The sequence below is a fragment of the Nomascus leucogenys genome, chromosome X (genome assembly GCF_006542625.1).
Source record: "Nomascus leucogenys isolate Asia chromosome X, Asia_NLE_v1, whole genome shotgun sequence".
In the NCBI taxonomy this organism is placed as follows: Eukaryota; Metazoa; Chordata; class Mammalia; order Primates; family Hylobatidae; genus Nomascus; species Nomascus leucogenys.
Genome location: NC_044406.1, coordinates 102,718,773 through 102,790,861, shown reverse-complemented (window position 1 = coordinate 102,790,861; position 72,089 = coordinate 102,718,773). Strand labels below are relative to the sequence as shown.

At 35.6% G+C, this 72,089-nt stretch overlaps 2 protein-coding genes across 2 annotated transcripts; one reads left to right on the top strand and one right to left on the bottom strand.

Moving 5' to 3' along the window:
• The first annotated feature begins 23,350 nt into the window (after positions 1-23,350).
• On the top strand, positions 23,351-24,697 carry CT83 (cancer/testis antigen 83). The gene is made up of 2 exons (XM_003262235.3): positions 23,351-23,605; positions 24,377-24,697. The coding sequence occupies exons 1-2, from the start codon at positions 23,528-23,530 to the stop codon at positions 24,641-24,643; spliced, it is 345 nt and encodes a 114-aa protein (XP_003262283.1). The 5' UTR covers positions 23,351-23,527; the 3' UTR covers positions 24,644-24,697.
• A 227-nt stretch (positions 24,698-24,924) lies between these two features.
• SLC6A14 (solute carrier family 6 member 14) lies at positions 24,925-49,661 on the bottom strand. The gene is made up of 14 exons (XM_003262234.2): positions 49,483-49,661; positions 48,285-48,450; positions 45,178-45,309; positions 43,442-43,603; positions 42,490-42,637; positions 41,230-41,362; positions 39,422-39,562; positions 34,656-34,884; positions 33,201-33,326; positions 31,941-32,059; positions 31,306-31,405; positions 30,916-31,025; positions 28,604-28,771; positions 24,925-27,571 (listed from the first exon to the last, which is right to left on the bottom strand). The coding sequence occupies exons 1-14, from the start codon at positions 49,528-49,530 to the stop codon at positions 27,425-27,427; spliced, it is 1,929 nt and encodes a 642-aa protein (XP_003262282.2). The 5' UTR covers positions 49,531-49,661; the 3' UTR covers positions 24,925-27,424.
• Positions 49,662-72,089: the final 22,428 nt, after the last annotated feature.

Here is a 72,089-nt window from a genome sequence, read left to right as displayed (position 1 = left end):
TATTTTAAAATGTACAATTAAATTATTATTGACGATATCACGCTGCTGTGCTATGAAATCATGTCTTATTCATTCTTTCTATTTTTTGTGCCCATTAAGCATCCCCAACCCCTGCCCCCGATTCCTCTACTACCTTTTGCATCTTCTGGTAACAATTCATCTACTCACTATGTCAATGAGCTCAACTGCTTTTAATTTTAGATACTACAAATAAGTGAAAACATGCGATGTTTGTCTTTCTGTGCCTGGCTTATTTCACTTAAGATAATGATTACCATTTTGATCCATATTATTGCAAATAACAGAATCTCATTATTTTTACAAGAGTAATTCATTGTATGTATGTTTCAGATTTTCTTTATCCATTCATCTGTTGATAGATACATAGGTTCCTTCTAAATCATGACTACTAGGAATGGTGCTGGAACAAACATGTAAGTGCAGATATCTTTTCAATATACTCATTTACTTTATTTAGGTATATAATGAAAAGTAGAATTACTGGATTCTCCAAACTGTTCTCCATAGTGGTTGTAGTAATTTACATTCCCATCAACAGTGTACATGGCTTCCGTTTTCTCCACATCCTTACCAGCATTTGTTATTGCCTGTCTTTTGAATATAAGCCATTTTCACTGGGGTGAGATGATATTTCATTGTAGTTTTGATTTGCATTTATCTGATGATCAATGATGAGCACCTTTTCATAAGCCTGTTTGCCATTTGTATGTCTTCTTTTGAGAAATACTTATTCAAATATCGAGTTCATTTTCTTTTTGGATTATTAGATTTTTTCCTATAGAGTTGTTCGAGCGTTTTATATATTCTGGTCAGATGGGTAGTTTGCAAATATTTTCTCCCATTCTGTAGGTTGTCTCTTTACTTTGTTTCCTTTGCTGTCCAGGAGTTTTCTAAGTTGATTGGATCCCGTATGTTCCTTCTTGGTTTGGTTGCCCGTGATTGTGGGGCATTACTCAAGATATTTTTGCCCAGAACAATGTACTTGAGATTCTTCCCAAAGTTTTCTTGTAGTAGTTTTACAGTTTGAGGTCTTAGATTTAAGTCTTTAATTCATTTTCATTTGATTTTTGTACATGGCGAGAGATAGATAGTGCTCTAGTTTTACTCTTCTGTAAATGAATATCCAGTTTTCCTGGCACCATTTATTGAAGAGACTGTCTTTTCCTTAGTGTATGCTTTTAGCACCTTTGTCAAAAATGAGTTTACTGTAGGTGAATGGATATGTTTCTGGGTTTTCTAGTCTGTTTCCTTGATATATGATTCTGTTTTTTATTCCAGTACCATGCTGTTTTGGTTACTACAGCTTTGTAGAAAAATTTAAAGTCAGATAATGTGATTCCTCCAGTTTTGTTCTGTTTGCTTAGGATAGTTTTGACTGTTCTGGGTCTTTTTTGGTTCTATACAAATTTTAGGATTATTTATTGTATTTCTGTGAAGAGCATCAATGGTATTTTTATAGGGGTTGCATTAAATCTCTAGATTGCTTTGGGAAGCAAGGGCATTTTAACAATATTAGTTCTTCTTCCAATCCATGAACATGAAACATCTTTCAATTTTTTGGTGTCCTCTTCAATTTCTTTTATCAGTGTTTTATAATTTCATTATAATTTTTCACTTCTTTGGTTATTTCCTAGATATTTGATTTTATTTGTGGCTACTGTAAATAAGAGTTTTTTTATTTTTATTTTTTAGATTGCTCAATGTTGGCATATAGAAATGCTACTCAGTTTTGTATGTTGATTTTGCATTTTGCAACATTACTGAATTTTTTTATCAGTTATAATAGTTTTTTGGTGGAGTCTTTAGGTTTTTCCAAATATAAAATTATATTATCTGTAAACAAGCATGATTTGACTTATTCCATTCCAATTTGAATAATTTTTATCTCTTCCTCTTGTCCAATTTTTCTAGCTAGGACTTCCATTGCTATGTTAAATAACAGTGGTGATGGTTGGTATCCTTGTTGTGTTCCGGATCTTACAGGAAAGGCTTTAAGTTTTTCCCAATTCAGTATGATATTAGCTGTGGGTCTTTGATATATGGCTTTTATTACGAGGTATATTCCTTCTATCCCCTGTTTTTTGAGGGTTTTTATCATGAAGGGATGTTGAATTTTATAAAATGCTTTTCAGCATCAGTGGAAATGATCATAGGGTTTTGTCTTTCATTATGTTAATATAATGCATCACATTGATTGATTTGCATATGTGGAACAATCATGACAACCCTGGGATAAATCCCATTTGCTCATGATGAATGATCTTTTTTATATATTGTTGAATTTGGCTTGCTAGTATTGTGTTGAGAATTTTTGTATCAATATTCATCAGAGATATTGGCCTACAGACTTCTTTTTTATGTGTCTTTAGTTTTTGCATCAGGGTAATTCTGGCCTTGTAGAATGAGTTTGAAAATTGTCCTTTCTCCTCTATCTTTTGGAGTACTTTGAGTAGGACTACCATTAGTTTTTTAAATGTGTGGTAGAATTAAGCAGTAAAGCCATTGGGTCCTGGGCTTGTCTTTACTGGGACACCTTTATTAAAGCTTCAATCTCGTTACTTGTTATTGGTCTGTTGAGGTTTTGGATTTCTTCCTGGTTCAATGTGGGTAGGCTGTAAATGTCTAGGAATTTATCCATGTTCTCTAGATTTTCCAATTTACTGGCATATAGTAGCTCATAGTAGCTACTAATGTTTCTTTGAATTTTGGCAGTATCTATTGTAATATCTTTGATTTCATCTCTGATTTTATTTATTTAGGTCTTCTCTCTTTTTCGTAGTTAGTCTAACTAAATTTGTCCATTTTGTTTAACATTTTTGAAAACAACTTTTTGTTCTGTTGATCTTTTGTATTGTTTTCATTTCAATTTTATTTTTCTTTGAAATTTTTCGAAGTTCTAATCTTCATTATTTCTTTTAAAGTTAGTTTTTGGTTTGGTTTGCCCTTGCTTTTCTAGCTCTCCACGATGCAATATTAGGTTATTAATTTGACGTCTTTCTTCTTTTTTGATTTAAGCACATATAGCAATAAACTTCCCTCTTAGCACTGCTTTTACTCTATCTCATATATTTGGTATGTTGTGTTTCCATTATCATTTGTTTCAAGAAATTTTTCAATTTCTTTGTTGACCCACTTGTCATTCAGAAGTGTATTTTTAAAACTCCATGTATCTATATAGTTTCAAATATTCCTCCTGTTATTGATTTGTAGTTTTATTCCATTGTGATCAGAGAAGATGCTTGATATTATATAATTTTTGAACGATTTAAGACTTGTTTTATGACCTCACATATGCTCTATCCTTGGGAATGATCAATGTGCTGAGGAAAAAAATTTGTATCTTGCAACTGTTGGATGAAATATTTTGTAAATATCTATTAAATCCATTTGCCCTATAGTACAGATTGATTCTGATGTTTCTTTGTTGATTTTCTGACTGGGAAGATCTGTCCAACGTTAAATATGGGATGTTGAAATCTCAGCTATTGTTATATTGGGGCCTATCTCTCTCTTTAGCTCTAATAATAATTGTTTTATATATCTGGGTGTTCCAGTGTTGGGTGCATACATATTTAAACGTGATATATCCTCTTGATGAATTTACCCCTTTATCATTATAAAGTGACTTTATCTCTTCTTATACTTTTTGTTTTGATATCTATTTTGTCTAATAATAAATATAATACTCCTGCTTTTCTGAAGTTTCAGTGGCTGGAATATCTTTCCCCATCCCTTTATTTTAAGTGTATGTATGCCTTTATAGGTGAATTGTGTTTCTTGTAGGCAACAGTTTACTGGGTCTTGTTTTTTTTTTTCTTCCTTTTTTTGACTTTTTATTTTGTTTTATTTTTCTTTCAATAGTATTTGGTTACATGGGTAAGTTTTTTAGTGGTCATTTCTGAGATTTTGGTGCACCTGTCACCCAAGCCATGTACACTGTACCCGGTGTGTAGTCTTTAATCACTCACCTTTCTCCCACCCTTTCTTCCAAGTCCATTACATTATTCCAATCCCTTTACATCCTCCTAACTTAGTTCCCACTTATAATTGAGAACGTACGACATTTGATTTTCCATTCCTGAGTTTCTTTACTTAGAATAATGGCCTCCAGCTCCATACAAGTTGCTGCAGAAGACATTATTTCTTTCCTTTTTATGGCTGAGTTAGTAGTCCATGTTGTATATATACCACATTTTCTTTTTTTATTATTATTATACTTTAAGTTCTAGGGTACATGTGCAGAATGTGCAGTTTTGCTACATAGGTATACATGTGCCATGGTGGTTTGCTACACCCATCAACCTGTAACCTACATTAGGTATATCTCCTAATGCTATGCCTCCCCTAGCGCCCCCATTCCTGACAGGCCCCAGGGTGTAATGTTCCCCTCCCTGTTTCCATGTGTTCCCATTGTTCAACTCCCACATATAAGTGAGAACATGCAGTGTTTGGTTTTCTGTTCTTGTGTTAGTTTGCTGAGAATGATGGTTTCCAGCTCCATCCATGTCCGTGCAAAGGACATGAACTCATCCTTTTTTTGGCTGCATAGTATTCCATGGTGTAGATGTGCCACGTTTTCTTTATCCAGTCTATCATTGATTGACATTTGGGTTGGTTCCAAATCTTTGCTATTGTGAATAGTGCTGCAATAAACATACATGTTCATGTGTCTTTATAGTAGAATGATTTATAATCCTTTGAGTATACACCCACTAATGAGAATTCTGGGTCAAATGGTATTTCTGGTTCTAGATCCTTGAAGAATCGCCACACTGTCTTCCACAATGGTTGAACTAACTTACACTCCCACCAACAGTGTAAAAACGTTCCTATTTCTCTACATCCTCTCCAGCATCTGTTGTTTCCTGACTTTTTAATGATAGACGTTCTAACTGGTGTGAGATGGTATCTCATTGTGGTTTTGATTTGCATTTCTCTAATGACCAGTGATGATGAGCTCTTTTTCATTTGTTTGTTGGCTGCATAAATGTCTTCTTTTGAGAAGTGTCTGTTCATACCCTTGGCCCACTTTTTGATGGGGTTGTTTGTTTTTTTTTTTTTCTTGTAAATTGGTTTAAGTTCTTTGTAGATTCTGGATATTAGTCCTTTGTCAGATGGATAGATTGCAAAAATTTTCTCCCATTCTGTAGGTTGCCTGTTCACTCTGAGGATAGTTTCTTTTGCTGTACAGAAGCTCCCCAGTTTAATTAGATCCCATTTGTCAACTGTGGCTTTTGTTGCCATTGCTTCTGGTGTTTTAGTCATGAAGTATTTGCCCATGCCTATGTCCTGAATGGTATTGCCTGGGTTTTCTTCTAGGATTTTTTTATGATTTTAGGTCTTACATTTAACTCTTTAATCCATCTTGGGTTAATTTTTGTATAAGGTGTAAGGAAGGGGTCCAATTTCAGTTTTCTGCACATGGCTAGCCCAACACCATTTATTAAATAGGGAATTCTGCATATGGCTTTCCCAACACCATTTATTAAATAAGGAATCCTTTCCCCATTGCTTGTTTTTGTCAGGTTTGTCAAAAATCGGATGGTTGTAGATGTGTTGTGTTATTTCTGAGGCCTCTGTTCTGTTCCATTGGTCTATATATCTGTTTTGGTACCAGTACCATGCTGTTTTGGTTACTGTAGCCTTGTAGTTTTTCTTTTTTTATCCATTCAGCCACTCTGTCTTTTGTTTGGAAGGTTTAGTCCATTTACATTCAATGTTATTATTGGTAAGTAAAGACTTATTCCTACCATTTTGTTATTTGTTTTCTGGTTGTTTTGTGGTCTTTCATTCCTTCTTTCTTTCTTTCTTTCTTTCCTGTCTTTTACTGAAGGTGATTTTCTCTGGCGATATGAGTTACTGTCTCCCTTTTTATATTTTGTGCATTTACTCTATGCTTTTATTACAAGTTGCCATAAGGCTTCAAACATTAACTTATAACCCATCATTTTAAGCTGATGGCACCTTCATGCTCTTTGCATTAAAAAAATAAAGGAACAAAAATAAACTATTAAAAACTATAAGCCTTTACTTTGTCTCCCCACTTTTTAGCTTTTTGTTGTACCTACTTATTTCTCACTGTATTCTCTATGTCTCTAAAAGTTGTTCTAGTTATTATTTTGATGAGCTCATCATTTAGTCCCTCTACTTAGGATAAGACTAGCGTACACATCACAGTTACAGTGTTATAAAATTATCTGTTTCTCTGTGCAGCGATTTTTTTACCTTCAGATGACTATCTTTTGCTCTTTAATATTCTTTTCTTTTTGATTGAAGGGCCCCCTTTAGAATTTGCTATAGGACAGATCTGGTGTTAATAAAATCCGTCAGCTTTTGTTTGTCTGAGAAACTATTTCTCCTTCATGTTTGAAGAATATTTTCACTGGATATATTATTCTGGGGTAATTTTTTTTTCTTTCAGTGCTTTAAATATGTCGTACCACTCTCTTCTGGAATGTAAGATTTCCACTGAAATGTTTGCTGCCAGATGTATTGGAGCACTATTGTATGTTGCTTGTTTCTTTTCTTTTGCTGCTTTTAAGATCCTTTGACTTTTGGAAGTTTGATTACTAGATGCCTTGAGGTAGTCTTCTTTGAGTTAAATCTGCTTGGTGTTCAATAACCTTATTGTACTTGGATATTAATATCTTTCTCTAGGTATGGGACGTTTCCTGTTATAATCCCTTTGAACAACTGTCTGCCATTATCTCTTTCTCTATCTCCTCTTTAAGGCCAGGAACTTTTAGATTTTCCTTTTTGACGCTATCTTCTAGATCCTGTAGGTGTGCTTCATTGCTCTTTATTCTTTTTTCTTTTACTCCTGTCTCCTCCGTGTCTGTATTTTCAAATAAACTGTCTTTAAGCTCCCTAACTCTTTCTTCTGCTTGATCAATTCTGCCATTAAAGACTGATGCATTGTTCAGTAAGCAGATTGCAATTTTCAGCCCCAGAATTTCTGCTTGATTCTTTTTCATCACCATAGTAGCCACCATAGTGAGGAATTTGCTAAGTCTCACCTGAGTCCAGATAGTTTCAGAGTCTCACTCAAAGCCATCGAGGTAGTATCTCAATATTGTTGCTGGCTATACAGGGCCCAAGGGCTCCTCAGTTAGAAGGTGATGAATGCTGCCAGGACTAGGTCCTTCCCTTCAGGGAAGTGGGTTCCCTCATGTCTCAGAGTATGTCTAGAACTGTCTTCTAGGAGCTGGGGCCTGAAAAGGGACCTCACAGCTCTTACCAGTGCCCCATCCTGCTGCGGCTGAGCTGGTATCCAAGATGCAGGACAAAGTCTTCCCCACTCTTACTTCCCCTCTACTGAAGCAGAAGGAAGGAATCTCATTTGGAGCTATAAGCTGTGCAGCCTGGGTTAAAGGAGGGGTGATGTCAGTATTCCTTTTGCTGCCCCAGCTGATGTGTCAGTCGGTTGTGTGAGTCCCCAGTCTACTGGCTCTTGGCCCAGTTTAACACTGGGACATGCCTATGAGTTGCGGTTCTTGTGGCTTAGACTGCCTTTCCAAATTATTTACAGACCTAGAGCACTTTAGCCCACATTGGCCAGGCTTGCGAAAACTCAAGTTCTGACTGCTGGGATCAGTGATTCTCCTCTGGCTATGGCTGGTTTAAATTCTTACTGTGTGGGTGGGCATCAGCTGAGTGTGCTCTGGTTTTCCTTTCTCCTATAATAGACAGTACTGAGTTCAATGACACAATTGCTGGCTCACCCTCTCCCTAGGGCACAGAAACAATCTCTGCACTGCACTACCACTGCCAGGGGGATGGAGGATGAGTGGGGTCAGTGATTCAAGACCGTTTTTTCTACCTCTTCAGTGCTTCTTTCAGTGATATGAAGTTAAAACTAGGTACTGTGAATGCTTCCTTGAGTTTTGGTTCTTATAGAGGTTTTTTTTTCCTGTATGGATAGTTGTTAAATTGGTGTTTTTATGGGGCAACAATTGGTTGAGCCCTTATATTCTGCCATCTTGTCCCATCTTTTCAGTCCTAAATATGGTCTTCTTTTTGACATTACTGGAAGTGGGTTTGTTTTTTTTCAATTTCCTCTTCAGATTGTTCATGACCAGTGCATAAAAACACAACAAATTTTTGTATGTTGTATCCTGCAACTTTGTTGAATTTATTAGGTCTAACAATTTTTAATGAAATTTTTAATGTTTTCTATATATAAGATCCTGTCATGTGCAAAAAGAGACAATTTAACTTCTTATTAAGATGGCTTTTATACATTTTCTTGCCGAATTTGTTCTGGCTTGGACTTTTACTACTGTGGTGAATCCAAGTGGTGAGAGTGGGCATCTTTGTTTTACTCCTCACCTTAGAGTAAAAGCTTTCCATTTGTCACTGGTTGAGTATACTGCTAGCTGTAGGCTTGTCTTACATAGCTTTTATTATGTTGAAGTACTCTCCTTCTACATCTTCCTAGCCTTGTTCACTTGTAATATCCTTAATATTTTCTATTGTTGTAAGAGGCAGGTATCCCAATTTTAAAACTGTGTACGAACATTGAGTCTTTGTCAATGCCAATAACCCATCTGTGTCTAATGCCCAACATCATAATATCAGACACATTAGCTCTGAGGTATTAATAAAAATAATAATATTCTAAACTAAAATAATTTTACAGGAGACATATATGCTATCAAAAAAAAAAACAGAAAATAGAGGATGAGAGTAAGATAACAGAATAGAAGGCTCTATTGATCATTAAACCCCCACTAGGACACAAATTTAACAAATAATTACACAAAAAAGCACCATCGTTAAGAACTGAAAAATTAGGTAAGCACTCACAGTATGTGGTTTTAACTTCATATTACTGAAAGGAAGCACTGAAGAGGTAGAAAAAGACAGTCTTGAATTGTCCACGCCACCCCTTCCCAATCCCCAGCAGTGGATGTATGGTGCAAAGAGTGTTTCTGTGTGCTAGGGAAAGAGAAACTGCAGAAGTTGTGAGGAATTGAACTCAGTACTCCTGTTACAGCAGAAAATAAAGCCAGAACAAAGTCAGCTAATGCTCATCCATGGAGTGAACATTTAAAACAGCCATAGCCAGAGAGGAATAGCCCATCCCAGCAGCCTGAACTTCGGTTCCCACAAACCTCGCCAAAGCAGGCTAAAGCATTCTGGGACCCTAAATAAACTTGAAAGGCAATCTAGGCCACAAGGACTGAAAGGCCTAGGTGAATCCTAGTGCTGAACTGGGCCCACGGTTAGTGGAGTAGGAAGGCACATGACCTACCAAGATACCAGCTGAAGCAGATAAGGGAGTACTGGCATCATCCCTTCCCTAACTCCAGGCTGCACAGCTTGCAGCTCCAAAGGAAACACATTCCTTTTTTTTTTTTTAGGAGAGGAGAGAAAAGACTGGGGAAGACTTTCCTTGCATCTTGTATAAGAGCTGAGCCACAGCAAGATAGGGCACCTGTCAGCTTCATGAGGCCCCTTTTCCAGGCCCTAGCTCCTGAATGACATTTCTAAACACACCGTAGGCCAAAAGGGAACCTGCTGCCTTGAAGAGAAGAACGCTGTCCTGACAGCATTCATCACCTACAAACCATAGAGCCATTGCACCCTGAATAACCAGCAACTATCCCCAGGAAATATATCCAGAAATTTGGATGAGACTCAGACTTCCTGGCTTAATTTGAGACTCAGCACCTTCCCAGCTGTGTTGGCTATTGGATGAGAGTCCTTCTGGTTAAGAAAAGCAGATAGAAAAGTAAAGGGGACTTTGTCTTGCACCTTAGGTACCAGCTTGACCAAAGAGTGGTAAGCATCAAGCAGGCACTTTTGATCCCTGATTCCAGGACTTGAATCTTGGACATCATTTCTGGACCTGCCCTGGGCCAAAGGAGAGCCCAATGCCTTGAAGGGTGAGTTCCAGACCAGACAGCAATTACCACAGGCTGACTGAAGAGCTGTTGGACCTTACAGGAACATGGGCAATAGCCTGGTGATACTCCACATGGGCTTGTAGTCGTGGTGGACATGGGTAGAAGCACTTCTGTCTTTGGAGAGGGGAAGGAGGAGTGTGAAAGTCTGCATCTAGTGGTTTGAGAGCAGGCTCAGCCACAATACAATATAATAGATGGTAGACTTACAAGGTTCTTGATTCCAGTCCCTGGCTCCAACACAGCATCTCTTGATCAACCCAAGGCCGGGGGAACTCTCTACCCTGAAGGGAAGGATACAGGTCTGGCTGGCTTTGCCACATGCTGCTTGTAGAGCACCAGTGCATTGAGCAAACATAGGAGATGGTCAGGGAGTGGTTACATCAGGCCTTGGGTGAGAACCAGTGCTATGCTGGCTTTAGGTCTGACCAAGCACGGTCATAGTGGTGGTGGCCACAGGAGTCCTTGTGTTACTACACACCCAGGTTCAGGGGGCTCAGAACAGAGAGAAAGAGAGACTCTGTTTATTTGGTGGAAGGAAGAAAAATGATGAGTTTCTGCATGGTTGCCTAGAAAATTCCTCAGGATCTTGTCCAAGACCATAAACCCAGTACTTCTGTGAATCTACAAGAACCAGAGTATTACTGGGCTTGGGGTGCCCTCTGAAACAGATGAAGCTAAGATCACAATCCCTAAGTTCTTTAAAATATCTAGAAAGCCATACCAGAACGACAGGTACAAATAAGCACAGACTGAGAAGACTACAATAAATACGTAATTCTTCAATGCCCTGAAACTGACAAACATCTATAAGCATCAAGATAAACCAGGAAAATGTGACCTCAAAAAATGAACTATGTAAGTCACCAGGAACCAATCCTAGAGAAACAGAGAAATGTGGCTTTTCAGACAAAGAATTCAAAATAGCTCCTTTGAGGAAACTCAAAAAAATTCAAAATAACACAGAGAAGGAATTCAGAATCCTATGAGATAAAGTTAACAAAGAGATTGAAATGATGAAAAATAATCAGGCAGAAATTCTGGAGCTGTTAATTGCAATTGGCATACTGAAGAATGCCTCACAGTTTTTTCATAGCCAAATTTATAAAGTAGAAGAAAGAATCTGTGAGCCTGAAGACAGGCTATTTAAAAATGTATGGTCAGAGAAGACAAAATAAAAATGATTGAATAACAATGAACCACATCTACACCATGTAGAAAATAGCCTCAAAGGGGCAAATCTAACTGTTATTAGCCTTAAAGAGGAGGCAGAGTAAGAGATAAAGGTAGAAAGAGTATCAAAAGGATACTATCAAATAACTTTCCAGACCTAGAGAAAGATATCATGTGCAACTACAAGAAGTAAATAAAAGACCAAGCAGACTTAACCCAAAGACCACCACCTAATAATCAAACTCCCAAAGGTCAAGGATAAAGTCCCAAAGGTCAAGGATAAAGAAAGCATCCTAAAAGCAGCAAGAGAAAAGAAACAAATAATATACAATGGAACTCCAACACATCTGGTAGCAGACTTATCGGTGGAACTCTCACAGGCCAGGAGAGAGTGGCATAACCTATTGAAAGTGCTTAAAGCAAACCTTTTGCCCTAGAATGGCATATGCAGTAAAAATACCCTTCAGACGTGAAGGAGAAGTACTTTCCCAGACAAACAAAAGCTGGGGAATGTTATCAACTGTAAACCTGTCCTACAAGAAATGCTAAAGGGAGTACTTCAGAAAAAAAAAGAATAGTAATGAAAAATCACTAATCACCTGAAGGTAAAAAACTCCCTGTTAATATTAAGTACACAGAAAGACACGGAATATTATGCCATTGTTATTTTGGTGTGTAAACTGCTGTTATCCTAAGTAGAAAGACTAAATGATAAACTAATAAAAAATAATAGCTACAATGATGTTTGAAGACATAGAGTACAATAAGGTACACATAGAAACAACCAAAATTAAAAAGCGGGGTATGAAGTTATGGCATTGGGTTTTCACTAGGTTTTTGGATTGCATGTTTGTTTACGCAAAAAGTGTTGCTATCACCTTAAATTAATGTATTATAAGATATATATATTTTTTTAGACGCAGTCTCGCTCTGTCAAAAGGCTGAAATGCAGTGGTATGATCTCGACACACTGCAAACTCCGCCTCCCAAGTTCAAGCAATTCTGTCTCAGCTTTCTGAGTATCTGGGACTACAGGTAGGTGCCACCACACCCAGCTAATTTTTGTATTTTTAGTAGAGGCGAGTTTTCACCATGTTGGCCAGGATGGTCTCAATCACCTGACCTCATGATCCGCCCTTCTCGGCCTACCAAAGTGCTGGCACTTTTACACTGTTGATGGGAGTGTAAATTAGTTCAATCATTGTGGAAGACAGTGTGGCAACTCCTTAAGGATCTAGAACCAGAAATACCATTTGACCCAGAAATCCCATTACTGGGTATATACCCAAAGGATTATAAATCATTCTACTATAAAGACACACGCATACCTATGTTTATTGTGACACTATTCACAATAGCAAAGACTTGGAACCAACCCAAATGTCCATCAATGATAAACTGGATACAGAAAATGTGGCACACATATAACATGGAATACTATGCAGCCATTAAAAAGGATGAGTTCATGTCCTTTGCAGGGACATGGATGAAGCTGGAAACCGTCATTCTCAGCAAACTAACACAAGAACAGAAAACCAAACACTGCATGTTCTCACTCGTAAGTGGGAGGTCAACAATGAGAATACATGGACACAGGGAGGGGAACATCACATACATCACAGCCCGTCTGGGAGTGGGGGGCTAGGGGAGGGATAGCACTAGGGGAAATACCTAATGTAGATGACAGGTTGATGGGTGCAGTAAACCACCATGACATGTGCATACCTATGTAACACACCTGCCTGTTCTGCACATGTACCCCAGAACTTAAAGTATAATTTAAAAAAAGAATTTACAAGCCTTATGGTAACTTCAAACCAAACAAAATACAATGAATATTTTTTAAAAGCCAGAAACGAAATTGTATCACCAGAGCAAATCACCTTTGCTGAAGGATGACAGAAAGGAAATCAAGAACGAAGAGAAGACCAAAAAACAACCAGAAAACAAATAACAAAATGGAAGTCAGTCCTTACCTACCAATAATAACATTTAATGTAAATGGGCTAAGCTCTCTAATCAAAAGACACAGAGTAGCTGAATGGAAAAAAAAAAAAGACCCCCTTGATCTATTGCCTACAAGAAACACACATCACCTATAAACACAGATAAAGAATGAAAATCAAAAGATAGAAAAGTTATTCCAAGCAAATGGAAACAAAAAAGAGCAGAAGTAGCTGTACTTTTCTCACATAAAATAGATTTCAAGACAAAAATTGTAAGAAGACACAAAGAATGTCACTATATAATGATAAAGGGGTTAATGCAAGAGGATATGACAATTTCAAATATATATCCACCCAATACTGGAGGATCCAGTTATATAAAGCAAATATTATTAGAGCTAAAGAGAGAGATGGGCCCCTATACAATAATAGGTGGAGACTTCAATACCCTACTTTCAGCATTGGACAGATTTTCCAGAGAGAAAATCAACAAAGAAACATTGGACTTAATCTGCACTATAGAGCAAATAGATCTGCTAAATATTTGCAGAACATTTCTTCCAAGTGGTACAGAATACACACCCTTTTCCTCAGCACATGGATCACTCTCAAGGATATTTATGTTAGGTCACAAAACAAGTCTTAAAACATTCAAAACATTGATGTAGTATCAAGCATCTTCTCTGACCACAGTAGAATACAACTAGAAATCAGTAATAAGGAATTTTGGAAACTATACAAACACATAGAAATTAAACAATATACTCCCAAATTACCAGTGGAGCAATGAAAAAATTAAGAAAGAAATTGAAAACAATTCTTGTAACAAATGATAATGGAAACACAATATAGCAAAACCTATTAATACAGCAAAACCAATACTAGGAGAGAAGCTTATAGCTATAAGTAAGTGTGCCCATGAAAAAAGAGGAAAAACTTCAAATAAACATCTAATGATGCATCTTAAAGAACAGGAGACGTCAGAGCAAACAAAACTAAAAATTAATAGGAGAAAAGAAATAATAATAATCATAGCAGAAGTAAATGAAATTTTAAATGAAGAAAACAATACAAATGATCAGCGTAACAAAAAGTTTTTTTTGAAAAGTTAAATAAAATGGACAAACCTTTAGCCAGACTTTTGGACACAAGAAGGGGAACATCACACACTGGGGCCTGTTGTGGGGTGGGGGAGGGGGGAGGGATAGCATTAGGAGATACACCTAATGTTAAATAACGAGTTAATGGGTGCAGCACACCAACATGGCACATGTATACATATGTAACTAACCTGCACTTTGTGCACATGTACCCTAAAACTTAAAGTACAATAAAAAATAAAAATAAAAAAATAAGGACATGAGAAAAAGGAGAGTGAAAAGATCCAAATGAATAAAGTCAGACATCCAAAAGGAAACATTGCCACTGATACTGCAGGAATTCAAAAAATGTTTAGTGGCCACTATGAGCAACTATATGCCAATAAATTGGAATATTCAGGAAATGTACAAATTCCTAGGCACATACAACCTAGCATGATGGAACCAGGGAGAAATCCAAAACCTGAACAGACCAATAACAAGTAATGAGTTAAAAGCTGTTAAAAAAAAAATCTATCAGTAAAGAAAAGCCTGGAACTCAATGGCTTTACTGCTGAATTCCACAAAATATTTAAAGAACTAATACCAACCCTACTCAAACTATTCCGAAAAATAGAGGAGGAAAAACTTAAAATTCATTCTATGAGGCCGGTATTGCCCTGATACCAAAACCAGACAAAAACACATCAAAAAAAGAAAACCACTCTCCAAGATCTCTGATGAATATTGATGCAAACATCTTCAACAAAATACTAGCATGTCAAATTCAACCAGACATTTAGAAGATCATTCATCATGACCAAATAGGATTTATTCCTGAGACGTAGGGATGGTTTAACATATACAAATCAATCGATGTGATACATCAATAAAATGACAAATAAAAACCAAGTGAGCATTTCAATTGATGCTGGAAAAGCATTTAATAAAATTCAACATCCCTTTTTGATAAAAACCATCAAAAATCTAGGTATAGAAAGAACATACCTCAACGTAATAAAAGCCACATATGGCAGACCCACAGCCAATATCATACTGAATGGAGAAAAACTGAAATCCTTTTCTCTAAGATCTGGAACACAACAAGGGTTCTCACTTTTATTACTGCTATTCAACATAGTACTGGAAATCCTAGCTAGAGCAATCAAACAGGAGAAGGAAATAAATGACATACAAATTAGAAGGAAAGAAGTAAAAGTATTCTTGTTTGCCGGTGGTATAATTTTATATAGAAAAACCTAGAGACTACAAAAAACTATTAAAACTGATAAATTCACTCAAGTTTCAGAATACAGAATTCACATAAAAATCAGTAGCATTTCAACATGCCAGCAATGAACAATGTGAACAATAAATTTTAAAGAGTAATCTCATTTTCAATAGCCACAAATTAAAATAAAATACCTATGAATTAATTTAACCAAAGTAAGTAAAATATCCATATAATAGAAACTATAAAGCACTAATGAACGAAATTGAAGATGAAACCGTAAAATGGAAAGAAATTCCATGTTCATGAATTAGAAGAATCCATATTTTTAAAATGTTCATACTACCCAAAGCAATATACGGATTCAAAATACCAGTATCATTCTTCATGGAAATGGAAAAAAATCTGAAATTTATATGGAACCAGAAGAGACTCAGAATTGCCAAACTCTCCTAAAAAAGAACAAAATTGGAGGAATTACATTACCTCACTTCAAATTATACTACAGAGCTATAGTAACCAAAATGGCATGTTACGGGCATAAAAAGAGACACATAGACCAATGGAACAGATTGGAGAACCTGAAAAAATCCACACACCTACATTGAACCCATTTTTGTCAAAGGTGTCAAAAACATATACTGATGAAAAGAGAGTCTCTTCAATAAATTGGGCTGGGAAAAACTGTATATTCATATGCAGAGGAAGAAAATCACACCTTTTTCTCTCACCAGATACAAAAATCAAATCAAATGGACTAGAGATTTTAATCTAGAACCTCACATTATGAAGCTACTGCAAAAACTTGGAGAAAACCTCCAGGATATTCTTCTAGGCAAACGTTTATTGAGCACAGACAACCAAAGCAGACATGGACAAATGGGATCATATCAAGCTAAAAAGCTTGTGTACAGCAAAAGAAACAATCAACAAAGTGAAGAGTAAACTCAAAGAATGGGAGAAAATATTTGCAAACTATCCATCTGACAAGGGATTAACGGCTAGAGCATATAAGGAACTCAAACAACTCTATAGAAATAAATCCAATAATACCATAAAAAATGAGCACAAGATTTGAAGAGGCATTTCTCAGAAGAAGACATACAAAGGGGAATTAGGCATATGAAAAAGTGCTGAACATCATTGATCATCAGAGAAATGCAAATCAAAACTACAATAAGATACCATCTCACCCCAGTTAAAATGGCTTATATCCAAGACAGGCAATAACTAATGCTGGCAAGAATGTGGAGAAAAAGGGAACCATCATATGCTATTGGTTGGAATGGAAATTAGTATAGCCACTTTGAGTTTCCTCAAAAAAAAAAATAAAAGAGAGCTAGCGTATAATCCAGTAATCCCAGTGGTGGATATATACTCAAAAGAAGTCAGTATATAAAAGACATGTCTGCACTCCCGTGTTTGCTGCAAATAGTCAAGATTTGGAAGTGACCTAAGTGTTTTTCAACAGTTGAATAGATAAAGAAAATGTGGTGTATATACATGATAGATTACTATTTAGTCATTAAAAAAATTAAATCCTGTCATTTGTAACAACATGGATGGAACTGGAGATCATTAAGTTTAAGCAAAATAAGGCAGGCAGAGAAAGACTGACATGGCATGTTGTCATTTATTTGTGGGATCTAAAAGTCAAAACAATTGAACTTATGGACATAAAGTGTAGGAAGAAGGTTACCAGAAGCGGGGAAGGGAAGCGAGGAAGGTGGTGGTGGAGGCGGGGAATGAGGATGATTAATAGGTACAAAAAACGCAGAATGAATAGAAGTGGCCTAGTATTTGGTAGCACAGCAGGGTAGCTATAGTCAATAATAATTTAATTCTAAAATTGTTTAAAAATAATAAAAAATAGATGACTAAAAAAGTATAACTGGTTTGTTTGTAATATAAAACATAAATGTTTGAAGAGTTAGATACCCCATCTTCCATGAAGCAATTATTACACCTAGCATGCCTATATCAAAACATCTCACCTGCCCCATAAATATATATACCCGCCATGTACCTAGAGCCCAGGAGTTTGAGACAAGCCTGGGCAATATACCAAGATCTCATTTCAAAAAAAGGGGTAGACAGATGAATGAAACAGAATACAGAGACCAGAAACAGACCCACATAAATATAGTTGACTGATCTTTGACAATACAACGGAGCAAACATAATCTTTCAATTAATGGTGGCAGAATAACGGGACATCCACATGCATGCACAGAATAAATCCACAGACAGACCCTACAACCTTCATAAAAACGAGCTCAAGATGAATCACAGATCTAAATGTAAAGTGAGTTTGGTGATGACTTTTTAGATGCAACACCAAAGGCACAGTCCATGAAAAAATGATAAGCTGAGTTTTATTCAAATTAAAATTTCCTCCTCTGTGAAAGACACAGTCGAGGTAATAAAAAGGTAAGTCAAAGATTAGGAGAAAAGATTTTCAAACAATATCTCATAATGGACTGCTATCCAAAATATACAAAAAGCTGTTAAATCTCAATAATAAGAAAACAAAAAATCTGATTTTAAAACGAGACAAAAATCTTAACTGATACCTCACCAAAGAAATATACAGATGGCAAACAAGCATACAAAAATATGCCAAGCATCAGATATCATCTGAACAATCCAAATTAAAGCAAGAATGAGATATTACTATGCATCTATTAGGATTGCCAAAATCCAGCACACTGACGCCAAATGTTGCCAAGAATGTGGCACAACAGGAATTCTCATTTAGTGCTGGTGGAAAGCAAAATGTTATAGTCACTTTGGAAGACGGTTGTTTTTTACAAAACTAAGTAAACCTTTACCATATAATCCATCTGTCGTATTCCTTGATATTTACTCAAAAAAGTTAAAAACTTATGTCCACGCACAACCCTGCACATGGATGGTTATAGCAGCTTATTTCATAATTGCAAATACTTGGAAGCAACCAAGATGTCTTTGAGTAGGTTAATAGATAAACTCTTGTACATCCAGACAGGGCTAAAAAGAAATGAGCTATGAATCCATGTAAAGACATGGAGGAAACCTAAGTGCATATTACTAAGAAAAAGAACCCAATCAGGAAAGGCTACAAATTGTATGATTCCAACTATATGACATTCTGGAAAAGGCAAAACTATGGATACAGTAATATGATCAGTGGTTTACAAGAGTTGAGGTGAGGGAGGTGTAAATAGGTAGAGCACATAGGATTTTTAGGTCAGTGAAACTACTTTGTACAATACAATAATGGTGGATACATGTCATTATAAATTTGCCAAACCCATAGAATGTACAATGCTCAAGTGAATCCTAATATAAACTATGGACTCTGTATGATAAATAGATGTTAATTTAGATTCATCAGTTGTGACAAATTTACCACTCTGATCACGGGATTTTGAAAGTCCGGGAGACCATGCGTGTGTGAGGGCTGGAGGCACATGGTAAATATCTGTACTTCCTGCTCAATTTTTCTGTGGATCTGAAGCTTCTCTAAAATTGTATATTTTTAACTGGTAGCCAACTGAAGTCAACAGAATATTTAAAAAATTATACACCATAACCAAGTAGAATTTATTCCTGGAAAGCAAAGATAGTTCAATATATAAAAATCAGTCAGCATAATGCATCACATTAACAGAATTAAGAGGAAATAAGCACACAATCATGTGAATCGATGCAGAAAAATATTTGACAAAATTTAACAGCCTTCAAGGTGAAAACCCTCAACAAACTAGGAATCAAACATCTTCAATGATAAAAAGCTAAAAGCTTTTCTTGTAAGACATGGAAAAGGGCAAGGATGCCCTCTCTTGCCAGTTGTGCTTAACATGGTACTAAAAGTCCTTGCCAGAGCAATTAAAAAAGAAAAATGAAACAAAAGATCTCCAAATAGAAAAGGAAGAAGTAAAATGATCTCCGTTTGCAAATAACATGATCTTTTATTTAGTAAGCCCTAAATATCGCACACACACACACACACCAATACATACACACACACCTTGACACACACACTCAAAATTAGAACTAATAAAAGGATGCAGCAAAGTTGCAAGATGTAGAATCCACACTCAAAAATCACTTGCACTTTTGTCCACTAACAATAAAATCTGAAAAGAAAATTCAGAAAACAAGTCCATTTTCAATAGTCTCAAAAACAGTAAAACTCAGAAATGCACTTAACAAAGGAGGCAAATTACTTGTACACTAGAAACTACAAAATGCTGCTGAAAGAATTTAAAGAAGATACAAATAAATGAAAATATATACCGTAATATTGGGGTGAAAGTGTTAATAATCTTAAAATGTCAATACTACCCAAAGTGATCTACAGAGTCAAAGCAAGACTTATGAAAATCCCAAAGATGTTTTTTGCAGAAATATCAAAATCCATGCTAAAATTTACTTGGAAACACAAGAGACATTAAATGGCCAAAACTATCTTGAGAAATAAGAACGAAGTTAGAGGACACACATTTGTTGATTTTAAAACTTACCACAAAGCTATGGTAATCAAAAAAATGTGCTACTAACATAAAGACACACATGAGCCACTGGAACAGAGAGCACAGAAATAAACCCTTGAATGTGTGGTCAGTTGATTGTCAACAAGGGTACCCAGACCATTCAATGAGGAATAATTAGTCTTTTCCATAAATGGTGCTGGGAAAACTGGATCTCCATATGCTAAAGAATAAAGTTGGACCCTTTAGACAATACGCAAAAATTAACTCAAGGGAATCAAATACCTAAACTTAAGGGGTAAGACGATTAGACTCTTAGAAGGAACATTTGAAAAAAAGCTTCATGATGTTAGATTTGGCAGTGATTTTCAAGATATGACACCAAAATTACAGGCAACAAAAGAAAAAGCAGGTAAAGTGGAGTTCATCAAAATTAAAAGCTTTGTGCCTTAAAGGACATTATGAAAACAGTGAAAAAGCAACTCACAGGAAGAAATAAAATATTTGCAATGCAAATATCTGATAAGAGATTGGTATCCAGAATATATAAAGAACTTTTACAACTCAGTAACAACAGAAAACAAACAGACAAATTAAAAACCAGGAAAGGACTTGAATAGAGGTTTCTCCAAAGAAGATATAAGCACATAAGACATTCAATATCACTAATCATAAATGCAAATGAAAGTCACAGTGAAATACCCTTCATAACCATTAGGATGGCTACTATATAAACAAAAGCAAGAAAACAGAAAATAACAATTGTTGAGGAGGATATGGAGCAATTGGAAGCCTTGTGCACTGTTCATGGAATATAAAATGGTGTAGCAGCTGTGGAAAACATCATGAAGTTCCTGAAAAATTAAAAGTAGAATTACTGTATTATCCAGCAATTCCATTTCTGGGTATATACCCAAAGGAATTAAAAGCAGGGTCTTGAAGATATATTTGTACATCCATGTTCAAAGCAGCATTATGCACAATACTAAAACATGATAACAGCACAAAAGTTTATCAACAGAAGAATGGAAAAGCCAAACATGGTGTACACATACAGTGGAATATTATTCAGCCTACCCTTCCTGAAAAAAAGGAAATTATGACACATGCTACAACATGGATGAAACTTGAGTATATTATGCTCATTGAAATAAGCCCTTCAGGACAGGACAAATATTGTGTAATTCCACTTCCATGAGGTATCTAATGTAGTCAAATTAATAGAGACAGAAAATAGAAGGGGGGTTGTCAAGGACTAGGGAAAGGGGAAAATGGGAAGTTAATGTTTCATAAATATAGAGTTTCAGTTGGGGAAGATGAAAAAGTTCTGGCGATGGATGGCTAATGTTTATACAACCATGTGATTGTACTTATTGCCACAAAACTATACACTTAAAATTGATTAAAATGTGAAATTCTACGTCATATACGTTTTATAATAAAAAATAAAATGAAAAAAAATCAACGGCTAGCAACAGTACTCTAATGTGCTTGATGAGAATATTTTCAAATATTTCTGAAGTTTTCACTTAAATACCAGTAGGATCAAAATTCAATATCCTATTGTTAGAGATAAGGTTAATGGGCTTCACTCAATGTTATTCAATGAAACAGAAAATTTCGATGTCAGGAAGCCCACAATCACATACTAATAGAAGTGTTATTGCCCAGTTATTAAATTTTAAAATCTTTCAGTGCTCTATTCAAATTTGTCTTCATTTGTACTCCCTAGACTGACATGAAGAAATTTCTTTTATATCTAGAGTTTCAATTATGATTTATATGTAGATGACTCACAAATTTATGTCTTCGCTTATCTCCCTGGGAGCATTTATTTCATGTCTCAAAGCCACCTCAAACTGCATTTGTCCAAGACTAAATTCATGACCAGCAACTCCATACTTTTTTATCTCCTATTCATCCAACTGAGTAAGCCATAAAGCCAGGAACTTCACTCCTCTTTAGATCCTATATTCTATTATGAGCTCCCACACCACCAGGTACTTTTTGGTACCATTTATCTCAGCACTTTCACATACATTTCTATATTTGATTAATGTCTGTCTCTTAAACTAGAGTGCACATTCCAGGTGAAGAAAGACTTTATTTTTGCTTATAATCAGATTCTTAAAATACAGAACAGTGTCTAGTATATAAGTGTTTAATAAATATTCATCGAATCAATAAAACTTTAAGTTTTGTACTCATAACTAGGAAATGGTGTGATATGAAAAAAATTAAAAATGTAATTTCTCCCCTTCCCATCTATGTGAAGATGAGGGGTGTTTACCTAGCAGAGTTACTGGGTTGCATTTGGACACTCACCTTAAGATTTCCGTGGGTATTATTTTTAGTTCGGGTCTTTAGGTCAGTGTCATAGTCCACATTTAACTGAATTTCCTGAACATTTCTAACTTGTCTAGTGCAATGATTTCTGTATGTGTTACCTCCCATTAATACAACTCCAAATATAATGTTCAGTACCTTGGTAGGAGAATATAAAATACTTGATGCTCACAAATCGGAGTGGAGGTGGAGATCATGTGGATAAGGATGGGAATGGGGGAGTTTATCTCAGAGCTCAAACTCCATGGATTCAAGTCCTGCTTTTGCTATTAGTTTCAAATGAATTTAACACCTGAATCTGTTTCCACATTTGCAAAAATAGACATAGTAAAAATACCTTGGCTCTGGAGAACCAAACACCACGTGTTTTCACTGATAAGTGGGAGCTGGTGAGAGCTGAACGATGAGAACACATGACACATAGGGGTAACAAAAAGCACTGTGGCCTGTGGGGTGGGGCGGGATCGGTGGGGAGGAAGAGCATCAGGAAGAACAGCTAATGGGTGTTGGGCTAATAGGTGCTGGGCTTAATTAATACCTGGGTGATAGGTTGCTCTGTGCAGCAGGCCACCATGGCACACATTCACATATGTAACAGACCTGCACATCCTGCACATGTATCCCGGAACTTAAAAGTTGATAAAAAATAAAATAAAAATAAATGTCATGGTATAAACTTGAAATTAAAAAAAATACCTTTAGTACAAATTTGTTGTGAGGTTTATATGTGAAAATGCCCCCAAAATTATTTCTTAAACTGTAGAATGATACAAATGTACATAATTATTCCAACGTAACTAGGGTTGGAGTAAATGCTAAAATAGCAAGGTGACTGTGGAGGAGGTAGTTTCTGGCAAAGATAATTTGGGGGTAACTACTTTTTACATTGCATTTTTGTCTTGTTTTTGAAGTGAATAAAGCAGTGGTTGTAGCAAAGACATATTTTTTTTAAAGGTAGGAGCACTTTAAATATTCTAATTAACCAATCCATTTACAGCCTGTCCTTCTACTACCTTTCGGCTTCCCAGAAATCCCAAACTTCCTCACTGTCTTTCACTCTCCTCTCTAAGGACCTGACACTAACCAGGTGGGCGGGACTAAGTGCCGCCTGGTTTCCTGCAGGGCCGGTTTTTACGTCATCTTATTGTGGCGCAGCACCGCCGCTTGCGTGCCCAACTGTGAGGTCTCGCGCCCTCAGCAGTATATAAAGCGGGACAACACAGGGCATCCCAGTTACACCAGGCATCCTGGCCCGAAGTTTCCCAAATCCGGGCGGCTAGAGGCCCACTGCTTTTCAACTACCAGCTGAGGGGGTCCGTCCCGAGAAGGGAGAAGAGGCCGAAGAGGAACCATGAACTTCTATTTACTCCTAGCGAGCGGCATTCTGTGTGCCTTGATGATTGTCTTCTGGAAATATCGCCGCTTTCAGGTAATGGTGAATGTAAGGGAGATTTGAATTAGATGAAGCTAGATGAGTATATGGACTTGGGAGTGTATATGTAAGAGAGTAAAATACAGTAAAATGAGAGGTAAGGGAAGATCACCTCATCTCTCCTTTTCACTCAAAGGAGCCCCAGACTTTTACCGCTGACTCCCGCAATTCCCGTATTCTGACCAGTGATTCGACAGTTGTGGTCTCTTCTAAAAAGCCCCAAGTCCCTAAGTAATATGGTCAGCTTTTCACTCATTGGAGAGCAAAGTGCAGTTGTCAGTGCCCATTCCCCACCACCATCTCCCCACTTTAAGAATCTTACCTTCTCTCTTCTCTTGCTTCTCCTCCCCAACGTCTCTGTTTGCTAATCTCACCTCATCTCTCTTTTATGGTGCTTTCTGGGCATTCACAAATAATTCGAGTGTGAATGTGGATTTTCTGGTGTTAAAGTCACAAGTGAGGTGCTTTTAGATAAGAGTCAGAGACAGGGTTCATATGTTTACCTACGGGGCTGCTTTCCTTACAGGAAATGTAAGGAAAGGATACGGAACTTTGTCACTAACGGCTACTTTCATATATTTTTTCTCTCAGTCTGGTTTTAGAAGAATATATTTTTGAATTACTGTAGTAATTCAATACATTTTTAATGTCTACATATTAGGGGAAATCAGTTTATTTTGATGATCAAGATTAAACAAGTTGTTTTTCGGTAGTTTGGAAATTGCTTAATTCGATAAACTACATATGTATAATTCCCTTCCTTTACAGAGAAACACTGGCGAAATGTCATCAAATTCAACTGCTCTTGCACTAGTGAGACCCTCTGCTCCTGAGTTAATTAACAGCAATACAGACAACGATCTTGCAGTCTACGACCTCTCTCGGGATATTTTAAATAATCTCCCACGCTCAATAGCCATGCAGAAGCGAGTATTGGTAAACCTCAATGTAGTGGAAAACAAGCTGGTTGAACTGGAATATACTGTACTTAGCAAGGGTTCCAGACGTGCATCACGTCACCGGAAATCCACCTAAAAGCCTACAGGATGTAATGCCAGTGGTGGAAATCATTAAAGACACTGAGTAGATTCATTTAATTGTGTGTTTATACTAAATGAATTATTTTTTTAAGAGGGAGGGGATGCCAAGTCAGATACAAAAAAATCCAAATACTTACCAAGTTTCTTATTTATACTTTAAGTAATTGATTACATATGGCTAAAATATACTTACTGGGGAAGGAATGGAAGCACAATAGAGAAAGAAAAACAGTTCAAAGGTTTCTTAACAATAAAAAAGTGACAGTAAACGACTAGTTGAGATATGGTGATTTTAATTTCACTCAACTGTGAAAAAGTTTTCATTAATGGTTTACAATACAATACCATAAATTATCTCCAAGTTCGCATTAAAGTAAGTGGGATTTGGTGGAAATGTTTTCCATTATGTAGAATGATGTTTCTTGCCACTGTTGAATCTGAGTACTAATAATAAAAACCACCGCTGAGCACCCTGCAATATGCCAAGCACTCTGTTAAGATCTGTGCTTTACACACTTGTGAAGATAGTGACAAAAACTTTTAACTACTCTTTGTGGTCAGCTTTTGAAAAGAATTTCTTTCCCTTCACACTTCCCCCAATTAGATATTCTTTCATTTAAAATGCCCAAATCTTCCCTGAATTGCAAAAGTCACCTATAGAAAATTGCACACCTTAAATAGCACCAAAATGTAGTGGTAGAATGCATGTAACATAATGTGGATTAAAATTAAGGAAAAGTATTTCTAACCTTTTGTTAGCCATCTATTCTCAAATATTTTATAAAATCTGGTATAACTAAGGAATTAACAATCTCTTGAAACTTACTAACAGCATTTGACCTGTCTTCCAAGAAAACCCTCAGAATGGGCCGGGCACGGTGGCTCACACCTGTAATCTCGCACTTTAGGAGGCCGAGGTAGACAGATCACTTGAGGTCGGGAGTTCGAGACCAGCCCGGCCAACATGGGGAAACCTCGCCTCTACTAAAAATACAAAAATTAGCTGGTGTGGTGGTGGGCACCTGTAGTCCCACCTACTCAGGAGGCTGAGGCAGGAGAATCACTTGAATCCAGAAGGCAGAGGTTGCAGTGAGCTGAGATCATGCCACTGCACTCCAGCCTGGGCAACAGAACGAGACTCTGACCCCCAGCCCCCCACCAAAAAAAAAAAAAAAGGAAAAAGAAAAAGAAAACCCTCAGAATGTCAAACACGATTTCAGCTTATATATATGTACATAACTTAGAGAGGTGGTTCAATTAGAGGCCTACCTATTTACCTACCTTCATGTCCCCTCCCCGCTAAATAAATTACCAGTATAAATTAAACAAATGCCTTAATTTCTTACTCCTTTCATCTTCAATCACAAGGAAGAGAAAACGTTTTAAAATGTGTAAGAAAAATTATTTCTTCTATTGTCACTCATTTGCCAGGCACAAAAAGCCAGCAGCAGTGTATGTGGTTCTAAACTTCTTTGGGTCACAGTTTTCCTTGATATTCTGATAAACCTACGGACTCTCTCCCTAGAAAAATGCATGTACATGTACACACAGAAAATGTTCCATATAATTTTGGTTTCATATGTTCCCTGAAGCCTAGGTTAAGAAATTTAAGAATTGATGGAAAGTTCTTTACACATATAGGCAGTGTTTATCATCATAGGCTATGATGCTTAAATCAGTTGTCAACAATGTATAATCAATATATAAAGCTCTTAGTGATATATTTAATTATCCTTGGTAAGGAAACTAGGACATAGGATTTTCTAATTTGGCTTTCCTCATTCTTGACAAGTTTGACAAGTCTATCTTCCAATAGTATGTAAGTTATCACCTGTAAGTAGTAACTTATTCATATAAGACAAAATCACTCTATCAGCCCTGTATTACAGTAATAAAATGCAAGAATTGATTAAAGCCATTTTCTCATTAACATTTAAGTCCATATTCTATTTGAAATTAAACCTATATTTCAGAGAGTATAATGAACAACACTTAATTTTGTGAAACACAATAGAAATTAAATGGGTCATAGTTTTCTTCCAAATTACCTAAGGAAGGAAGAATGTATATGGGAAAAGAGGTACTCGAAACTCAATTTTCTAGATTTATCACTTACTGGCTGTAGGATCCTTATTTTTCCATCTTATTTCACTTTTTATAAAGAACATTAATGACTAAGTTCATATAGAAAACATGAGCTGTAACAAATGCACGAAGTTTTTAAACATATTTGGGTAAAAAGTATTAAACTACAGTCCTCTTATAGTATATATAGTCCATTTGTCCATATATTTATCACGTTTCTTATTAAGTGAGGCCTTCAGTTTTAACACTTTCTTTTAAATGTACTGATTTATTTCCCACTCATATTTGTGGAAAAGAAAGATTGTATATTAAGATAATACAAGTAAATAATATTTTTAAACTTGTGTAATTGAAAATATAACTATTCTCTAAGAAATTAGCTCAAAATAAAGCCTCCAATGTATTAAAAATGCATATACTATTTACAAAAATATAATTGTGAAATAGAGACTGTTAGGGGTGTGTGTGTGTGTTATACAGATAGACAATCTAAAAAGAAATATAATAAGCACATGGCTGAGAATTAAGAGATTCACATTTTTATATTGCATTCCGCTTAAATGTGAAAAAAATCACACTATCATGAACATAGTATGTACATTTTCCTATTCAGTTAACATACAAATAAATAAGTTTCCCCCATTCTAAAAACAATCACATTATACAATCATATTTTTTTTTCAATGAGATATCATTCTGGTTTTCTGCTGCCACTAACAGTAGGTATTTCATGGTCAGCCTCTTTTTTGGGATCTACCATGCCTTTATATCTTTCCCCACGATGTTGTTCCAGGTATGGACCCCAGTTAGAAGCTGGTCTGCAGCAACTTATAAGGCGCTGAAATGCAAAAGCAAAAAATCATTGTCTTGGAATTTAAGTGCTACAATCTGTAAACAAGCAAATATTGAACTGTACTTTCCTTTAAATTATTTTTTCTCTACTAATGAAAAATAAGAATCATAGAAAACTAAAAAGTGATTATCTAAATTCTTAATAATGCACAGTTTACCAAGAAAAAGGTATAATCAAATGTAGCTAGTTGTTAAAAGAAGTATATTAACTACTAAACCAAAATAACTGAGCATGTAAATGATTTCAAAACAAGGTGTGTGAACCCATTAGAGTAACAGAGTAACTACTCTGTACCTTCACTGAATCAGACATTTCCATCCTGGCCTTAGGATGAGGACGAGCTGAGGATCTAAACCAGTGTATACCTGGGATGTGTTTCAAGAACAAAGGAAATGGGAGTTCCAGGATCAAACCATTGATTTGGATCCATTGTTGTATGGACTTAGGAATTTATTTAAATCTAAGGCTGCTAAGCCTACTTTGTCATTGTCCTACTGAGATGTCATAATGAACTTCATACCCCTAGACCTCCATAGAAGAGGGATGACTCAGGCTCTAGGTTGGGTTCAAGATATTTACCCGGCTTATTCCAGTATAAAAACACTATTAGGATGTATATTATAGCCAGATGAGGTTTAAAAGTAGTGACTATGGATATAAAGCAAACAGGTCATTTGCTTTGTGACATCTTCAGGGACAACTCAACATAGGTATAGATATCATAGCTGTCATATGCTAAGCACGGTAGCAAGGCCAGAGGTACAGCAACAAATAAGACCCGACTTTCCCCACAAGGAGCTTATAGTCTAGCATAGAGAAACACAGCAAATATATACATAATATAATACCATGTTGTGCACTAGTAACAGATGACTGTGTCAGGTATAGAAGTAGCCAAGAGGAAGGAGTAATTAATTGTATTTCATATAATCTCATATTACCACCATGTGAGTAAATTAATCTCCATTTTGATCATAACTACTTTGTATAAAATATAAACAATTTTAATGCACTCACTTGAAAGATGTTTCCTTTAGCCTGAATTATTTTTATGATAGCCATAATTGGAATCCAAATAATGCAGAAAATAATCATACACCAGCCTAAAGCAACTCCCCAGTCAGGGTATGAAATTGCACCATAATTAGGTCTATGAAATTGCACCAATGACCAGATAAATATTGCCTGTCAAAGTTAAATATGCAAAGACAAAGCTAAAGGTTAGACTTTATTGCACTGATGATTAGCAATTTGATTCTGTTCCTCAGATGTGATTTATCAAAAATAATTAATATGAAAATATATTCAAATAATTGAAATAATCAGGTAACAAGCCAGAAGATAACAATATGGAATGAACCAAAATATATAACTTTTATTTTTACTTTGAATAAATTTTTCCAAAATTAATACCATCATATATTTATAAATCCAAATACTTGTTCAACATATATTTCAATAAAATACTTGAGCATATATCAGATTGAAAGTAAAATAATATCTGAAATTTTCTGTTATTGAGCTTTTCACTTTGATTTATAATAGCATGGTTTTATTCTGTGCCATAGATTAAATCTACATGCCAGCATATAGATTAATACAATGAGAATGTGAAGTACACCTTAGTGGGCATGCTTTTCTCCTTGCTTAGGAGTTGCTTCTATTCTTTCCCACCGCACAAAGATCCCCTTTTGACACATCAAAAACACACATGCATTTACACACACTATTGGTGAGCATTTACCAAAGCACATTTCACTTGCAGCATCTTACTGAGGGAAAAACAAAAAACAAACAAAAAAACCCTCAATATCTGTTTAGGCAATACAGTCAAATCTGAATGTTAAAGATGAACACATTATAAGGCCAAGTTAAAATAAACCCGAAATGTTGAAGCATTAAAACTAATTAATTAGAAATTGGTAAAGCAAAACAAAACCAAACCCAATAATTATTGAGGAGTTTTCTTAAATTTAGCTGTTTTTGTTTTATTAAAATCAGCGAGAAAATAATAAATAGATCTATGTTTAATTTTAAAATTAAATGGCTTAGCTCTATTAATTTAATTACAGTAATTTAAATATATTTTGCAGTTACTATGAATGTACATAACTACAAAAGAATGGATGAGGGATAGTGGAGTCCAATACACATGACTTTATAAAAAATAGATGGCAATGTAAATCATTTCATATGTAATACTTTTGCATTTTAAATTAAATTCAGGTGTCAAACTTATGTAATCATTGAATATTAGCTTGTTAAGAGATCCAGCTAGACCTTCTAACTTGACAAGGGGGTTTACTTTATTATGGAGACTTGTCAAATAAAAATATTTAGTGTCATTTTCAAAATCATTTAGCAAAAATATGGAATATCCAAATATTTTAATTCACCATGATCTTGTTCCAAACTGCTCAGCTTTTGAAAGTGATCTCATAATGTTAAAAAAAAAAAAATGTAATCCTCTCTGCAAACGAATGTGATACTTTAGATCTGAAGGAAATCCTGCATAGAATTACTTAATGGCCTTTTCTAGGAAAACCTTTGAAGCATGAAGGCAATGAAAACCAAAATAAATCTATGAAGCTTTGACACTGCCTCACCCCACCACCATTATTTCTAGTCCATAATCATTCTCCCTCCTGTGTAGTGTTTATTTTGGTGCTCAGCCATTTACTGTCCTGAAATGTTATTTGAACATTTTAAGTTGATAAGTTATGTCTCTTGAGTAAGACATACTTTTGCTTTACCTCAACTTCTAAATAGTATTAATTGTTGAATTTATTAACATAAACCATTGCCCCTATTGACACAGGTAAGTTTCTTTTACTATCATCTGCCAAATACCTCCCTCATTAAGAGATAAAATATGAATTAAAATATGACTGTTGTTTCTCAGCAGTCAGTATATTTAAACTGAATTCTTTGAAGACAGGATCTGGGCCTTATGCATTTTTGTTTTTTCTGTGCCTGGCAGAGAGGTTAGGAATATTATTGATGGCTCAACATATTTTTTTAGAGAATGAGCAAATTCATGTTTTATTTTCATTTTTTCTATTGATAAATTTTAAATTATTGATAACTTTTACATCTATACAAACCTGTTTATTTTCTCAAATGGTAAATGTTTAAACTGATGGCCTCAAAATAATACTGCAAAGGCATTTTAATTTAGGCAACTTGGAGGCACCAGCCATAAATACTGCAAAACTTGAAAATCATTCATTTATAAAATTAATTTGCCTTTTGTCTTCAATGTGAATTATTAAGTTTATCTTGGAATGTATGTATTATTGAAACCAAGTTCATGGTATATTATTACTTACAATCAAAAGGATAGGCGTAATTACAAACCAGCAAGCTCTCCACCATAGCCAGAATATCCACCTCTTTGCTCCAATCATCATTTCTATATCCTCAATGAATCTGTTCCCTCCTAAAGAAAACGAAGAGTACATTGAGTGCTTGCTAATATTTTCTTCCAGTAACCATCGTGGCATCAATTATCTTTCTGTGTCTAAACATTTTTCTCTACCACAACAATGAATCATACACCTGTAATTATATTTTTTCATAACATAATTTTGTGCAGTATATTGTACTTTGCTATTATAATAGTATAAAAATTAATAGTATAATTAGGTAAATATAATGAAAATGAATCAAACTAAACTATTTTAATAAAACTGGAAAATAATTTTATAGTTACTATTTACCATAAATCCAGATGATTCCAACTAGCTCCAGTATAGCTGCAATTAAAATGCCCCATCCAGCACAGAAGTGGTCAATCAGATGAACCCAGTAAATTCCAGCCTACCAAAAAAATATTAATTACTTCTAAGTATATTTTAATTGTTTTTATGATTGATGGGATATTCAAATTGAATCTATTAATTTGATCTTGACATATGCTCCTTAGTTTCCCTTCTGCTAAAATGCGAAAAGCAATGTTTCAAATGTAAACCCAAATGTGACTTTAAATATCTCAAAAATCTTTCAATCTATACTGAGTCACTGGAAAGAAAATAAGCACTTAAATTTGTTGATTATCAGAATGGTATGCAATGTCTGTATGTTCTGAAGTGGCTGTGAGAAATGTAGTATGTGTTTAAAGTCTGTAATCTTATTGTAACTGAGGTAACTGTCCATTATTCGGCCTCCTCATCTGCAAAATAGACTTTCTATAAAAGTAATAATGGAGAAAAATGGGCTAAAACCCAGAAAACCTTGATCCAAGTCAGACCTGGACTTGTCACTAAGCATCCTCTTAAGCTTTGGTTTCTTTAGTTAGGTTATAAAGCATGTTCCAACTAATATGTTTCTATGAAAAAAAAATGCTGTAGTATACCTGAGTCACACAGATGAGACCAAGGAGAAACAAAACCAAGCAGCAGCCCAAAGTTATGGGAAGCCTCATTTTCTTCATCACTTTGGGAAATAAATCTTGAATTGTTGTTGTGATCGTTTCTTCAGAGGGGGAGAAATGTTATATGTCAACTTACTTGCCAATATTGTTAACCACAGAATTCAATGTATGTTAATCAAATTTACAAATATATGTTGAAAATAGACTCTGAGCCCTGTTCCTTGCTTTTAAAAACCCACAGGGTTTTTTCTTTTGGCAGTCACCACTTGGTTCTGATGAAAATCAAATGCAGCTCTATTTGTTGTTTTTAGTCTGCTTTATATGATTTTTCATCGATAGCAACTGTAAGGTAACAGTCTCCTGTGAGCTGAATTAGTCTAAAAGGAAGAATTCTAGTAGGACTTTTAAATAAGGTAAATATTTGAATCAGTGGTGTGGAAACAGAAAGGATTCTAGGTTAAGAAATAAATGTGCTCATGAAATAGGGAACTGGCTAAGAGTAGAAGGATGTGAGAATGAAAACATCAGAAAATATGTTTGAGATTTTCAAAGACTTCGAAAGTCAACCAGAAAAGTCTGGATTTTATCCTACAAACAGAGTAAACTGAAAATATTGTATGTGAGAGAGTGGTAGGATGAAAATTGTTTCAGAATTTCTCTAGTCATATAACCTAGGTAAATCCCTATGTGTGCATAGAAGTATGTGCAAGGATGATCATTGCAGCAGTGTGTGTAATTTTTTAAAAATTGTATATCATTCATATGCCCATTATTATGGCAACAAAGAGATTATGATTTAATTAGATCTATATGCCTGTGTATCAATGGGATTCATAATCAATGCAAAAACAACTTTCAGAGTCATATGTATGCTATGAAACTTCACATTTATGTGCAAATTTAAAAATGTATATGATAAGTACGGACACATATAAAATGTGTATAAACATGGACAGAATAACATACACAATCTATGGTAGGAGTTGCTTCTAGAAAAAAATATGATTGTATTAGGAAAAGAAAGAAGACTTCAAATTCACCTGTAACAGTTTATTTTCTTAAAATATCTTAAACAAGTATGATAAAATATTAACGTGTATTCCTTTTGAGTGTCAAGTATTTTTCTGTATTTAAATTTTATTTAAAACAACTTTCAGAAAGATCATTCTGAGATTAACAGCTAGAGGGGGTAATAGGGGCAATAAAAGCACCTTGTTTTCAAGTAGAGGAAGTATTACTTACCAATTGAAGCAAACTGAGAATCGAGACCCAAAGTTAAAAGCATGAAAAAAAATAATATGGACCAAAATGGACCACCTGGGAGTTGGGCTAGAGCCTCTGGATAGGCAATGAATGCCAAATCAAAACCTACGAAAAATGTATGATATTATAAATTAGTTACCAAGAATATTCACATATTTAAACATTTAAAACATAAGATATTAGAAAAATCTCATCTTATTTGGCAACACAATCCATGACATAAATTTTTTTTACCAACTATTTCACATTCCCTTTTTACAATATTTAATTTGGTTGTTTTGTGATGTGATAATGTGAACATGTGACATGAATTAAGGTAGCAAATAGACTGTAATGTAAATGGTACATTCCTCACATAAGAAATTTTAATTCTTTTAATAGTTTTATTTAACTTATCTTATTTTTTAAGATTGACAAAGAATAAAAACTGTCTTAAATTCCAGAAACGTTAATTAGTTCACATTATCTTAGCCTAGATGTTCTAAAAAAATTGCACTATTAAAGAACTATATTTACGAACTAATTTTGTTTTTAACCTTCTCTCTAAATATTTACCCAGTATCACTATATGCATATATGCAAAATCATATGTAATGAAACTATAAATTAAATCTTGTTTTCCATTTGATGCTTTTTAATTTTGTGCCAGTTCTATTATGTGATCCTCAGTTTTAAGTATTTTTAAGTTTCTTCGACTTCCCGGAGGACTAACTTGGGATTCATTAAAATTAGCTTTTAGTCTAGGCTCAATCACTTCCTAAATATTTGACCTTCTGCAAGACATATATGACATTACTGTGTATCAATCCACTTCTCTGTAAATGAGGAACTGGACACTACATAATCTACAAGATCCTTGACATTCTGTTATGAATCACCAGTCTTTCCATCATATGATACTAACTATAAATAAAATTTTAATGAAGCACCCCTACTTAAAACAATCCTAGTATTTTTCCCCCAGAATCTGTAGCCAGATAATTAAGCATCCCTAGCTAATATCTGTAAAGTTAGGGAGTTCACTAAGATTCCTTTAAAGCTAGACACAACTGGAAACTCAAAGTCACTTGACTTTCTCACCTATATGATGTTCATGTGTTTTAAAAATTCAAACCCAATAGTATAATTGTACAGAAGGAATTTGTATATACATTTTCTTTCTTTTATAATGCATGGAAAGTGCTTAGCAAGGACTAAACGAAATTAAACATCCTATCTTCTTCAGCAATATTTCCCTAATATACTCTTGTTTACATGGATAATCTAAGAATTATTATATTGTTACAGCAACAAAATTATATAAGATGAAATGAGGAAGAAAATTCAATATTCTAAATCATGACTGTGTTGAGTAAATTCCTATAAATTCTATTGGAGTTTCATAAGTGAGATACATTGAATTAATCAAAGTTGATAATATATAGTATTATATACCTGACTTTACAACTTGAGAAACTTCCTTTCCAGATATATGGGCCATGTGTCCCAATATAGAAAAAATAGCAAATCCAGCAAACACACTAGTGAGACAGTTTGTCAAACAAACTACAATGGCATCAGAGAAGCAGTTGTTTTTGAACTTATTGTAAGATGATAGAGCAACTAGGCCACCCCACGCCACTGAAAGGGAGTAAAATATCTGAGTGGCAGCATCTTTCCATACCTATAAGAGAAAATAATTTAATATTTTAAAACATATACTCAATTTTTTATTTGTGTAAATATTTCACATAAGCAAATGAATATATTATTAATAACAATGAAATGAACACCCAAATGCCCACTACTCAGCTTAAGAAATAAAATGTTGCAGTCTTTTAAATCCTTTTTGTACCCCTTCCTCATCATTATCACCCTTCTACCCACCCAGTGGCAATTGCTATCCTGACTTTTGTGTTCATAATTTCTTTGTTCTTCTTTACACTTAGATTTGAATGTTTTGTTTTGGAATTTATAGAAAAGTTATCTTAATGCATGTAAACATATACAACCTGCCATTTTTTATTAGGTATTGTGAGATTTATCCATCATCAAGTTGAACTATATAAAATGTCCACTTTGTAATTCAAAAGTGAAAGAATATAAGCAAATTCATTTGGTTAAATTAAATATATGTAGTTTTAATCATTCTTTTCCACTTCTTTTTTGTTTGTTTGTTTTTGTTTTTGAGACAGAGTCTCGCTCTGTCATCCAGGCTGGAGTGCAGTGGTGAAATCTTGGCTCACTGTAATCTCCGCCTGACAGGTTCAAGCAATTCTTGTGCCTCAGCCTCCCAAGTAGCTGGGATTACAGGCATGCACCACCACACCCGGCTAATTTTTTTGTATTTTTAGTAGAGATGGGGTTTCACCATGTTGGCCAGACTGGTCTCAAATTCCTGACCTCAGGTATCTGACCGCCTTGGCCTCCCAAAGTACTGGGATTACAGGCGTGAGCAACCGCACCTGGCCCTTTTCCACTTCTTTATTGCCACACTGCATATGTCACAATTTATCCTTTCTCCTGTTGATGGACATTTAGATCATTCAGTATGTTGCTATTATGGAGCTGTAAACATTCTTGTACATTCCCCTTATGTAGGTGTGGAACTGTGATGTCGAAAAGTATATGCATTCCTCCGTTCTACTAATTCTTGCCAAATTGTTCTTTAAAGGGTTGTACCATTTTGCACTCCCACCAGCTGGCTGTGAGGGTTCCCATTCCTCCACCTACTTGCGAATACTTCATTTTCCATATGATTTGTTTTTTTCTGTGAAATTCCTGGCCATGTCTTTTGCCAGTTTTGGGTTTGGGCTGTCTTACTCGGTTTTTAAAATCCTTGATGTAATTTGGAATCTAATCTTTTGACTATTATACATGTTGATTTTTTTCCTCCAAAATTTGCGGGTTAATTTTGTTTACCTTTTAACATTGTGTCCTTTGATGAACCAAAGTTTTTGTTGTTGGTTTACTGTAGCTGAAGGTATCCATCTTTGACTATAGGTATTATCCTTGATCTCTATTACTTTTAAAGAACGGCTTAGCCCAAGGTTATAAAGGTACTATTCTATATTTTCTTCTAAAGGAATTCAAGCTTTGCCTACATTGTTAAATTTTCAGTTCACCTAAAATTGATATTGTGCATATCAATATATGTTATATGTGAATGATATGTGAAATTTCCAACTGATGTTGTTTCCTAAATGTGATATCAATTGTTCAAGGATAATTGATATTATCAATTAAATCAATTAGATATCAATTGGATATCAATTCTATCAATTGGATTATCATCCCTTTCCTTATAGATCTGCATTGCCACCTCTGCCACATACCAAGTTCCATTTGTTTTTAATTTATTTCTGAGACTATTATCCTGTTCCACTGGTCTATATACTTATACCTATGCTAACACCTCACTATTTTAATTAGTACAGCATTATAAATATTGTTTCATATCTGATAAGACAAGTCCTCTTCACTTCAGATACACCTTGGGGTTTTGGCCTTTTTCTTTTTCAAATAAACTTTAGAATCAGTTTTCAAGTTTCATAGAAAACTCTTTTGGGATAGATCATGGTTATTTCACTTATATTTTAGAAAATTGTGTTAGAAATAAAATGCCCTCTTTTTTCTTTGGTCATTGCCCATATTAACAGATGAATGCTCATGTTGGTCTCTGAGCTTCTTTTACTTGATACATTACATGTGCCTGTGTGACAGGGGAGCTGGAAGTGGGTGTGGCAGTCCTGTGTTGTGTAAGAATGCTACTGAATACCATGATGTGTAGCTAGGTTGCAAACAAAAGTGAAGAGAAATTCCAAACATAGTTTTAATCTCCATATCTATTAATCTCATACCAATATACAAGATTATTACATTAGGGATTAGGAAATCTTAATTCAAACTTTATTAATTGGCTGTGTACAATTGGCTAAAATTGAATCTATGTAAGTCTTAGTTTCCTCACTGTAAAATGAGGGAGTTAGAAAAATAATCTCTGCATTGCTGAAGACTCCTCTATCTATAAATTTGTGTGGTTCTCTACTCTCCTGGAGATCTCAATGAAGTTCAGATATTCAAAGGAAAGGAAAGAAACCTGATTATGATTCCATGTTTAGAATATATATTGTGAGGAATAAAAAAAAATCTAAGAAAAACAATTGTCATTGCCAGCAAACCCCAAAAAGAAGGAGTTGGGTCATGTTGTGTTGGAGAGTAGAGGGGTGAGAAAATGAAATTGTCTCACAAGGAGCTTTAGGTTTCACTCTGATTTTTAAAAGATGTTAGAGTCACTGAAACACAGACCAATATAAAAGTGTCATATAAATTTTTCAGAATGATTTCAAGGAACTACAAAACCCAGATATCTTAGGCTTGCAAAAGCCACTAAAAGAATATCAAAGGGGATTTTTAACTAGGCTCAAAGTCAGGAGTTTCAAAGAAAATGGTGAATCTACTTCTTAGGGAAAATGTTGCAACTCTAACAAGATAGTATAATATAACAGAAATAATTGAAATAATTGTACATTAGCTCATATTTATATAAAATCTTACTATTTCCAAGTGCATTAACATAATGTATCTTGTTCAATAACCTAACATGGAGAAGGTGATGAATGCTAAGTTCCATTTTATTTGTTTCTTATTCACCATCCAAAATGGTCTTCAAATTAGGAAGAGATTAACCAACAGGGATAAAAAGAGTGAGGCCCAAGATAAATGCAGGAACAAATTAAGATGTCCTGTGGACACATCAAAGTATATTAATCTCCAAGGCTATAATAATAAAATTCCAGAGATCTAAAATAAGTTACAGCTATGTGATTAATCATTGAGTAGAAATTATTGAGCACAAAAAAAGGTAACCAAAGACCAAAGATTGGCATTTCAGTTTTCAGAAAGGTAATTGTAAATTAATGACAGATTTCCACAACTAAAAGCTAATAAATTTGGCACTGCTTACAAAAGAAATTTACAAGAAATAATTACACATCCTCTTGTAAGTATTTAGAAAAGAAAACAGCAATGGCTGGAAATTAGCATGAGTTTCATGAAGAATACTATAGCAAACTAATATCCATTTTGAATAGTACTAGTAGTATGGCAGATAATATTAACATAGTCTCTCTTGATTTCAACATAAAATTACAGGTTTTTAGTTGAACAGAAGCTTAATGTGTGCTAAGAATGTGATGTGACTAGTAAAAAAGTGAAAGGGCTGGGTGCGGTGGCTCACACCTGTAATCCCAGCACTTTGGGAGGCCAAGGCAGGTGGATCGCCTGAGGTCAGGAGCTTGAGACCAGGCTGGCCAACATGATGAAACCCTGTGTCTACTAAAAATACAGAAAATTAGCCGGGTGTGGTGGCACACACCTGTAATCCCAGCTACTTGGGCGGCTGAGTCAGGAGAATTGCTTGAACCTGGGAGGCAGAGTTTGCAGTGAGCAGAGATTGTGCCATTGCACTCCAACCTGGGCAACAGAGTGAGACTCTGTCTCAAAAAAAAAAAAAGTGAAAGCATTCTAGACCATACTAATAGAAGCATACTATCTGTAGTACACTTTCTGTTAATACTCTCAGCAGTCAAATTTTAAAAGATGTTACATGCCAGTGATACATTCAGCCATTATCTGAAGGTAAAGTTGAAATAGGGTTACCCAATTCTTATTCATGGCACATGTTTAAGTTTTTGGTATAAGTAACAATTTTGGAATGCTTAATCCATGTCAAATTTATGTTTTAACTTCACAATTCACTAGACAAAATTTGATAATATTTTGTGAATATTAAATTTTGAAGAAAACTAAAATGTATATTAGACTATTAAACTTTCAACAGTAATCTCTAAAGCTAGTCTGAGTTTATCCAATAAATCACATAGCCTCAATCATCAACTTGCAGGTATTTATGCATGAAATATTGTTTTTCAGATTAATAATCCCGAAATTTTGTTGGTCAAATAGATTCAGTTTATGTGAATAAAAAATGACTTTAAAAATCCTATTTCTAAAAATTATCTCACCATCAATAAAAGAATATTAATGGCATGTTAAATATTAGCTAAGTCAGACATCCTAGTGGATAGAAACTAATAAATTTAACTGTATATTATTTTTCAAGCTATTACATTATGATATTCATATGGAACCAAAGATGTTTGGCATTTACTTTTAAGATTTATCTCCTCAGATAATTTGAAATCCAAATTAAGACTCACCTCAGCTTCCCTAAGTTTTGTAAAATTTGACTGTGCTCCAATGTAGTATGAAATGCCTTTTGAAGCACCCTCCAGAGTTGCACCTCGTACTAACAGGATGAGTAGGACCACATAGGGGAAAAGAGCTGTAAAATATACCACCTACCAAGAAAAGTAACCAAAAATTAGTAAGTTATTTTTAAAATCATGATGTATAACTGTATACAAGTAAAATTATTAGCCAGTTGAGATTAATTAAATAAAGTACAGGGGATTTCATAGGGTCTGATGATACACCAAAGTTAGCATAATTTCTTATTTGTGTCCTCACTACTCTCAAATCATCCATTTCAAAAATAATTCGATGTATTAATCCACATTTCCCAGGTTTATTCTGTAAATAAATAATACATCAGCAGTGATAACTTGGGATCTAAATGGATTGCTCTGATAAATATATCCTTATACATGTCTGAGGAGACTGAATGTCTTCTCTCAGTAAATTACTGCATTGAGGTGAGGAGAGAAATGATTTAAACCCTGCATTGGTGAATATATATTCAGTCTTCAAAGAAAAGGAAAATATTTCCTAGCAGATGTTCAAATTCCAGAAAAGCATATTGAAGTGAATACTGGACACTTGTTACTGTTATCCTTACAGCTACCATTAAGAGAGTTTGATAGCATACATACAAGTGCACTGCTTCTGTACTAGATAACACATGGTTCCAGATGAGCAGATTGCCTTTGAGACCAGCTTTGCCTTAATGAGGATGATTTCCTTGATCCATAGATGTCCTATGTTTTATAATACACCCAAGAAGATGATTTAAACAAGTCATTCAGAGACCAATAAAAATTAATCACCTGGGTAAATGGCCTTTAATGGACTCTTTCAATATTAACATCAAAAGGAAACCAAGGGTTTAAAAAATGTGGAACTAAAACATTTTGGAAAGTTTTCACTGGATTTGTGATATTCACAGTATTTTTGTGATGTAACAGCATGTCTCATCACAACTTAACATTAACAGAATGTGCTAGATATTGTACTGAGAATACAAAGACAAGATCCCCAGTTATTCCTGTCCTCCACCTTTAAGGAAATATCCATTGACTAGTTAAAAACACATAGACATTTTTTTCTGGGTATTGTGTAACTCTTCACAGAGAAAATTTCATGTTGTTCTCTTAAATTACCATTATTCTCTCTGAAAGTTTATAACAGTAAACAATGAAGTGGGAAAATATAACAGAATGTTTTTCAGAAGAGGCCCTTTCACTGAGAGAAAAAGTTGTGTGTCAATTTTGGCAATCTTTAAGAGAATGAATACATAGTTTGTGTGTATATATACACACACACACACAAACACACACATTTCTCTCTCTCTCTCTCTCTCTCCGACTAGGGGATTCCTGGTACTATTACTCTATAGAACAAGGATCTGACTTTCCAAACCATACATTGCAATATATGATTCCATTCAAGATGCTTCTTTATATAGTAGGATAGAAAATTTAATCATATACTCTTAAGCTTCAGAATGCTCTATCAGCTAAAAGGGTCCATGTTTTTAGGAAATGTGCACCTCTAGTACCAGTTTTTATTTTGTTTGTTTTGTATTTAGCAATAACAGAGATCCTATGTATTTACTTAGAGCTTAAAATGACTATTTAGAAAGCTTTTCACAGACTGTTTAGAAAGCTTTTCACACATTTGAATGCTCCCATTATAGAAAAAAAAAACGTGCTTTTGATAATGCTTGATATTGAACTACCATGAAATTGGAAAGCTGCTATATCACTATCTAATGTGTTTTTCAAGTTACCTTGCCAGATGACTTGATTCCTTTAAATAGTGCTGCTCCAACTATGAGCCAAGCCAGAAGAAGACAAAGTGCTAAATACCACACAATTACTCCAGTCTCATTCATTCCACTTGACCGTTGGAGCGCCACTTTACTGAAACACATAAGCCATTTTATGATCACAGAATCACTTGACTTAAAGAAAATACATTGAATTTTGTAATACCATTTATCCAGGTGGAAGCTTCATGAATATTGTATCTTATTAATATATCGAAGTTTGGTGAGCCTTTATTGATAGATACTATCAATATGAAGGACACAGATAGTTCATTAAATGGCCAGGCTCTGAACTTCAGTTAACCACAGCCAATCCAAAGTTTCAAACCATAGAATAAAAGATCTACTGATTCTTTTAGCTATTACTTTCCTCTATTTCAAGATCCTTTATGTAAAGAAATTTACTTTATGTCAGATTATTTTACTATTACAGTATTTTCTCATGTTAAAATAATGAGGAAAACATTTAAAATTATATTAAATATTTCCTCATTCCATACTTATAGATATCATCAAACTCAAATGATCCTGTTATTCACGCCTTTTCCACAGACTTTCTGTAAAATTCCAAGATTCTCACTAGGTACATGCATGGATCTAGGATCTTATTTCTAAGCTTGAAGTTTGAGAACATTTGAAGATCCAAAGTTTAAAAGAGTTACAAAGGTCATTAACAGTGAATGAAGAAGAGGTCATTTAGCAGTAGAGTCAACAATATTAGGTAAGAGTAGTGGATAGATATAGAGTTAAGTAGGGAGATCATTTGAAATTAATAAAAGTAAATATAACACTACATATCTATTCTTACCATATAATGACAATTGTAAACAAAACTGCTGAAGAATTACACTTTTTTAAATAGCAATATTACTCATCACCCAACTATTTATCATTACAACTTGATCATTGTAGTCTAAAATTTGTATGTGTTTTCTTCAAAGCAATTTCCTAACTCCTAGCTAATAAGCATTTCATAAATTACAGTGTTGTGCCCATTTAATAACTAATTTATAAAAGACACATTGCTGACTATGAGCTAATTTTGCAGGTAACTACTAATCACCTGGGATAGGTAGACATTTGAGTTAAATGAAATATAATTTGTCCTGATTTTCCTTTTTCTATTTCTGTGAGTTAAGGAAGCAGTTGATTAATGTTTTGTTGTTTTGTACAAATTTCAAGAGAACATCTGCTTAAAAGTAAATCATCTAGTATACTTACTCCCAATATTGTTCACTGGGAAGCTGCCCTGGCTGATAAATTTCACTGCCATTGATGCAGGTAAAATTGTTGATGTCTACCCAGCTTTTATTCATTTGGATGATCTCCTGTATTCCTTTATTCACTGTACTCACATTACAGTGAGTTACTAAAGATGATAAAAAATATAGACACAGACATGTACTTAGTTTTAGAAGATTACTTTCCTAAAAAAAGGTTTAATGGTAAAATATTTAAATTATCATCAAAATTGTTACTTGAAAAAAGTGGAGTAGAAATCTTACAGATGGAATAAGCTGTGTACATTCAGCATCTTAAAATCTTTTCTACTAAACTAGGAGGGATTACAAAACTGTCTGCCCTTTTAAGCTGTGATAATTGTATTTATAGTAACAACTCTATAATTGGTATAGAGTAACAGTTGTTTCAGTTGAGGTTTAGTGCTCTAACAAACTTGTATGTGGATTTACCTATCCAACCTATGTATATAGACAAATTAAGGCCTTTAAACTTCTCAGAAGCATTAAATATTTATAAATTTATCCTCTGATATACATAGGTAATTAAAATGGTAATAGCCTATGACATGGATGGTACATTATCCCAAAGATTAGCAACATATGACATGAACAACACCTACTGTCTCCTGAGACACACACAACTATCCTAGATAGCACTTTTCTCCCTTTATCATTTTCTCAGTTTCTCCTCTCCTGCCCAAGACTTAGGCCTGGAAGAAGTACTCTTAGGCATGATTTAGCCTTCCTGACTGCTCTCAGAGATTAATACGTTGTATTAATCATTTTTCTGATTATATATGCTATCTTCTGCTTTCACCAGTGACCTTTGGAACATTTAAAATTGTACCTAAGTTGCTTAGAGCATGATTTGACCCTTCAAGCTTATAAAAAAATATATGTAAAAGAACTATTTGGGGGCTGACAAATTTTACCTATTGGTGATCTGCTACAGTTTTTATCTGACCACGAAGAACAATTTTTCCATGGTAGTTCACTTTGAAAAGAAGCAAACATGTAGTAAAGACTATAGGCAATTATGACATTGTAATAGATGGTCACAAAAATGGATATCAGGACCATTGTAATTCCCACACCTGGAAAAAAAAAGAACAATTAAAATAAAAACCAAACTCAAGTGAAATTTACTTTGCTAATTCATAAAAAAGCTGTATCTCAATTACCACAAAATCTATTTTAAAATAAAAAAGACTGTTTCAGGCAGGGTGCGGTGGCTCATGCCTATAATCCTAGTACTTTTCAAGGCTGAGGAGGGCAGATCACTTGAGGTCAGGAGTTTGAGACCAGCCTGGCCAACATGGTGAAACTCTGTCTCTACTGAAAATACAAAAATTAGCCAGGCATGGTGGTGCATGCCTGTAGTTCCAGCTACTGGGGAGGCTGAGGCAGGAGAATTGCTTGACCTTGGGAGGCGGAGGTTGCTGTGAGCCGAGATCCACCACTGCACTCCAGCCTGGGCATCAGAGTGAGACTCTGTCTCTAAATAAATAAAGATTTTTAAATTACTTTTTTCCTTTTTCTTTCTGGGAGAGTAGGGGCTAATGCTGTCTGAGTAATTTTCTTCTAAATTTAAATTTAATTTTATGATTGGCTTTCTGATGCAGTTTCTCAGTTGGTTAGAAAGGGTATTAAGGCCAAGGCCAGAAGACTTATGGTAAGCGCATCAAATTCACATAAAGAAAAACCCATGTTTATTACTTTTTCTTGTTAAGCCTGCAAATTCTTGTCAGATCATGCAAAGTCGACATTGTTTAGACAAAAAAAAAAAAATTCAAAGCTCATATCTTATTTACTCACTGACCCATACAATATTCATCTATAAATCAACATTTTGAAAAGTAGAAAATGAAGCCTATAAAATAATGACCTGGAGGGATGGTGTACATATATCTACAACTATGTGTAAAGAAAATTAAATAATTCAGTAACAATCTGAATTTAAATATCCAAAGTTTCCTTAACTAGGTAGTTTCAAAATGCAGTTTAGCTTGCTGAATATAACTCCAATGCTTAAAACTAGCTTTTAAGGTAGTTTCTCCACTCTTCCAGAACAATATTCTATTCATCTCACTATGAATTTATTTTTGATGTTGCATTGAAAACAAATAATTTTCAGCAGCTAGCACATACCAAAATGATATTTAATCTTCAGTCAAAAGAGGTAGTTTGATGTTTAATAACAAGGCATTTTTAAGCTTTACGAGTGTCCTATTCTATTAAGAGCATCCAAGAAAAAAAATAGTGACCTACCCTTCAACTTTTCTGAATGAGGCATTGTAAAGGATATGCAAAGGCAGTAAGACAAAAACTACATATGAAGTAGAAAAAAGTTAGAGCCTTTAAATTACAGCATGAGACTATGTGCCAAAAGAATTCACAGGGCGAAAATAGGAAAATAATGACACCCTTCTAACCGTCTTTAGTGTGCTTTCTAACGCTTCCCATTTCTGCAGCCCATGACAAACAGAAATAAAAACATTTGATTTTTTAAATTCTGCAGTGGCAAACTGTACAGCAAAACAACAATAATGCATGTTTTCTTTGCCTTAAATTGTCAGAATTTTAAGCAATTTTTTGTTCCTCACAGTGAAAGTAGCTATATGAACAAATATACAAATAACCATGGTGAAGAAAATGCTTTAATACCAACCTTGAAACAATGGAAGAATCCTCCAAACTGAAACTGGACCTAAGCTAGCAAATTGTCCCAGTGAACACTCCAGAAAGAACAAAGGTAAACCAGCCAATGCTAGCATAATTGCATAAGGTATCAAGAAGGCGCCTAAAAAGGGTGAGAAAGAACCAAAGCACTATTACAGCTCAAAGTCTTGATGGCACTTTGACAACCAGCATAACATTTTAAAAGCATCCTGATATAGTGGAATCAAAGTGTGCTGGGTTTGGGCATAAAATTCACTGCTTTCTATGAATAAATAGTTGATTCTTTAAACCTTGGATTTCTCATCTATGAAATGGGGGTGCTAGTATTACCTAATGAGGCTGTTGTGATTATTAAAAACGATAGAGTATAAAAAGTAAGCCAGAGGAATTGAGCGATCTCAGGCATTGGAGCCAGATAAACCTAGGTTGAAATCCTGGCTAGACCATTTACCAGTTATGTGACCTCCAGCAATTTGCCTAACATCTGAATCTTGGATTCCTTATAAAAGGGGAGAACAATGCCAACTCAGTTTGTCATAAGGGTTCAAATACAGGGCCTATGTTCAACATTGGTTATCCTCCTTTCTCCTTTAAAAATAAATGGTCTATTTTTAAGACTTGGGGTAAAAATGCTAATGTGGCTCAGAGTGTAAGCTACTGCAATTAAGTTTATTATTCTCCAAAGAGTCACAAGGTTCTTCACTCAATGTTAATACAAAATGTATTGGTTTTGTTTGAAGACTCTGAACTTTTGAGAAATACTTGTAGTTAACTTTCAATTTCATAAGGAATAATTCTCCCACACTAGACAATTCACCTCCCCCATCCTTTTAACCTTTTAGCATTTTCCTTTTTCTTTCTTTCCACTTTTGGGGCATAGTATTTTTCATTAGAAGTTTTGCCAAATTATAGGTTGAAGCAAGGGCAGAATATTAAACTTCTTAATAAAACATTCCAGAAGTATTGGCAAAGTTTAATAAAGAATGTGAGGATCAGTGGATAAAAATGGGTTTTCAGATTATATACATTTAATTGACTGATGTTACAGTTTTGCCTCAAGTATTTTTCATATTATGATACTGTAACATCATACCTAGGAATAACTTTTTTTCAACTCTCAAAATACATTCTACTAAAAATGAGTCTATAAAGAACTTGTTATTTATTCATAGGTAAGTGACTTATTTTAATACTAACCCTGGAAGTCACTAGACCATAGGGAAAAATATGTTTGTATAGATGTTACAATGTACATACCATCTTTACTATGACTAATAGAAGTTTAAGTCCTATGAATGACAAATATGAAGAAAAAAATACAACTGTTTAACTACAACAATAAACAAGATTTATCAGCCGAGTGTGAACAGGTATTTTTCGTTAAAAAAAGATTATTTTCTTCAGTGTTATACCTGACTTTTCACCTATTATATTATTTTATTATTAATACTATCCATAGATGATAAACTGTTAATATAGTTAATATAGCCACAAATTGTCAATACTTCAGACCTAGACCTTAAAGTGGTATGACACTTCTCTTTAATAAACTGTTAAAAAGAACATACAGATAAAAATATTTCCAGATTTTAGAAACGACTTTTCAAACCTGACCATATTTTTAAACCTAATTCACATTTAACAAATTTTAATTTCATTTTCCTCTTCTACTCTTGGACAAAAGAAGGATTGACAGTGCCTAGATCATCTATCACCCAAATGATGTTATTATAAAAAATTGAAAGCCAATATGGCATATTAAATTTTAGAGGAAATGGTGAAAAAATAACAGCATACAATTAATATTATTATTTATGTTTTGGCTATATTTTAAAAGTTTCTATTAAAACTAGTTTAATATAGTTCCTAGAAATTTGTGGCAATTACTGGGCCTATGTATGATGTCAAGGCACAGGGAATTTCTTTTTCTAAACATGAGTTACAAGAGGCTCAAAATGATCCAGAATGCTTCTCTTTACCACACTGGCCCTTAGGACATAGACGGAAATAAAACTGTGATTTCTGATGCATTTTCTAATGCATCAGCTAATATTCAATAACAAGACAACTAAATGACCCAGCTTCTAGATAGGGGAATTCATGCTACTGACACTGAAACTGTTTAATAAACAGAGCTCCTTTCTTAAGTCTCTGAAGACCACTGTGAATAATGTAACCAATTAACAAGAAATATGATTGAAATATCACCACACAAAATCCTATTATACTAAGAAAAATAATTATAGTGGCACAGTCTCACTGGTACCCAGTTATGAAATATAGGGGCATGTCACCTCTATACTTCTAATAGAACCTGTAATTAGAAGTAAATAAAATATGGTGTAAGTGAAAAGTTGTTTGGACATTACTAGAGAATTGTGCAATTCATTTTGTTTCCCTTTGTGTGTCACCTCAAAGTTATTTTTCTCTCCTTTTTTCTAATTGAGTCTACCTTAATGATCTACAAGGTATAAACAGTGTTTTTTTGCAGGAATAAAACAACAATCCTTGAACTAAATTATTTCATTTTAGAAGGATCTTCTACGTAGTCAGTCCGATTTGGAATACATGTAACTCAATATTGCAGCTTAAAATACTAAACCTTTAATTACTTTTTAATCATCTCTTTCCACACTTAAATCACCAAAATGTAATGCATTATTTTATTTAAGCAAATAATTTATTTGAGCTTCTCAATAGAACTTATTTTTCTGCTTATTTCTGATTCAGCTATAAATTAAGCAAAGCACAACTTGAGTTTGAACAGATTATCACAGAAACATGCATAAATTAGGAAAAGTATGTCATAGTTGAAGATTACGTGAGATCTCAAATCAGAAGCTTAGAAGAGCTAAAAATAAAGCTTTTTATCAAGTTTATACCTGAGGATTTTGTGAAACTAGCTTTCTAACTTGAGCTAGTAGCTCAGACTAATAATAAACTCAATATGCTTGTTTCTCATTCTCCCACTAACCCAAACTATCAACTATCATATGCCTTCCTTCAACTCGTAAAATATTCTCAGAGGCCATATAGAACCACACTTAAAACTGGAGGGAAAAGCGGGGGTGAGAGGGTGGGGGTGAAATAGAATACCTCCACCATTGTTGTAGGTCAGATATGGAAATCTCCACACATTTCCTAATCCCACTGCGTATCCAATCATAGATAGAAGATAATCCGATTTTTTGGACCAGTTACCACGGTCCTGATTCTCATCATTTTCACCAACATGGAAATTCTCTGATGAAGCCGACACTTTCTGGGGAAGAAAAAATATCAACAGCTTGCCTTTCTACCATTACAAATTCCACAGAAGCATAATTTCACAAATCCATAGAGCAACAGAAAATGGGGGAAAAAACCCTGAAAACCATAGCTGAGGGGAATGCTTTACAAAGTTGGGGAGATTTCTGCTGATAGCTGCTTTTACTTTACAACGTTTACCTCTTAAAATGAGCAAAGTTCTGTAGGTAGATATGTTTACTACTCCATCAGCTAAGATTATCCAAATTTTGGTAAAAACGTTAAATGTGACACCAGTGTGAAACACAAATGAAAGCAGACAAATCAGGTTTGAAATACAAAGGTCTTTGTCACACTGGTGTGAGGGAAAAATGAAAGCAGACAAATCAGGCTTCAAATACAAAAGTCTTAAAGATGAATTAGATAAAGTCATTACTATTGATATTGTAGCAGATCTTTGAGCAGGATCAAATGTACTGTCTGCTGGAAAAAAAAAACAAGAATCTATAAACTTTTCTTATGGCTTTATAGTATTGAATGTATCAAGTTAAGGGTAGTTTAACTTTTCTCTGTCTTACAGATTAAAATCAATGCCTTTCTAAAAGCCATAGAATCATATGCAGAGACAAATTCTCCTGTCTCACCAGATGAAGTAGCTCCCTCTCCACTTGGGAGGGAGAGAAGGGACAGGGGTTGTCTCCCAACCTGCTCACTTCTCTGGGGTATGGAGGGTTCCTTGGGTCAATTAAGAACAGTGTACTTTTGTACTTTCCTCTAGCATATGGACACAGTTAGGAGAGGGATAGAGAACAGGATTTTGTGGGTACTCCCAAGGCAGAGGATGAGGTGGCCCTAAGTCTTCTAGCTATGAGAGTAAGAGCTTTTCTTTCTTCTCTACTCTATAGGTATATCTCAGTCACACCTAATAGTTGAACAGAAATGTGGAGCCCAAGGAACAGCCACAGAAAGCAAAAACTGAGACTAGCAACCCCCCTTAAGTTTTCCCCTCTCAGGTCCTCCACACCTCCCGCAGCTCCCAGACCCCTACCTCCTTCTCCCTGCACTTGAAGAAACTCGGGCATTTCAACTTGTCCATGGTTCACTCCCTCGGCTGGCTCCGCCTTGCCTCCTCTTGCAGTCTGGCTGAGCTTGACTGGTGGCAGGTGCACACTCCCCTGTTTCTACCTGCCAGAGTGAGCCACCTTGCCCAGGGGTGGGACCATTTATGAAGAGAAGCTCTCTCCTCCCCCTCCTGGGTGTCCAGTAGTGTCAATTACCGGAAGGGACTAAAGTGAGGCTCTGGTTTTTCCCCAGATAAGCCTACATGTAGCAATCTCCTGCCCCAGCCCTGGGAAAGGGCTGGGCTGCTGGAGAGCAGAGCAGTGTGAGCCGAGATGACTGACAGCCTTTGACTCAGAGCTGTGTAGGTGCGTTTGCAATCTAGCCTCCTTTCCTGGGTCCCCTGTTTCCTCCTAACCTCGCCTCTCAGTCTGGTCTCTGTTCTGGGGCCAAGTGCTGATCTGCACAAGTGCTAGAGGGAGAAGGGGGCCATTCTGTTCCCCAAAATTCTCCTGAACAGACCATACCACCCTGGGTCCTCAGATTTCCCAAAGTTTTGCCCCTGACTAGAAAGCACTTGATTCCCTGGGGCAAATGCTGCTCCCAGTGGAAAAGCCCCTGAATTGGGCACCTTGAAAAGCAGCCATCTGAGATAAGATTACCCAGCTGGCTCTGCCTGAAAAGAGCAACTTGGAGCCTATGTCTCAGGCTCCTTTCTCAGCCTTCAGGACAGCTTTGCCTTTTACAGGGATTGCTTTGTGTAGTATTTCAAAGAAGCCAAACACAAACAAATTATTGAGCAGGTTTATGGGAAATTCTAACCTTAACAAAGGAGCACTCTCTGTAAGAAAGATGAGGCCTGGAAAGTAAACTATGAGGAAACATCCCAGCTTGACCAGGGAGGAAATAATTATTATAATGCTGTTTACCAATGGAATGCCTTTTCATCAGGAAACTCAAAGGATTTAAACTCAGTCTGCCCAGGTAAGAGATAGTGATGGTGGTTCTATGAAGCAAAGCACAAATTCATGCACACAGAGGAATGAGCAAATAGGCAAATTCTGTACCCTATGTACAGCTCCTTTGTTCTCCACTGACTGCAAGAATTTTCCATTTGCAATAGAAATATGCCCTGGGGAATCTTGGCAGGTAAGGTAGAGAAAAGTCCATGAAAGATGTAGGATGGTAGTAAGGAAAGTATCAATAAGTTTTATTTAACTTTGTCTTGAACATAACAAAGGCTGATGTGCATGTGTGTGTATGCACATGTGCATGTATCAATGGGGAATTGGGGGAGGGAGAGTGCTAATGCATGAGGGTGTGCCTATTAGTACTGTACACTACTGGTATGACCTAAAGGCTAAGATGAAACATAGAAGGGAGAGGAGCAAGAAGGGCTTATAAACCTCCTTATAAAAGGATGAGCTAAAAAGCAAATCCAATAGCATTTACTAAACTATCAAAGTTCCATATAAATGAAAGAAGCCAACCTTGGAGCACATCAAACAATTGGTAACCAAGGGAATAGAAAGAAGACAAGAATCCTAAGGATAGAGAGATTACAGGAATACAAGGTGTATTAGTTCGTTCTCATGCTGCTATGAAGAATTGCTCGAGACTAGGTAATTTATAAAGGAAAGAGGTTTAATTGATTCACAGTTCCACGTGGCTGGGGAGGCCTTGAGAAACTTACAATCATGGTGGAAGGGAAAGCAAACACGTCTTTCTTCACATGGCAGCAGGAGAAAGAAGTGCCAAGCAAAGGGAGAAAAGTCCCTTACATAACCATCAGATCTTGTGAGAATTTACTCACTATCACGAGAACAGCATGGGGGTGACCACCCCATGTTTCAATGACATACCACCGGGTCCCTTCCATCACACGTGGGGATCATGGGAACTACAATTTAAGATAAAATTTGGGTGGGGACATAAAGCCCAAACATATCACAAGGCAAGGGTATCTGTTATACAGGGGGACCAATTTTCCCTGTCTGTTATGCAGTAAAGTTTCTATCACCTTTGAGAGTTGGAGCATTTAACACATAAAGTGTGAGATCGATTTTAGATAATATACTTCTGTTTCAGGGGGGTAGGATTATTCCCATTACCATGCTTTGCTTTTCATGACCTGGCTCCTGCCTACCTTTTTAGTATCATCTCTTCCCATTCATTGTCTCAAACGTTTAGTGTGTATGTCACAGACATGATGTTTCTCACCTCAGTGCCTTTGCTCATACTATTGCTTCTTCTGGAAATTCCCACCTTCCTCTTCATTTGGCTACTACTCATCCTTTAAAACTCTGCTTGGGTGTCCTCCTCCAGGTCTTTTCACAATAGTTCCTCCTCTATTACAGCGGACTAGATTTAGATGTCTCTCCTCTGTGTCCCTATGCACCATATATTCTTTTTACATTGTGTGAAATTACTTGTTTATCATCCACTAGACTACCAGTTCTTTGAAGGCAGGGAGACTGTGTTAATTCTTCTTGTATTCCATGCATCTAGCATGGGTATCTGTTATACAGGGGGACCAAAACCTGATGCAGAGTAGGCACTCAGTAAATATTTATTAGAAAATCGGACTCAGACAAGTAATTTAATGACTTTGTTACCAAAAAAGGGAAGGACACCTGGTCTATAATTCACTCTCAAAGGCTCAAGAGATCCAAGAGCGTATTTTCTTTTCTTTGGGCCCTGATTTATTAACTGATGAACAAATTATGTTTATGAATTATTAATTTGGAACTTGAAAGAAGTATAGAAGTTGAATGGGTGAAAGAGAGAGGGAACTATGTAAACTTGATCACAGGGATATGAATGAGCATGGTGTGGGAAAACAGGAGAAGACTGTTCATTATTGGAGTAATAAAAAATAAGGAGAGAGAGAGTGTGTGTGACCACTCATCTGCCTTACAATCTAGGCCTAAGCCACAGTCTGAAAGGCAATAGTAAAGTGATTGTTAACTTGGGCATGACACATGGCAAGCTCTGTTTTAGTTGTGCAAAAACACCTCAACATTATAATTAACGACCCACAGGCACTACGTTGTTCAGTGGGGGACTTTTAAATATGGGCCATCCCAGCTAGGACACACACAACAATAGCCATGAACCTGATTTGCTATTTTCACACACACACACACACACACACACACACACACACACACACACACACACACATACAAAGCATTGTCAGCAAATGAGATGGTTTGCCTCTGTGTTCCCACCCAAATCTCATCTCGAATTGTGATCCCTGCATGTCAAGGGAGGGACCTGATGGGAGGTGATTGGATCATGGAGGCAGTTTCCCCCATGCCGTTCTGGTGATAGGGAGTTCTCATGAGATCTGATGGTTTAAAAAGTGGCAGTTTGCCCTGCACTCTCTCTCTTGCCACCTTGTGAAGAAGGTGCTTGTTTCTCCTTCCCCTTCCTCCATAAGTTTCCTGAGGCCTCCCCAGCCATGTGGAACTGTGAGTCAACTAAACTTCTTTTAGTTATAAATTACCCAGTCTCAGGTAGTATCTTTATAGCAGTGTGAAAACAGACTAATACAGCAATCAAAAGATTTAGTGAGTAATAAGTCACTAGCAACTAAAAATCAGCTCATAATTGTGATTTTTTCCAGGAAACAAGTTAAAATAAAAATTGATCCAATAGTTACATCCCATATTCTTCTTCTTTCTCACTAAGATTATGTCATTAACCATGGAAGTTGTCTTCAGTCTCATATTTAAGGTGACGGATATCCCAATTACCCTGATTTGACTATATGAATAGATCAAATTATCCATCACATGTACCTCCAAAATATATACATCAAATACGTAATTAAAAAAAAAAAGAGAAGGCATTTGAACACTTTCATGAAACCCAATGCCTTATTGAGCAGCCACATTGTTTTTTAGCCCTCTCCTGAAAGAACTCTTTTAAACTTCACCATCTGAAAGTGTGAAAGAATGAAGAAGAAAGACTAGTTGGCCTACAGTAAAAATAAATAATATAAATTCCTACTTTAGTAAATGTGTATACATGAATTAATCATTTGAAGTTTATGATTTCAGACATTAACCACTTTACTAAAAATCAGACTCTACCCATAGTCAAAACACTAGCAAGTTTTTCTAGAAAAGGTTCCTATAATTCTAAGAAGCAAGACTTATTTAAGAAAGAAAGTTTTGTTGTCAGCCAAAGAAGTAATGATGCTCTAGCAATATCAACTAGTGAATTGACAGAGAACACAAATTTTGCTTTCTACAGAATATAAAGGATAACATGCTATAGAATCTTGAAAGAAAATAATAGCTCCTGATGCATAATTTCATATTGGTTCTTTCCAACTAAGGAAGCTGAATTTGTTAAATTTCATGTTTTTGTTACATTGCCTGTAGCATAACATAGAGCTTTTAGTATAAACTTTATATTGAAGTGTAACATGTATACCAAAAATGCACAAATTATAGATATACAGCTTGATGAGTTTTCACAAACTTAACACTCCCATGCAACTAGCAGTAAGTTCAAGAAACAACATTAGCAGAACCTCAGAAGGCCTCTTATCACCCTGCCCAAGATTGGCCACTATCTTGAGTTTTACCACCGTAAGTTAGTTTTGCCTTGAATTTTTAGCAAATGGAATATTGTAATATATACACTTCTGTGTTTGACATCTTTGACTCAACCTTATGTTTTAGAGGGTCTTTCATACTGTTACATGGATCTGTAGTTCACCTATTATCATTCTGTATCATATTACAATGTATGAATATGCTACTATACAATACATACCAAATTAACCATTTCACTGATGAACATTTGAGCTGTTTCCAGATTAGAGCTATTTTGAATATTCCTGCTATGAACTTTCTTTTAACATTTCTTCTGTATGTATTTCTGTTAGGTATAGACCTAGAGTAGAATTTCTGATCATAGGGTATAATCAATTCAGCTTTAATATATGTTACCCAACAGTTTTCCAATGTATGTTTCCATCAGCATCAGCACTACAACATAGACCTTTAAAGGCCTCATGGCGTGGAATGGGCTGTGGCAGGAAAAGAAAGAAGGTAGAAGAAAGAGGGTGTCTGATGAGAAAAGAAAAGCGTTATTTACTGAGCCAGGTACTGTGTTAAGTGATCTACATTTATTCTCGAATTTAATTTTCACAGAACCCCTTTGAGGTAGGAAAAACCATAATTCTCATTTTACTAATGAAGAAACTAAGGCTCAGAGAAGTTAAGTGACTTGCTCAAAATAACACAACTAGTAAGTGAAAGATCTGATATTTGAGCCCAAATGATCCGACTCTAAAGCCTACGTTCTCTAACTATTTTACTATAAGAAAATAAGGTAACATGTTAGAAAATTCTGTTTGTTGACTCCCTGCTGTAATCCACCAGCATTTATGGTAACATGGAATAATTAGGCATCACTTGACCCTCCATATCTAATAGAGCACCACACATAGATGAAACTCTGTTTAATATCCACTTCAGTTAGACTGAACACATTTATTTATATTTCCTCTTTGAAGAGGTCGCAACTTAAACAACATTTGTGCCTCCTTTCCAGCTGAGTCTCACATTGTCAATTTACAAGTGTCACCTGCAAGAAGTTTGGATCCACAGTGAGGACAATCAGTGCTAGGTGCTCAGGGTGAAGGCTGGATTTCAGTAGCTATGGCTCAGAAACAAATATAGACATATATTGTTCTCTAAGGTATAACAAACGAATAGGTTCGGAGACTCTGGAATACTTGGGTGCTTCACTAACCAACCCATGCAATGCATCCTTTTTCCTGAATATATTTAACCAAGCCAAATCCTTAATATAAGGCACACCTAAATCAACTGGGCAATGGAGCTAGTGTGGCTGTTTGACTATTTTTTTAAACAAACAATGAATAAAAAATTTTAACATGACCTAGTTACCTGATACTATTCTAATGATGCATTAAAGGAGGGAAGTATGGAGCTACTTTAGAGATACTGCAGTCTCAGTTCCAGACCACCACAATGAAGTGAATATTGCAATAAAGCAAGTCACACACATTTTTTGGTTTCCTAGTGCATATAAAAGTTATGTTTACACCACACGGTAGTCCATTAAGTGTGCAATAGGATTGTTTGGAAAACAATGCATATGTCTTAATTTAAAAATACTTTATTGCTCAAAATGGTAACAATCATCTGAGGTTTCAGCAAGTCATAATCTTTTTGCTACTGGAGGGCCTTGCCTTGATATTGTTGGCTGCTGGCTGATAGAGGTGGTTGTTGCTGAAGGTTGTGGTGGTTATGGCAATTTCTTAAGACAACAATAAACAGACTCTTCCTTTCACAAAAGATTTTTCTGTAGCATGTGATGCTGTTTGACAGCAAAACTTCTTTCAAAATAGGAGTCAGTCTTCTCAAACACTGTCACTGTTTTATCAACTAAGTTTATGTAATATTCTAAATTATTTGTTGTCATTTCCACAATATTCACAGCATCTTCACCAGGAGTAGATGACATCTTAAGAAAATTCTGGCCGTGCTCGGTGGCTCACGCCTATAATCCCAGCACTTTGGGAGGCCGATGCAGGTGGATCACTTGAGATCAGGAGTTCAAGACCAGCCTGGCCAACATGGCGAAACCCCGTCTCTACTAAAAATACAAAAAATTAGCCAGGCGTGGTGGCACATACCTGTAATCCCAACTACTTGGGAGGCTGAGGCAGGAGAATCGCTTGAACCTGGGAGGTGGAGGTTGCAGGGAGCCGAGATCATACCACTGCACTCCAGCCTGGGCAACAAGAGCAAAACTCCATCTCAAAATAAATAAATAAATAAATAAAAACAACTCCTTGCTCATGCATAAGAAATAACTCCTTATTCATTCAAGTTTTATCATGAGATTGCAGCAATTCAGTTACCTCTTCAGGCTGTACTTCTAATTCTAGTTCTCTTGCTATTTCCACCACATTTGCAGTTACTTCCACCACTGACATCTTGAACCCCTCAAAGTCATCCATGAGGGTTGGAATCAACTTCTTCCAAACTCCTGTTAATGCTGGCATTTTGAACTTCTCCCATGAATCATGAATGTTCTTAATGTCATCTAGAATGGTAAATCCTTCCTTGAAGCTTTTCACTTTAATTTGTCTAGATTCATCAGAAGAATCACTATCTATGGCAGTTATAGTTTTACAAAATATATTTCTTAAATAGTAAGACTTGAAAGTTAAAATCACTCCTTGATCTATGAGCTGCAGAATGGATGCTGTGTTAGCAGGCATGAAGAGAACATTAATCTCCTTGTACATCAGAGTTACTGGGTGACCAGATACTTTGTTAATGAGCAGTAATGTTTCAAAAGGAATCTTTTTTTCTGAGCAGTAGGTCTCAACAGTCGGCTTAAAACAGTCAATAAACTACGCTGTAAACAGATGTGCTGTCATCCAGGCTTTGTTGTTCCATTTATAGAACACAGGTAGAATAGATGTAGCATAATTCGTAAGGACCTTAGGATTTTCAGAATGGTAAATGAGCATTGGCTTCAACTTAGAGTCACCGGCTACATTAGCCCCTACCAAGAAAGTCAGCCTGTTATTTGAAGTTTTGAAGTCAGATGTTGACTTCTCTAGCTATGAAAGTCTTAGATAGCATCTTCTTTGAATAGAAGTCTGGTTTGTCCTACATTGAAAATTTGTTGTTTAATGTAGCCACCTTCATCAATAGTCTTAGCTAAATCTTTGTCATAACTTGCTGTAGCTTCTACATCAGTACTTGCTGCTTCACCTTGCACTTCCCTGTTATGGAGATGGCTTCATCCCTTAAACTTCATGAACAAGGTCTGCTAGCTTCACACTTTGCTGCTGCAGCTTCCTCACTTCTCTCAGCCTTCATAGAATTGAAGAGTTAGTGCCTTGCTCCAAGTTAGGCTTTGGCTGAAGGGAACGTTGTGGCTTGTTTGGTCTACTATCCAGACCACTAAAACTTTCTCCGTGTCAGTAATAAGGCTGTTTCACTTTCTTATCATTCATATGTTCGTTGGAATAGCACTTTTAATTTCCTTCAAGAACTTTTCTTTTGCATTCACAACTTGGCTGTCTGGCACAAGATGCCTAACATTCAGCCTCTCTCAGTTTTCAATAATGGTTCCTCAGTGAGCTCAATCATTACTGGCTTTTTAAATTTAAAGTGAGAGATGTGAGACTCTTCCTTTCACTTGAACATTTGTAGGCCATTTCAGGGTTATTAATTGGCCTCATTTCAATACCGTTGTGTTTCAGGAAATAGAGAGCCCCAAGGAGAAGGAGAGAGATGGGAAACAGCTGGCCAATGGAGCAGTCAGAATACACACAACAGTTTGCCATCTTATATGAACATAGTTCATGGCACCTCAAAATAATTAAAATGTTAACATCAAACATGACCAGTCATAGACTACCGTAAGACATAAGAATAATGAAAAAGTTTGAAATATTGTGAGAATTAGCCACGTGTGACACACAGACACAAAGTGAACACATGCTGTTGGAAAAATGGCACCAATAGGCTTGCTCAAACCAGGGTTGCCATAAACGCTTAATTTGTAAAAAGTGCAATATCTGCAAAGCACAATAAAAGTGCCTGTACTTAGACTTCACCTTTGGTATACTGGTATTCCCCCTTTTAAATGCATTGCTGTAAGGTGTGCTTGCTGCTGGTTTTCATTTACAAAAATAAACTTTATCAAAACTATGTATCTTAGCTCTTAAATCCAAGGCCTTTCAGACAGCCAAATGCCTACTCTTACTTTCTTACCTCAGGAAATTATTTGCTTCATAAGATCCACGGAATAATTGTTCTTGTTAACTTCTTAAATAAAAACAAACATAAAGTATAATTTATTATGAACCCTAACCTACCTACTAGAGTCCTTTGAAGAGATAAAAAAACAATTAAAGAATAGTTATATTAGGCCCAGCGCAGTGGCTCACGCCTGTAATCCCAGCACTTTGGGAGGCCGAGGCAGGTGGATCACAAGGTCAGGAGATTGAGACCATCCTGGCTAACACGGTGAAACCCCGTCTCTACTAACAATACAAAAAATTAGCTGGGCGTGGTGGCGGGCGCCTGTAGTCCCAGTTACTCAGGAGGCTGAGGCAGGAGAATGGCATGAACCCGGGAGGCAGAGCTTGCAGTGAGCCAAGATCGCGCCACTGCACTCCAGCCTGGGCGACAGAGCAAGACTCTGTCTCAAACAAAAAAAAAAACATGGTTATATTAATATGATCTGTGTTAGTGTGCAGCCACTTTCCATATGTTTTTCTAATCAATAAAGTTTAAATTGTATCACTACATATTCTAAAGAACTGGAAAAAGAGGTGCGGCAAACAAAACTAGTCATAAAGTATAGCATTTACTTTTTCTTGCTTGCCTGAAGTTCTTTAATGTAAAAGTGATGTCTAATATGTGAATAATACACTGCAATTCTTTTTTCCTTCACCACACATAGCAATGTTCTAGCTTCTTTCTAAAACTGACATATGGAGGGCTATCTGAGGTATCCTTCATTGATGCACTTTCTTTTTTTGCTGAATGTCATGGCAACTAATTAATTTCTGCTTTATTACTGCCAAATAATATTGTCACTAACAATAATAATGTGACTGCCTCTAACAATAACAATAACCACTATTACCACAATATCAGCTACCCTTTTCTTTGAGTAGCTACCATATGCCATGTACTTTATGCGTGTTATTTCTAATCTTCACAACAACTCTACCACGCAAGTGTACTACTATCCCCATTTTTACATATTAACAAATAGGCAGAGATAGGTAAAATAACTTGTCCAAGGTCATAGGGCTGGAATATACAGGGGCTGGTATTCAAACCCAGTTGTATTAACAAAACCTGAGTTTTTCCCAGTAATTTTGCTACAGAGGGTCTCCTTTCCACCTCAGCCTTTCTCAATTATTCTATTAAATTGTCTTCCCTCTTAGTATTCCTCCCTCTTGCTTACTTCTATTTCTCCTTCCTCTACCCCATGTCATGTTTCACCCAGTCCTTCTTCCAAACTGTTTTCCTTTTCTTGGAAGACTTCCTTCCTTCCACCTTTCCCCTCTTATCCAGTTTCTCCTTAAAACACAAACAAAGGGCTAATTAGTATTAATTACCAGCCTGAGGAGATAACGCCTTAACACCGGATAGATATCTCACTGCTCCAAACTGAGGATCCCTCTCAGGAGACTGCTGAAGAGAGGAGGGTGGATTCTGTGCATAAGCCAATTGGATCAGTTCCATAGACTTTTCGACTGACAATCAGAGATCAGTTTATGAAACTAGCACCGGGACCTCCACCAATATCCATGGAAGGGAGGACTCATAAACAATAAAGTGGAGTCCAGCTGTATAATCAGTATTATTATAGTTGTTAACATCACTGGGGTGCAGCAATCAGTTGCAGGTGGTCCGGCTAATGACCTGTGTTATTGGAATACTGTTGTTTTCAAGCTTAGGAGTGGTGATACACCTGTCTTGTAATTACACAACACCAGCTAATGCCTCGGTGTGGGTTACAGTCTGACTCATTTGTTTAGATCTTTTTTGTCTAGAAATGAAGGGAGCTATGTGATTAAAACTTACTAGGAAGTAATGAAAATGCAGAAAAAAATTTAAACAGTACCTCTTACATAGTATCTTTCCATTTAATCATTTTACCAGCTTGAGTTGCTGCTTATAATCAGGTATCACAAGTGAAATAGGTATAGTGTGTCCTAGTCCTTTTTGTTAAGTAGTTCAGAAGAAAACACATTGTTGTTACATAACTTCTTGATGCAAAAAAAATGCTGTAGATACAGACAAAAAATAGCAACGTTTTCTGACACAGGTACTAAATCCTGTTGCCTATTCTGACTAGGGTACCTTTAGGAATAAAAAATCTGTATTGATATTTAGTTTGTTGAATTGTGATGGGTACAAATATGTGATTTTTTTCAGATTACTGCCTTTAACCATGATGTGTTCAATCTGCATTTCCTGACCCCTAAAAACACCACAGGCATATCACCTAGCTTTTTTTTTTAAATCACTTTTAGTTATTAAAAAGTCCAACCCATTTTAAAATTTCCATTCATTGCCAGTTTACTACAGCCAAACTTCAACTCAAGAGACTTGGAGTGGTGATTGAATACCACCTGCACTTTCCTCCTCTCTCTTCAGAGTTCCTTTCTACTCTGCAGAGTTGGAGTTAGAAGGCATTACTGGTATAATCTAAGCTCAGCTGTCACTGCTTCTCTGGCTATGAATGGGTGGTCATCAATGCCCTCTGCATATCAGCTATCCAAATAATGTGTGCATGTGAGGTCTTTTGGAGCTATATAAGTAAGTGACTCCCCCACTGCACTGTTAATCTGACAATGAATTTTAACCTCTTTGAAGCTTCTCTCAGCTCCTGCCTCTGGTAGTACACCTCAAAGCCTTTGGCTGTTGGGAACAGCTTCATCAATTGATAGCCCACTTGGGTAGCATATTGGAAGGAAGACTCAAGCCTGGCTACCTCTGGTGTCATCCATTTGATCAAAGGGAAACACATATGTACTTTCTATGACGAATTGGGAGTTCAGACTGTTCCACTAATATCTCTTTTCTGCTGTTTTCTCCTGGTGCTCAGTCATAAAGGACAAATAAGATGGTCCACCGGATAAGCAGAGGTTAAAACAAAGCAAAACGAAAAGCCAGTGCCCCCTTTTTGCCAGGCCCTGCAATTTATGGCAAGCAGTTATCTTGGAGTCCCTTTTACCTTTACTCTTTACACTTAATAAGTCCTCTCTCTCTTTAAGAGGAAAGGGAGAAACTATAACACTTCATGCATGTAACTTGTTTTTTTATACTTTAAGTTCTGGAATACATGTGCAGAACGTGCAGTTTTATTACATAGGTATACACGTGCCACGATGATTTGCTGCACTCATCAACCCATCATCTACATTAGGTATTTCTCCTAATGCTATCCCTCCCCTAGCCCCCCAACCCCCTATAGGACCTGGTATGTGATGTTCCCCTCCCTGTGTCCATGTGTTCTCATTGTTCAATTCCCACTTATGAGTGAGAACATGCGGTGTTTGGTTTTCTGTTCTTCTATTAGTTTGATGAGAATGATGGTTTCCAGCTTCATCCATGTCCCTGCAAAGGACATGAACTCATCCTTTTTTATGGCTGCATAGTATTCCATTGTGTATATGTGCCACATTTTCTTTACCCAGCCTATCATTGATGGGCATTTGGATTGGTTCCAAGTCTTTGCTATTATTCAAGGCAATGAATAATCAAGTTCTAAAGTGTAAGTACAGAATTAACTGTTCAGACTATTGTAATAGCTGGGGGGAGCTTCACAGGAGACTTCAGATAAGCCTTGACTGAAAGGATTAGGGCTTATGGAACAAGATAACTGTAATTAAGTAAGAATGAGTATAAAGCAGCACAATACAGGTCTGATTAGTGCACAAGATTTTGTGGTGGGAGTGGGAGTAAAAGAAATGGTTGGCTTATTGCAGTAGGATTACCAGACTGCAACTTCAAGTAGGAAGGACTTCGTCTTGTTTAACACAATATCACCATTGCCTTGAAAAAGGTCTGGAGCACAGCAGACTCAATACATATTTGTTGCTTGCTGAGCCTGAGACTAGAAACACCTGAATCTAAATATCAAGCTGTAGGTAGGAGGGAGCCTTCAGAGTTATCACAAACAGAATCACTTGAGAATTTTCCAAGGTACCATTAGCATTATTTTGAATTTTATTTTTTATTCAATGTTCATTCTACACCCTTATTCTATCTGAGGATATCTCATAATAGGTAAGGGTTAAACTGCAGTCCCAGCACATGAAATAAGGCTGAAGAATGACAAAAGTGAGACTCATTTCTATTTATTTGGCTGTCAGAATTGAATTTTATTACAGTATTTGTATTATTTCTTGTGGTTTGAAAATCCTGATTTATATTTATTTGCGTAGTTGATGAGACTTTAAGTTAGCATACACTTCTGGAGGGCAATTTGACAACATAAATTAAAAACCTGAAGAATGTTTATACCATTTGACCTGGTACATCATAATACTAGGAATCTGTCCCTAAAGAAACAAAGATGTTGACAAAAATTTAGCTGGAAAGCTATTCATTGTGGTGATATTTGGAATCAATAAAAACTAGTAACACTCTGAATGTCTACACATTTTGTGAATGTTTAAGTAAACTTTGTATTTTTCACCCTATAAAATGTCTGTTGTAGAAGAATATATAATGATATAAAAAAATGCAAACCCATATACAAATACTTTGGAAAAAGTCCAGAAGAAATTATGCCAAAATATGAAACAGTTTTCTTCAGGTGGCAAGATATTTAATAACTTACATTTCCAACCATTATGTATGTGTTTTATAGTCAGAGAAAAACTATGAGTTTTTTTTTTAGTCTATGTTTGATCTTATCTTCTCATCCTTTCTATACAGGCAAAAAATGAAAGAGGACAGAGAAATGGAAGTGATAAAGAAGTCAGTGTAATTGAGGAATATATCAGTATGTATTTAATGACCATGTCTAGGTATTTAAGCCTATTCCTGTAGTAATCTGACAAATTCCTCCCTCATATTAATGTTCTTGCCTCTGTTGGGCTGTCCATGCAAATAACAACAGAAAAAAAAAAAAAACAGGCAAAGACAAAAAATAAAGAAAGAAAATGTTCAAATCATATGGCTCTGTGTTTTCTAATGTCCCAGGGAGGAAAGAGGGTGGTGTATGCACCTGTAAGCCTGTGAATCTCCTGGAATCCCAGTCTAAACTTTTATTCTTCTGTGTCCTACCCTTAAAGTTGGTCCAAACTTTAAAGCAACAAATGAAACAAAGAATCTAGAAACTTTGTGCATTACTATATACTTCCTCCATACTTCTCGATATATTGGGAGTATTGGAAAATAGGGCTAACAACCTCAAGCAGGCAGTTTCCTGCTGATGTCATCTAAGGTAATGGCTGGGTAGCAGAGGGAAGGGTGGTTCTCTGCTGAACTCCGTGACCCACGGCCCGTAGCCTTTCCCCTTTCTTTCTCCCTTGTCTCCCTCTCTGCTCTATGTCTACTGCTCACTAGTGCTCTGTCAACTAGTTGGAGTGCAAAATTGCAACAGAGTGTAGCAATTTCAGGGTATAAACTATACACAGATTAGTTAAATTGCAGGTACACAAGCTTATTGTTTAAATTAGCTTGACACAACTGACTTATTAATTAGGCTCTTAAAGATGTTGTTGCTCTAGATTTTTCTCCAATGATAGACAGCTCACACACTTGGCCCTCCCCTGTCCTGAGAGACAAGCTAGCCCACTACTCAGAGCTAACATAAAACTGTACCTTTTTTAAGTATTCCAAAACTATATAGCATACAGTATTTACTTTTTCTGCTACTAATAAAAAATGTTTCTGTTAAATTTTTTTATAAAATAAAATTATAAAGTAAAAACAAAAGTCCTTTACAATTCTTCCACCCAGATACAGCTGCTGCTGCTTGAGTATATGCTTTATATATATGAACAAAATCAAATTGAATTTATGTTGTAAGAGGTTTTTTGATCTCTTCTTTTGTATGTGATATTATATTTTAAACATTTTCTTTTGCCAACATCTTTTAAAATGGCCATGTAGCATCTTATCACACAGGCATAGTACAATTTATTTTACCTATTCTTGGTGATTTATAATTTTTTTAGGTTTTCATTGTTATAAGTCATGGTTAAATGAGCATCTTTGTCTACAAATTGCCAACAATTATTTCTTCACGTTAGATTTCTAGATGTGTGATTAGAGAAAAAAATGAATGATTATTTTAACATTTAAGACATATTGCTAAATTACCATCAAAAATTATGCCAATTTACTCTACCTCAAACTGGCTGGGCAATTCTTGGAATGTGACAACTATGGGGCAATGTTTTCAGTATGGCTTAGAAACTCTAACCCTGTCCCAAATATACAAGGTTCTTACCTATTTATTCGCATCTTACATTTACTGTAATTTGCTACCTGTTATCAGAAAGATTTTCTGTGGGTTTCTACAGATCTTTATTGAAAATGACTTTTTGATACAGCCATTAAGTCAAATTAGTGGCTTTGTTTTCTGATATCTCTTAGGTACATAACCCTCTACTTCTACCTGTATTGTAAATCTCATCAGAATGTAATAAAAATTACAGAACAAGTATCTATGTGAAAGACTTTACAAGCTGCTCTTGTTATTTCAGATAGTCACAGAGACCACCAAATAAACTTAAAGTTAATTCCATAATGTTTTGCATATTAGGTTTCATAACTTCCAGCAATTCCTGTGAAGATTATGTGGGAGAAAACTAACACTTCTTGAGTGTTAACATGTGCAAGAGAATGTGTGCTTCTCATTTTACATGCACAGTCCCATTTAATCCTCACAAAGCTCTTAGGTGGAAATTCTCAATATGTTGTTTTACTGATGAGGAAAATGTGGCTTAGGAAGGCTAAGTAATTTTCCTGCAATGACTAGAAAATTGCAGAGCCACAGGTGAGACTGAGGTTTATCTGGCACCACAGCTAGAGCTCTTTCCACTTCACAACATGAAATTTTGAAAGATTAAATTGAAACAGATATCTCTTATGACCAATCATTTTCATTTTCCCCCAACACCTCATACTGTATTTGATTCTATAGCCAGCCAATAACCTGCCATGAACCATTAATACCCCAGGAACATTCTGAAAATAAACCAATATGTAACTGCAGAGCACATTAGAAGTCTAAATAAAAACCACCTGATGACCCTATACACCTATATAAAATATATTATATTAAAGCTATTATTGTAAGGCAAAATGACTTACACCCAGTGGTTCCAACATGGTTGGAGCTGGAGGCCATTATTCTACGTGAATTAACACAGGAACAGAAAACCTGTAAGTGGGAGCTAAACACTGTGTACACATGGACACGAAGAAGGAAACAATAGACACTGGGACCTACTTGAGGATAGAGGGTGGGAGGAGAGCAAGGATCCAAAACTACGTTATCAGTCACTATACTTATTACCTGACTGATGAAATAATCTGTACACCAAACCCCCACTCCTGACATGCAGTTTACTCATGTAACAAACCTGTACAGGTATCCACTAAACCTAAAACTAAAGTTTGAAGAGAAAAAAAAACAATTTTAATGTTTTCTATTAGTCTATCTTTCGATGTACACTTTCTTATTTTAAAACATTGAGATAGAATATTTATCCTCAGATACCTTCATTGTAGCTCTTTCCATTGTCTAAGAGTTCCATACAAATATCTGAGAAAAGAATTTGATTATCTGTATGTCAAGATACAATTTACTAAAGATGAGGTCAGAGCTAGTATAATGTATGAATCAACTTCTGTCAGAGCTTCTCTCTCTTTTCCCATCCCCTTATAAGGAGTGGCTTTCTTTTCCACTTGTTTGTTTCTTATTTCTTTGAATAAATTATTAACCACTTGCATTTATAGGTTAGTATAACCTATACATGGTTACAAATATAACCATTATATTAACCTATAAATGTTTGGGAAACAATCTTTGAGACAATTCTTTCTGTGTACAAGAGCCATCTTAAGTGCATTAAAGCTGTTGGAATTTACAAGATACAGTTACAAGCCTAGTTACAGAACTGGTATTGTCCTAGGTAAGCTCATGCAACAAGCCATGTAATGCAAGTTATGATTATACCTCCAAGTTAGAGTTTCTCAACCTCAACCCTATTGGCATTTTGAGCCATGATGTTTTTTTCCTGAATTAATGTTTTAATATCTTTTCAGTTTTATTGAGGCATAATTGACACAATTCTATATGTTTAAAATGTGCAACATGATTTGGTATACATATCCATTGTGAAATAATTACCACAATCATGTTAATTAACACATACATTAGCTCACATAGTGCTATGATTTGAATGTGTTCCCCAAAGTTCATGTATTAGAAACTTAACCCACAATGCAACAGTGTTGAGAGGTGGAAACCTTAAGAGGTGATTCATAAGCAGAGCTCTCATGAATGATTTAATATTGTTATTGGGAGAGTGGGTTTCTTATGAAAGCATGAGTTCAACCCATTCTCTCTGTTTCTGACTCATGTGATGCCTTCTACCATGTTATGACATAGTAAGAAGGCTCTTGCTACATGAAGGTCACTCAATCTTGGACCTTCTAGCCTCTACAACTGTGAGCCAATAAATTTCTGTTCATTATAAATTACTCATTCTGTAATATTCTGTTTAGAAGCACAAAATGGACCAATACATATATTTAACTTTTTATTTTGCTGAGAATGCTTAAAATGTACTCTCAGAAAATTTCAAGTACACAATACAATATTAACTATAGTCACTATGCTGTACATTTGATCCATAGAACTTATAGACCTTATAACTTAAAACTCATGTACTTCGACCAACTTCTTCTTATTTCCCCACCCGCCCAACCCAGCTCTTGGACACCATTCTGTGGAGGGGAATTCTGAGCATTGTAGGACGTTTAGCGGCACCCCTGGCGTCTGCCTAGTAGATGCCAGTAGCACCCCCACACACACCAAGTTGTGGTCATCAAAGATGTTATGAGACATTGGCAAATGTTTCCGGAGGTGAGAGGACAAAAACTTCTCTAGTTGAGAACTGCTGCTCTCAGTAAAGCATCCCTAACTTTTTTGTAGTGAGGTGCTGCTTCTGGTTTCCACTCAAAGCTTGAGGTTGGGGATTAAAAAAAAAAGAGAGAAGGCCGGGCGCGGTGGCTCACGCCTGTAATCCCAGCACTTTGGGAGGCCGAGACGGGCGGATCACGAGGTCAGGAGATCAAGACCATCCTGGCTAACACAGTGAAACCCCGTCTCTACTAAAAATACAAAAAATTAGCTGGGCGTGGTGGCGGGCGCCTGTAGTCCCAGCTACTTGGGAGGCTGAGGCAGGAGAATGGCATGAACCTGGGAGGCGGAGCTTGCAGTGAGCCGAGATCACGCCACTGCACTCCAGGCTGGGCGACAGAGCGAGACTCTGTCTCAAAAAAAAAAAAAGAAAAAAAAAGAGAGAGAGAAAAAAATGGTTGTAGAGAAAAAAATCCCTGAGTTGAGCAAATGTGATTAAGAGGGTAGAGTGTAGAAGGGTTGCCACCTGAAAACTACAGGAAAAAATATTTAACTATAGGATTGATTAATATGACTGATCAACCTGATAGATAAAGCAGTTGAAGGCCCTTCGTGTGCCATATCACCAAACACATTTTTACTGTTTCTTTTGCTAATGTTCTTTTGTATAAGATTAGGCAGGTTAGCAAACCATTATAATTCTCAATTTCCTCTTCTATAAATTGATACAAAATTAACTTCTCCCCTGAAGGATTGTTATTTAAAAAAAAAAGAAAGGTATATTTGCACTACTAGATAGCACATATATCTGAAATACGTTATAATGGTTAAGAATTTAGTCTCTGGAACATATGAATCATCATGTAAATTCCAGTTCTGCCACTTCCTAGCTGAATGACTTTGGACAAGTTGTTAAGAACTCAGTGTCTCAGTTTCTTTACCGGTAAAATGGGGACAGTAATATAGTACTTGTTTCACTGGATTGTTGTGAGGATTCAATAATATAATGTAAATAGAATGCCTGTCAGAACGAAAAAAAAAAAAGCTCTCTTCATATAAATAACAAAGAAAAAACCTTCCGGCCAGGTGCAGTGGCTCATGCCTGTAATCTCAGCACTTTGGGGGTTCTGAGGTGGGAGGATTGCGTTAGCCCAGGAGTTCGAGATCAGCCTGAGCAACATAGGGAATTCCTGTCTCAAAAAAAAAAAAAAAAAAAGAAAACAAAAGAAAAGAAAAAAGAAAGAATGAAAGAAATAACGAAAGAAAGAAAGAGAGAGAAAAAACTTTGGAAAAGAAAGAAAAGTCATTTGACTAGTTTTCTTGCTTTTCCACCTTGCTGTTTTGATTTTGGAAATAAAAAGTACTAAATCTATTTTTTGAACTAAATCACAGAAATAATAAATTTCCTAGACAGTCTAATAATTTTCTTGCCTAAGTTGAGTTTAACTTTCTAATTTCTAGCAGGGAAATTATTTCCTGAATTTTTAATTTATGTATGATTATCAAAGGATAGTCCAAGACAACGGTGAAACTCATTGAAGCTGACCAAAGAACTTGTGCTTCATATGCCCCATGCACCCAGAACTAGAGAGCCCTAGCCAATCTGGAACCACTAAAAGGATTATTGAAAGCTTGTGAAGTAAAAAATTGCAGCAGAGGCTGACTGGCCTTTTGCCAGTAAAATCATGTTAGACCTGTTTTGTTCATATGTGATTGAATTGGCTTGCAACAAAACATACAGTTATGAGGCCAAAACATTGACCTTTTCTGAATCACTAAGAAAAATCCACCAATTGAATTGAAAACATCAAACTCCAAGATTATGTACCTACTCCTTAAATCACAACAAATTTAATATCTAAGTTCCAACCACAAAGTGGGCAGTTATGCGTTCGGAGGGAAAATAAATAAATTGGTTTCAATATACACAGATATTTAGCAGTCAAACATTTTGTTACAAATATTTCCTATACTACGCAACCCCTCTTTTCATTCTCTTTTATAAAGCCATCACGTCTAAGAATATCCCTCCAAAATTAAGAAGAAAAAGATAAAACTTTTAACAAACTAGGAAGAAAGGAAAATTGCTTAACTTGATATATGATTAATCTAAAAGCCTACAGGAAACATTATGTTTAGAAACCCCTACACACATTACAATTGAGGATGTGGCAAGGATTCCCTGTATCAAACTATTTACCAATATACCAGAGGTCCTAGCCATTACAACAAGTCAGGGAAGAAGTTGGTATAAGGACAGGAAAGGAAGAAATAAAAGTGGCATTATTCATAGATGAGATTGTGTATGTAGAAAGTTCCAAAGAGTCTATAAGCTATTGAAATTAATAAGTGAATTATCAAGGTCACTGAATATGAGATCAAATAATTATGTTTCTGAACTTTGTATAAATAGAATTATAGAGTATGCACTTGTTTTCATATCTAGCTTCCTTCACATCTCATTATTTTTATAAGACTCATCCAAGTGGTTGCATAGAAGTCCATTGTGTGAATATACAATCAGTTTTTTATTCATTCTATACTTGAGCATTTGAGTTTTTCCAGTTCTTGTCTATTATGAATAATGCTGTTAAGAACATTCTTGTACGTATGTTTGGTGCATTTATTTTTACATTTCTCGTGTATATTATTAAGAGAAAACTTGCTGGATCATAGGCTATTCACTTTAGTATAGCATGCCAAACAATCTTCTCAAGTGGTTGTATAAATTTACATTCCCGGCCGGCGCGGTGGCTCACGCCTGTAATCCCAGCACTTTGGGAAGCAGAGGCGGGCGGATCACGAGGTCAGGAGATCCAGAACATCCTGGCTAACAAAGTGAAAATCTGTCTCTAGTAAAAATACAAAAAAAGTAGCCAGGCGTGGTGGCTGCTACTTCTTATCCTTTAAATTTTTATTTTATGCTTGTTTCTGAAATATACAAATATAATTATTTGATCTTATATTCAGGGACCTTGATAATGTACTTATTAATTTCAATAGCTTTCTTATACACTCTTTAGGACTTTCTACATACACAGTCTCATCTATGAATAATGACAGTTTTATTTCTTCCTTTTCTGTCCTTATACCACTTTTTCCCTGCCTTGTTATACTGGCTAGGACCTCTGGTATATTGGTAAGTAGATTGATACGGAGCATTCTTGTCTCACCCCCAGTTGTAATGTGTATGGGGGATCTTTTAACATTTCACTCCTAAACATAATGTTTCCTGTAGACTTTTAGTTTAAATAACCATGTATCAGGCTAAAAAATTTTCCTTTCTTCCTAATTTGTTAAAAGTTTTGTCTTTTTTTTCATTTTGAGGGGTATTAGATTTTATAAATTGCTTTCTCTGCATCTACTGAGGTAAAATATAAATATCTCCTTGATTCTATTAATATGAATTACATTCATTGATTTTAAAATGTTAAACCAGCCTTGTGTTTTGGAAATAAACCTAACCTTTCTGGGATATATATATGTTTTAATATAGCGCTGTATTTTATTTGATGATATGTTAGGATTTTTCATTATATATTCTTTTGAAAGCTTCAAAAATTTAACAACACGAAAATTTATGTCAATAAGTAACAGATCTACATTGGCAATTTTAATGACTGAATTCTTTCTCATAATTATGTAGTATAATTTAAATTCATAATTGAATATTTATTTTCAAAATTTTGCTATCATAAACAGCACTTTACTGTACACCATTAAGCATACATATTTAACTTGTACCTATGTTCCAAAGCACTAATTAATACTACCTTTTTGATATATATGTACCTTAATACATACCAACTGTTTAAGAATTAGAAACCCAGATTTTCTGGTTGCTTTCTATATGTTTGCTGAGTAGCAGAAGCCCCCTAATGTATAATTCTTGAGGTTGCTACTATTAGCTCTGACTGGAGATTGATACCTATTCCAAGGAAAATAGGACCTGGGAAGTCAAATATCTAAATACCTTAGCACTAAAATGGAAAATAACATGGGAAAATACTTTATGAAACAGTGGAATTCAGTCTCAGGAAAACTTAGACAATGACAAGAACAAGGGAATGAAGTAAGAAATACCTGGTTCACATACCATTTACCAGCTGTGTAATCTTAGGCAAATTAGCTCTTGCTGTAACCTTGATTCTTCACCAATACCATAGAAATATATGAATATTAGAGGATTGTTAAGAGGTTAAAATGAGCAGCTCCTACTACTGCGTCTTTTACAAAGTGAGCATGTAATAAGTGATAATTTGCTTCAGTTTCTCATTAGTCAAAAGGCTGTTTTTAAAAAGAAAGAGAGTCTAGAAAGAGTTTGCTAGTTTTTCATTAAAGAGGCTCAGAAAGAAATTTCTTCTTTTCTATGTCAGAATCTTCCCTTTAACCTTAATTCATAAAAAATAGAATACTTTCTATACTTGGAAACTGCCCTGGGGGAAAAAAAGATCTACATTATTAATGAGAGCATTTATTTTCCATAGTCATCAAAATGCCAATGTAAATATCTTCTCTGTGTGACTTTTTAACTTGTCATCCAAGGCTAAAAAGCCAGGGTGAAGTCCCAATTTAGAGATGACTAATTAGGATCAGATTGTTTCTTAGTTATGAAATAATTGAGTCACACTCCCAGTCTACACGTTTTGATCTGAGGGTGGTGACATAAAATTAACAGAAAGCACTTGGGATTTGATGCATTAGTTAATTATTTAAACTTAACTGGCACTCATGCCAGAGATACCTATTTTTTAGTGACAATCATACACATGCAAGGCAAAATCCAGCAGGCTCATCTCTTTGTACTTCAACTCCTGTTCATAGTCCTATCTTCTGGAGCTCCAAGAGTTAATGTAAACCTTATTTACGTGACAATCCTTCAACTCTTTAAAGTCAGTGCTAATTTCTCAGTGCACTTTTTAATAAGGATTGTTATGTAAATCCAGTTTACAA

What these genes read in the sequence shown, in the direction of transcription:
- CT83 (XM_003262235.3), top strand. Translation starts at nt 23,528, where the DNA reads ATGAACTTCTATTTACTCCTAGCGAGCGGCATTCTGTGTGCCTTGATG. An exon ending in GGAAATATCGCCGCTTTCAG is followed by an intron (nt 23,606 to 24,376) that starts GTAATGGTGAAT and finishes CTTCCTTTACAG; the next exon opens with AGAAACACTGGCGAAATGTC.
- SLC6A14 (XM_003262234.2), bottom strand. Translation starts at nt 49,530, where the DNA reads ATGGACAAGTTGAAATGCCCGAGTTTCTTCAAGTGCAGGGAGAAGGAG. An exon ending in GACCTACAACAATGGTGGAG is followed by an intron (nt 45,310 to 48,284) that starts GTATTCTATTTC and finishes CACCCTTTTTAG; the next exon opens with GCGCCTTCTTGATACCTTAT. An exon ending in TTACGCCTATCCTTTTGATT is followed by an intron (nt 28,772 to 30,915) that starts GTAAGTAATAAT and finishes TAACTTTGACAG; the next exon opens with GCAATATTTATCTGGTCATT.